General features: G+C 36.3%; 4 protein-coding genes and 3 pseudogenes across 6 annotated transcripts; 4 read left to right on the forward strand and 3 right to left on the reverse strand.

The window, feature by feature from the left end:
* The first annotated feature begins 11822 nt into the window (after window positions 1-11822).
* LOC143595691 (ubiquitin carboxyl-terminal hydrolase 2-like) lies at window positions 11823-16582 on the forward strand. Its single transcript, XM_077074646.1, has 3 exons — window positions 11823-14314; window positions 15371-15876; window positions 16540-16582. Exons 1-2 carry the CDS (start codon window positions 11826-11828, stop codon window positions 15591-15593), a joined length of 2712 nt encoding a protein of 903 aa, XP_076930761.1. The 5' UTR covers window positions 11823-11825; the 3' UTR covers window positions 15594-15876; window positions 16540-16582.
* A 1155-nt stretch (window positions 16583-17737) lies between these two features.
* LOC143595692 (uncharacterized) lies at window positions 17738-21048 on the reverse strand. The gene is made up of 6 exons (XM_077074647.1): window positions 20689-21048; window positions 20362-20502; window positions 19500-19608; window positions 19312-19373; window positions 18775-18878; window positions 17738-18194 (listed from the first exon to the last, which is right to left on the reverse strand). Exons 1-6 carry the CDS (start codon window positions 20779-20781, stop codon window positions 18086-18088), a joined length of 618 nt encoding a protein of 205 aa, XP_076930762.1. The 5' UTR covers window positions 20782-21048; the 3' UTR covers window positions 17738-18085.
* Window positions 21049-27905: 6857 nt separating this feature from the next.
* Window positions 27906-30911, forward strand: LOC143595682 (receptor-like protein EIX1). Its single transcript, XM_077074641.1, has 3 exons — window positions 27906-29093; window positions 29176-30134; window positions 30218-30911. The coding sequence occupies exons 1-3, from the start codon at window positions 27906-27908 to the stop codon at window positions 30909-30911; spliced, it is 2841 nt and encodes a 946-aa protein (XP_076930756.1).
* Window positions 30912-37888: 6977 nt separating this feature from the next.
* On the forward strand, window positions 37889-42525 carry LOC143595687 (F-box protein At2g02240-like; annotated as a pseudogene). The gene is made up of 3 exons (XR_013146568.1): window positions 37889-38143; window positions 41268-41383; window positions 41477-42525. The product of XR_013146568.1 is annotated as an F-box protein At2g02240-like (transcript).
* A 1872-nt stretch (window positions 42526-44397) lies between these two features.
* On the reverse strand, window positions 44398-48034 carry LOC143595689 (protein SULFUR DEFICIENCY-INDUCED 2-like). Its single transcript, XM_077074644.1, has 4 exons — window positions 47927-48034; window positions 45544-45756; window positions 45099-45254; window positions 44398-45009 (listed from the first exon to the last, which is right to left on the reverse strand). Exons 1-4 carry the CDS (start codon window positions 48026-48028, stop codon window positions 44596-44598), a joined length of 885 nt encoding a protein of 294 aa, XP_076930759.1. The 5' UTR covers window positions 48029-48034; the 3' UTR covers window positions 44398-44595.
* Window positions 48035-60765: 12731 nt separating this feature from the next.
* Window positions 60766-61770, forward strand: LOC143595683 (eukaryotic translation initiation factor 3 subunit B pseudogene; annotated as a pseudogene).
* A 1951-nt stretch (window positions 61771-63721) lies between these two features.
* Window positions 63722-67714, reverse strand: LOC143595685 (aspartate--tRNA ligase 2, cytoplasmic-like; annotated as a pseudogene). The gene is made up of 6 exons (XR_013146567.1): window positions 67206-67714; window positions 64673-64783; window positions 64453-64566; window positions 64055-64345; window positions 63842-63976; window positions 63722-63742 (listed from the first exon to the last, which is right to left on the reverse strand). The product of XR_013146567.1 is annotated as an aspartate--tRNA ligase 2, cytoplasmic-like (transcript).
* Between the last annotated feature and the right edge of the window lie 4375 nt (window positions 67715-72089).

Genomic DNA, 72089 nt, shown 5'->3' on the forward strand with positions numbered 1-72089 from the left:
TTAGCGAGCACATGATATACCATGTGATGCAAAGTTGAATAATGATTTGATAGACTCGTTTTTTTTGACCAACTTAAAACATGCATAACATTCGTGTTTTTCTTTTCTGGAATTACAAGGTCCATAAGCAATTGTTAAGAATATCTCATCAAGGCGAACGCTTGATCAATTGGCATAGGCGGTTTTCCTAACTCTCAAGTCCTAATTGCTTCATGTGAAGCTCCAATTTCAAATTCATCGGTTTTCCTTTTTCAACAGTTTAATATTTTATTTTAAATGTAAAACTGTGTCAACATTTGAATTGAGTAAGTTACATATTTATTCAAGATTTTCCTTCTTACACTGTCAGTTTTTTATATTCGAGATTTATTAAAACCGAATTTTTGGATGAAATTGGTAACAAAGGTCAAGATTAAGAATGTTTTATTTTATTTTTTCTAAAGGAGTTTCCTTTTTTCAATGATCAGCATCATCGTCCTCAGTATATCTCACCAATATCAAAGCTATGGTAGGGTCCGAGGAGGGTAAGATGTAGACAGTCTTACATCTACCCTTTAGGAATAGAGAGATTACTTCTGGTGAGACCTCCCGGCTCGATAGTAGTTTTGCATTAAGCCTTGGACATAAGACACATAACACTCAACCATCGGGACACCGCCGATTGGTTCATGCGCCCTTGTCTTTCGGCTATCAACGCCACCACATGATGCCTGATTAACCTTCCGCCATTTTAACGTTATTTTCACGAGATTAGTAAAATAACGTCAAATTAGTGCAATTTCACTTTTACCCACCCGAGAATTCACACATATATATATTATATGCGCGCACCGCAAGCATGATGAAACTTTTTTCAAGTGATGTATACCCTTTACTAACCCATAAGATGTTTAAAATTATAATATACATTACAATAATGTCATTCCTTTAATATTATTCATCTATTTATCTAATCCGGTGGCAACATGTTTTAAAATTTTCATACAAAAGCCCCTTTAAAATTTTTAACACAGTTTTTCCACAATCACACGATAAATCTAAAAACAACTGTGAAAAAAAAAATAAATAACCTAGACCCGGTACTTCTTATTGTTTTTTTTACGTGTCCTTTTTCTTCAATATATATATATATATATACACTAGCTTTTGAACCCGTGTATTACACAGGATTTATCAAATAATAAAGACAAAATTACAAATTTTGTCATTTAAACAAAGCCAAATTACGGTTCGTGTCCTTTTTTTAGTTTCTTTGCAGGCGGTGTCCTTTAAACATTTTTTTCCTACACGTTATGTCTTTTACGCTAACTGGGTTAGAAAAACTCAGTTAAATACCCTCACATGACTCGCATGTGAGGGCATTTTTGTCTTTTCACACTGTCTATGTATCTTCCTTTCTTCTCTCTCATAAATTGAAGAAACCAAACCTGCAACTTTTTTTTCCCATCAAACCCAAACCCTAATTCCAAAAATGACACCCACCTCCTACTCTAACTCTACTCCTACTTACACTCCTACTTCTTCCACCTCCACCGCCGCCGCCGCCGGTTCTTCCACCTCCACCGCCGCCGTCGTTGCTTCCAGCGGCAATCCAGTTCTTCCATCGCTGCCAACACCGCCGTAGCAAGTTTCTCCGCCGTCGTTGCTTCCAGCGAAAATCTGACACCGACCCATATGTGGAACAACAACAACGAAGATGATGCATGTGGTGGTGGTGTTGACAGCTCTTCCAGTTCTTCCGTCGCCGCCAACACCGCGAAACACCGGTGGAAAGTCCGGCGAACGGACTTGATAATAGTTCTTGTGATTTGCTGAGATGGAAAGGGTTTACTGAGATGGAAGGTTGCAGATCTATGATGGGTTCGATTTGAAGATTCTGGCATCAAGATTAGTAGTTAATATCTTTACAAGTTGCAACTTCCCTAACCCTAACCTTATCAGGCCAACACCTTCAACCACCATCGACACATGCTACCACCGTAAACCGCCACCTGCAACCACCGCAAGCCTTTTAAGATCTACTTGCCGGAAAAACAAGGTGCAGGTTTCCGGTGAGTACAAAGAAAAACGAGTTCAGATCTTCAATTCGACCCCTTATAAGTCACGATTTGCAGGTTTGATTTGGAATTGGGGCTTCGATTTGGAAATAGTATGAATTGCCCTTATAAGTTCAGATCTGTGGTGGTGATGGTGGTGGTGCACAAAGGAGGGGAAGGTGTTATAAATAACATGATATAGACGAAAAGACAAAAATGCCCTTACATGCGACTCACGTGAGGGTATTTAACTGTGTTTTTCTAACCCAGTTAGCGTAAAGAACATAACGTGTAGGAAAAAAATGTTTAAAGGACACCGCCTGCAAAGAAACTAAAAAAGGACACGAACCGTAATTTGGCTTTGTTTAAAGGACAAAATTTGTAATTCTGTCAATAATAAAAATAAATTTGATCATTTATTTCAATTGTGATTCTCAAAATACTTATAAATTAATTTAATATAGATTTAATGGAAAAAACAAACGAATGGTTAACAAAAAGTACTAAAATAGGATGGTTTTAATGGAAACGTTAAGAAATTTAAAATAAAGACAGAATTACAAATTTTGTCCTTTAAAATAAGTCGAATTACGGTTCGTGTCCTTTGTTAAGTTTCCTTGCAGGCGGTGTACTTTAAACTTTTTTTTCCTACAAGTTTTGTCCTTTACGCTAACTGGGTTAGAAAAAGTCAGTTAAATGCCCTCACGTGAGACGCATGTGAGGGCATTTTTGTCTTTTCGTCTACCCTGCAAACAAAACCCCTTGAAGTCAAACAAAACCCAACCCACCCCTGTCTCCCCCTTCGTCCGTTCCTCCCTTGCCTGCCACCGGATTCCCTCTCCGGCAAGCCACCGCCGCCGTCTTCTGAGGCATTAAGGCATTACAAATTTTGAAGTCACACAATCATTTCGATAACATTTAGCAATAAGATTCATATCAGAAAAGAAACAATATAAATTCTAATTGAGGTTGTTTCAGCTAAAGGATGACAGACATTATAACTTACAATTTCAGCCTGATTGATTTTGTGTTTAATAATATTACGAAAAGCCCTAAATTGAAACAGGCAGTTCACCGTGGAAGAAGAAGTGGATCCACGTCACACCCGGAAGATGAAGTATATTCCGATACTGCCGCCGATCATTCCAATGATGATGACGATACTGCCGCCGATGAGCCGCCTCGCCGGAAGATGAAGTATATTCCGGTATGGATTTGTTTTTAATTATTTTTTGGTTGACTTTGACCAGATCTGGTTTTGTTTGTGTTTAATTATTTATTTGTATACTGCCGCCGATGAGCCGCCTCGCCGGAAGATGCAGATCTGAAAAATCGAAATCGCAGATCTGAATCCATGGCCGGAGTGGTTGGTGGCGGAGCTGTGACGGAGATGGAGCGGTGGCTGGTGGAGGAGCTGTGGTGGCGGTGGTGATGGTGTTTGAGGAAATCCATGGCCGGAGTGGTTGTGGTATGGTGATGGTGGTGGCGTAGAGAGAGAAACAAGAGAGAAAGGAAGGGAAGGTAATTGGAGTTGATTGTGATATGCAAAATGAAGAAGAAGAGGACGAAGAAGAAGAAGTTGCAGGGCAGACGAAAGACAAAAATGCCCTCACATGCGTCTCACGTGAGGGCATTTAACTGACTTTTTCTAACCCAGTTAGCGTAAAGGACAAAACTTGTAGGAAAAAAAAGTTTAAAGTACACCGCCTGCAAGGAAACTTAACAAAGGACACGAACCGTAATTCGACTTATTTTAAAGGACAAAATTTGTAATTCTGTCTAAAATAAATATTAAAGTTGTGTAATTGGTCAAACCTCAAGTATGAAAATGAAACTTAATTCAATAATAAATAAAATCCACACTATGTTATAACCCACTTGACAAAATGGTTTTTACCCATGACCCATGAATAGCTAGAATGAATGAGATGAGAGATTAGGAATTAGAAGAAATGTAGGCTTCACACCTAAGCTTCAATATTTTCTTTTATTAGTATTAATATATATATATATTATTCTAGTTATTTTATAAAACAATTTGGATGACTTGGTTTTAAGTTGTTTTAAAAATAAATTTTCACAATTGTGTTCAAATTTAACATGTAGATAGACTTTTACGTGAAAAAAATCATTGAGTGATTTTTGTGAGAATAAGCAGAAAGTGGGTTGGTTTTCTATATTACTTAGTCATATATATTATTAAATTAATAATTATAATCATTAAGGTAACTTATGAAATCGTTATAACCTGACATACATTTAAAACAATCTTTGAAAAATAATATGTACTAAATTACTTAGTAAAACATAATGAATTTCAATGAAATTTATGCTTATAAACAAATTTATTTAGTTTAAAGGAAAAAAAATTAAGTTGATTAAAGTACTAGTAGGTTTCCAAATCCAAAAGACAATAAAGGAGCGAGCTATGTGAGCCGATAAAGGAATGGGCTGAAACATCACAGCCAATGACGAAGCTTGGACATAAATATCGAGAGGGCTGGACTCAATACGTATAAAAAGTTTCATAAATTAGATGCGCGTGGGTTCAAAATTTCGGTCGGAACGGGTAAATTTACACTATGTGTAAAAATTTTTGGCCGAAATAGGATAAATTTACACTACCAAGCGAAAAAACGGAGGGGTCAGACTCAAAATTTCGGTCGGAAACGGGTAAATTTACACTATGTATACAAATTTTCGGAAAAAAAAAGATAAATTTACACTACCGAGCGAAAAACGGAGGGGCCCGGACTCAAATTTTCTGTCATAAACGGGTAAATTTATACTATTAATAAAAATTTTAACAGTAAAAAGATAAATTTACACTATCGAGCGGAAAAACGGAGGGGGCCGGGGCCACCCCTGGCCCCAACTAAGCTTCGTTCTTGATCACAGTCAAAAGAACATTTGGAAAATTTATTTTGGAATGTGATGTTCATCTTCTTCTATTAAAATTTCGAGGACTAGGATTTCATTTCTAAAAAACACAAGCTACTAAAGTAAAATGGTGGTGTTTGGTATACACTCAAAAGAGTCATCGCATGGACGTTACACACTCTCGATCAAAATAATGTTTGTCATGCTCAACATGAAGATTGGAAAAAATACCCTTCACCGAAAAATCGTGAGGTGGTTTTCAAAGCCTTAAGACTTAGTTTAGAGCCGCTCAGGTGGTGACAGTGAATAGAAAAGATAGCATCTAATAATAATGTGTCAAGTATAATAGATAACTTAATCCAATCAACAATCATACTCTTCCAAATGCCAAGCCTATTCTATAATAGATATGATGTTTATTTATTTATTTTTTGATAAGGTATATTGGTTGTGTTAAATTATTAGTTTTATAACATAGTCATTTTTACATTAATAAACCTAGTAAAAGTGATTTCTTTTCAAAACTCCAAGGTCAACATACTATTGGATGATAGCAGGTAAAAAGGAAAAACAAAATCACATAAAATAACATGTAAAGATTGCAAGACTATTCTCTTTTTCAAAACTCTATAGTTGGTTTCTATAAATAGATAAATAAAATCAAGTAGTGTTACTATTTTTAAGCAATAACCCAATTGCAAATGAGAAGTCTTGAATTAATGCTTGGTTCAAATAGACAATGAGTCTCACTCAAGGCACAAACTACTTGTAGGGTATGAGGATGATGGAACGAATGCGTACATTTCCTCTATTGGATAAAGATGTTGCTCCCAAAGACTCTTAGCTTTAAAAACCCGTTTTGACATATCAAGTATAGTCATATAGCTTAAAGTGTAGCTACATGATACAAAATCAACAACACAAAAAGTACTACTAATAATAGTATTAGCGCTCCTAATTATAAGTGTGTGATAACTATATTAGTAACATATAGGCAAGCAAGTATAATGACAAAAACATATAGGCAAACAAATAGAACACACAACAAAGCAAGTATCAGATCTACTTCCTTTGCTATACATTTTCATAATTTATCAAATGATTAAATTATTTTTAGAACAATGACTTTTTTGTGTTTAGGCAACCACACTAAAAGTTTCGTTGTCTCACTCTGGCCAAACTATGTTATATTAATCGGGCTACGCTGGTTACAGAGTTGGCTTAGGTGTTTCCTTGGAAAACCATACCGTTGGGCGCCGACTGTCACTTGACAGTCGCTGTGCCACCGCAAGAACAAAACTCTCTGGTGTGAGATGAAAATCCGGGTGAGTTCGGGATTCGAACTGACAACCTTGGTTCTAGGGTTGTAAATGGACCGAACCGAACTGAACTGGACGAGACCTTGTCTGTGTTCTTTCGTTAAGCTTTTGTCGGAAAAACGGACGGTTCACGAAAAATTTGTGCATGTATTCGTCCATTAAGGAATTGAGTTTGTCCGTGTCTGTTTGTATCCGTCCGTCAATATTGTAAACGAACGCTAATGGACAAACAAACACACAGACACTAATGGACAAACGATCTTCAACATACAACAATGAACATTAATGGACAAACATAAAATGACTCTAATGAACAAACGAACATAAACGAGTACATATTAATTCCATAAAATATAATCATAACCAAACGTTCACGAACACTATTGAACGAGAACTCGACCTCCGTCCGTGTTCATCCGTTAAACTTACCAAACAAAATTTCTTTTTCATGTTCGGTTTATTATTAAACGAACAAATATAAACAAACTTATAACTAACATTATGTTGATAAGTTTAGTGGTGATTTCATGAAAATGAAAACCTGAACCCACTGATTTAAAACCAGACCGGCAAACCCTCGCCCACCACCACCAACACCGAGCCATACTCCACAGTCAAGACGTACTACTCGAGTCATACCGTTCCGGCGGCTCGCCGTTATCCGCCGTCGCCGTCGTTGATCCGGTCAATCTTCCTCCACATCTTCCGGCTGCTAAGTAAGCTCTTTCGTTTTTTGTTTCTTATTGCACACGCTATTATTATTACCTGTTTCTGGTTACTTTGATGTTCGAAAGTTACTGATTGTTTATCGATTGTTATTATTTGATTTGATTAGTTGTGTTAATTGTTATGTTAATGAATATCGGAAACCGGAATCTGAAAGTTGTGTTTGTAAAATGATTGATGGATTTAAAAGTTAAAACCCTAGGCTGCTAGGCTTTTTGATATTAGTTAGTTATTAGATTATTATTAATAATAAACTGGAGCTAACTAAGAGTTGTGGCTATGATTTATGACTGGTTATTTGATGTATTCTGCTAGTACTACTGGAATTCTAGCTCGTGGTTTATATATTCTATTCAGTTATTATTTGATTAGTTGTGTTAATGAATATCGGAAATCGGAAAGTCGCATCTGTAGTTTTTTTTCCCGATTGATGGATTTAAAACCCTAGGCTGCTAAGCTTTTGTGTTTTGGGATACTAGGTATTAAAATATCATTAATAAATTGGAACTAAGAGTTGTGATTATGAATTATGAGCTGTTTGATATGTATGTACGGATTATCTTCTGTATCCTGGTGGTGCTGCTGTAATTCCAGCTCATGGTTTATATTTTCTGGAAGTAGCCTCTCTATCCTTATGGGGTAGAGGTAAGGCTGTCTACATCTTACCCTCCTCAGACCCTACTATAGCTTTGCTATTGGTGGGATATACTGAGTACGATGATGATGATGATGATGATGATAGTCAGTTATGGTGACATACGGGTTATTATTAGGTAATTAAGTTTGTTGAGGTGAGGAGTGAGGACCACTGCAAATACTCTGTTAAAACTTCAATATCAAGATGATGATTAAGTTGTCAGAAGGCCTTCGTGCCCACTTAGGCTTTTGGGCGAGACGAGGTGCAGGGGAAGCACCTTGTATTTGTTTAGGCAATCTGACGACCTTTAAATGAGATTCCGACTAGATTTTGTCAGATTTCTTGTGACACTCCACAAATTCTAGGCAAACTGGTCCAAAACGTCCAAAAATGGCATTGGATTTTTCAAACTATCCCCAAATATGTCAAACTTTAAAAATGGTATGTTTATGCTATGTGCCTTGCTCATCTCGGGTCCTCACTTTTTAAGCGTTTTGCATCTAGGCCTAAGGTTTGCCCTTTACGCCTTGAGTGCGCCTTGTGTCTTTGAAAACTATGGATGATGATAGATCAATGGAAGCTATCAAAGATTCAAAGTTGGTAATCGGTCTCTAAATCATTCAGTTTGTTCACTTTTTTCAGGAAATAATCTGTTAGGGTTATGTAGGTCAAGCCTGCAGCATGTTTGTGTTAGGATTAAACGCACACACGAAACTGAACACACACATGAAAGCAGTAAACGAACACGAGGATTTAACGTGGTTCGGTCTAAACTGACCTACGTCCACGGGTGGCAACTAGGTATATCTTTATTGAGTGACCAATATTACAAGTACATAATGTTGTTTATATAGAGACTGAACTAGGGTTAGTAAATTATTATGCAAGAAATCTAAACCGGGCCGGGCTTGGGCCCGACCGCCCACACCCGTCTCCTCTTTTGACTTCATATAATAAACCGGGCCAACAAGGCCTACGAACCCAACAATCTCCCACTCGGAGGCCTTGAGTACTCTCGTCTGCACTCCTGATTGTACTTCTGTAATCTGAACATTAAACTTCTTCTAGTTGCCACCGCCTTCTCATCAATTAACCTGAAGGCCCGTTGAAGCTCCCCGGAGCTCCAACACGTCAGTCATGGCTGAAACTGCCCCTGACCCGTTCTCTGTCCCTACCGGCTCCCACTGTAACGAACTACCGGATCCTGAGATAACCTGAGAACAAACACTCTCCATATTCAGCAAGTAATTCATTGGAGAGACTTTTACAGCTGGAATACTGGTTTTCTTAATCCACTGTCGACCTGGAACTGTAACTGAAACACGACCTGTGCTCCCACTGTCACGATGTCCCCCAACTGATTTAACCTTCCTAGCTCGTTCATCCTGAATCTTCACTTTGGCTCTGGGTTTGTTACTTGCAAAACGAACCTTCTTCTGCCCACGAGATTCTGTGAACCGGATTTTGTCTTTCACCAAAACTGGATCCACTCCTTTCGGTGACATATCGACCATATACAACGAACCCATTTTCTTGCCACGAGCAACCACAAGATTCCCTTTGACTACTTTCCACTGCCCATTCCCGAACTTAACATCGTGCCCTTGGTCATCCAACTGCCCAACTGAAATCAAACGTTTCTTCAAACTTGGAATAACCCTCACGTCTTTCAAAGTCCAAGAAGTACCGGCTGAAGTTATCAAATCAACGTCTCCCATACCCGTAACCTCTAAAATATCATCATTCGCTAGTCGAACCTTTCCAAAATCCCCAAATTTAAGATTCTTCATCGTTTCACTACAGTGAGTGGCATGAAACGATGCACAAGAATCCATCACCCAAGCATCAACGCTACTCTCAACACTACAAACCAAAGCCTCATCACTACTGACCCCGTCATCTGTGTCGTCTTCTGTAACGTTCACCTCTTTCTTACCTTTCGGACACTGATTCCTGAAGTGTCCTTTCTCTTTACAACCCCAACATTCAATATCCTTACGAGTCTTAGACTGACTCCTCTTCCTGCTCCCACTGCCTCGCTGTTTTCCCCTACCTCTACCTTCTGTGACTAGCATATTGCCTGATGATTCACCTGAACTTCTGCGTCTTGAATCTTCTCCCAGAATCAGATCTCGAATCCCATCGAAAGTAATATTTGTAGACGAACTACAAACTGCAGTCACTGTTTGCGACCAACTGTCGGGCAAAGAGGATAATAACAAGAGGCCTTGAACTTCATCATCAAACTTAATGTCAACTGACACTAAGCGGGACAAGATCGAATTAAGATTATTGATATGAGTTGTAACTGACCCACCCTCTTTCATTCTTGTTGTCACTAGCTCTCGGATAAGATAGACTTTATTCGCTGCCGGAGGCTTTTCATACATGTTGGATAGTGCGTCCATCATACCACGGGCTGTGGTTTCTTTCATGACGTTAAACGCCACATCTTCCGACAACGACAATGTAATACAAGCCCTAGCTTTCTTGTCTAACTTCTTCCAATATGCTTCTGACAACTTTTCTGGTTTTTCATCCTCAAACACTACATCCAAGTCTTTCTGACAAAGTAGTGCCTCAATCTGCATCTTCCACCAACCGAACTTCTGTCCGTCAAACTTCTGTATCGAAACCTTTCCGTCTTCTGCCATAACAATGACTAAAACGAAAAACTGGATAAAAACAGAGACAGACACAACAATGGCACGAGCCTGAACTTAACAACTGTTCTACTGAACTCTGTTAAAAATCAACCTATTTAAACCGCAGCGGAAATACGAACTGTAAATCAGAAAACAGAAACTTTAACCGAAACGATAAAACCTGACAAACGCGGTTGGCACTGGTTCTCCGTTTCTTTAAACGACTTCTTCTGATTGACAACGGTTCTTCAATAAAAATAGGATCTTGATTCAACTATTCTTGGCTCGGTTAGGCTGATCAGCGATAACAGGTAATCAGGCCGGCTTCACTGCTCGGCTACCACACTTATATTTCGACCACAAACCCGTAACGGCAGCTGGTTACTCAGTTCTGTCGGCTAGACTGCTCGACACGACTTTTAGCGGTTGATGCTTCTTGAATGACGATCGAACAAATCGGTAATAGGGTGGCGGCGCTACTGCCGGCAAACCCTAATCGAACTGATGACCAACAAGACGAACCCGGTGACCGCTGGGTTAATTTGGCGGCTGCCAAAAAACGAAACCCTAGATCAACCCTATCTTCTGCAACTCAAAAAACAACAAGCGTTGGCTTACGGTGGTGTATGGCGGTGGACTGAACCCTAGTCGCGATCGTCGGGCTGGGTTTAGTGGCGGCGAAACAGCGGCGGCGTAAACCCTAACGACAATCGGAGAACCGTAGCGGCGGCGGAACCCTAGCGCAGTAGGGTGGCGGCGGCGGGAGGTTTGGCGGCGACTCGGCTGGTTCAACGTGTTCTTCGCGTGATCCGAACCTAAGCTCTAGATACCACTTGTTAGGATTAAACGCACACACGAAACTGAACACACACATGAAAGCAGTAAACGAACACGAGGATTTAACGTGGTTCGGTCTAAACTGACCTACGTCCACGGGTGGCAACTAGGTATATCTTTATTGAGTGACCAATATTACAAGTACATAATGTTGTTTATATAGAGACTGAACTAGGGTTAGTAAATTATTATGCAAGAAATCTAAACCGGGCCGGGCTTGGGCCCGACCGCCCACACCCGTCTCCTCTTTTGACTTCATATAATAAACCGGGCCAACAAGGCCTACGAACCCAACAGTTTGCTCTGAGTTTGTTAACAACTATTTTTCAAGATATATTGATGTGTTTTGAGGAAAAAAAGTAATTAAGATAATTGTAATTGGTATTATGAGTCATATTATAATACTTTTCTAGTGGCAGCGTTTCATATTTTTTTACCTACAGCATGTTTGTCTGAGTTTTTTAACAAGAATTTTTCAAGTTATATATGATGTGTTTTGAGTTGAAAAAGTAATTAAGATAATTGTAATTAGTGTTAGTGAGTCATATTATAATACTTTTCTCGTGACAACATTATTTTTTACCTGCAGCATGTTTACTCTGAGTTTGCTAACAACTATAGTTCCAAGATATATTTGATGCTTTTTGAGAAGAAAAGTATTTAGGATCATCGTAATTATCAGAGTTATAATATATTACTTTTCTAGCGGTAACATTTCTTATTTTTTAGTTTTTTTTAGGTTTTAATGGGGAAAAAGGTTAAAAAGAGAGCAGCGCGTGCTGAAAAGGAAAAACGGCTTCAAACCTCTTCTCCCAAAACAGTTTTACCGGAGATTGTTCCAGCCACGGACGTCGACGCTGTCATCGATGGCGTTTCAGTTAATAAAGAGACACAAACATGCCCTCATCTTGAAGATGGCATCGATTTTGAAAAATTTTCTTTAAAACTTTCATCACTCGAGTCCCATAAGTGTGATGATTGTAGGGATAGTGCAGGTTACAAAAGGGCAAAAAAAGGAAAATCAAAACATGGAAAAGGTAAAGCAAATGGTTCAAAACCCGAATCTATCTCCATTTGGGTGTGTTTGGAATGTGGCCATTTTTCATGTGGTGGTGCTGGGTTACCTACAACACCACACAGTCATGCAGCCCGACATTCAAAACAAAATCGCCATCCGTTGGTTATCCAGTTTTCTAACCCTAATCTCAGATGGTGTTTTCCTTGTAGTAAACTTATTCCAGTTCATGGTTTTGAAAACGAAGAACAAAAGGACGGTTTATCTGAATTTGTTAAGTTATTTAAAAATCAATCATCATCATCAGAAACGCGTGTAGACGTTGAGGATATCTGGTTTGGTGGTGGTAGTGTTACAAGTGAGATAAAATCAGTAAGTACACTTACAAGTTCTGTAGAAAATGGAGATAGATATATGATAAGAGGTTTGGTAAATTTAGGCAACACATGTTTCTTCAATTCAGTATTGCAAAATCTTTTATCAATGGATGTTCTACGTGATTACTTCATGAAACTAGAAAGGCCCGTTGGGCCTCTCACATCTTCTTTAAAGAAGCTATTTGTTGAAACGAGCCCATCAACAGGTGTGCGGAATGTCATCAACCCAAGATCGTTTTTTGGGTGTGTTTGTGCAAAAGCTCCACAGTTTAAGGGATTTCAACAACATGATAGTCATGAGTTGCTTCGTTGCTTGCTTGATGGGTTGTGCACTGAGGAATCGCGTGTACAAAAACGGTCACAAGATGATAAAAGTTCTCCAAAACATGTTTCTACTTTTGTAGATAATATATTTGGGGGGCAAATATCTAGCACGGTTAGTTGTTTGGAATGTGGGCACGCGTCTGTAGTATATGAACCGTGTTTAGATCTCTCTTTACCTTTACCAACCAAAAATTCTCAATCTAAACGGGCCACTACGGTTTCTCGATCCAAGAAACCAAAACTTCCTCCAAAAAGACAGGGAAAGTTTCGACCAAAAAGTAAGAAAGTTACAAATGTTTCAACCAGCAATGAGTCAGCGCAACCCATTAACCCTATTGAAAAAGAAACCGACAACAACATTGATTCAGGTGATTTAAAGCAGCCAGAATTGCAGGAGAATGGAATCAAGCGGGATAATAATGATAGTGGTACTGTGAATCCATCAGATGCTTCATCATTGTTGGATCATAGTGAGCCCACTGTGGTATCAAATGGTCATGATACAGCTGTTGACCATGTTGATTCGGTCGATTCAGAGGAACCACTATCATGGTTGGATTATCTTGAACCGAGTAGTTCTATGGTTGACAATATGGAATCACATTATCAAGATTCATCTGTAATTCAGGATTCAGTTCAAGATTCTGGAAATAGTAATGATGCGATTGAAGATTCTGGAAATAGTAATGATGCAATTCAAGTATCTAGAAATAGTAATGATGCAATTCAAGTTTCTGAAAACAGTAATGATGTCGTTTGGGAAGATGAGCCTCTGTTGCAAGTTCAAGAATCTGAAGTATTGTTACTTCCTTACAAGGAAGTGACCTCAACCAGTGAACAAGAACCATTGGATTTTGATGGGTTTGGTGGGTTGTTTGACGAGCCTGAGGTTGCTGATGGGCCCGGGCCCACTGTGAACCCGTTACCAAATGGAATTGAAGAAAGTGAATCTGATCCTGATGAAGTTGATACCGATTCTCCAGTTTCTGTGGAGAAATGTTTGGCTTATTTCACTACCCCTGAACTTCTCACCAAAACCGAACATGCGTGGCAGTGTGAAAAATGTTCAAAATCTTTAAAAACGAGATTAAAAAGCAAAGTACAGAATGGGGGTGAAAATGGAATTTCAAGTGTTTCGTCTGATTCATGCATTGATCACGTGGTTTCTAACGGGGTCAAAAACTTTAGTGATCAAAGTACTGAAAATGCTGATGTGGTGTTGGGTAATGGAAAGAGTGACGACGGTCAAAGTCAAGATGCTGAATCTTTCAGTGTGAACGGGAATGAGAAGGTTCTAGAAAGACAAGATGAACCAGATAGCAGTGAGGATGAAGAGGTGGATTCTAAGTGTGTGATGGCAAGAGATGCATCTAAGAGGATTCTGATCAGCCGGGCTCCACCGGTCTTGACCATTCATTTGAAAAGATTCTGCCAAGATGCTCGGGGACGTTTAAGTAAATTAAATGGTCATGTAAACTTTAGAGATACAATTGATCTTAAACCCTACATGGATCCCAGGTATGTATATGTTCTATTTTTTTCTCTTGAATTTTATTAAATATCTGATATTTGATCACTGTGAACAATGTCTATTCTTCGACTAATATATGAAGAAAGCTACATCTATGTAAAGTTATCTGACAGCTATAAAAGAGAGTATTATTATTATTGTCTTTTTGTTTACAAGTTTATGTGAAAATGCCTATTACATCTATATAAAGTTATCTGACAGTTATACCAGTTTATGTTACATCTATATAAAGTTAGTTATCTGACAGCTATAAAAGAGAGTATTTTAATTATTGTCTTTTTTTTACAAGTTAATGTGCAAATGCCTATTACTCCCTTGAGAAATCTGACTGGTGTGAATTTAGAGGTCTCAATTTCCCATATATATACAAATTGATCGATCTGGGTCAGACTTGATTTTTAACAGGTCAAACGGGTTGTGAACTGGTTTTACTAGAAATGAAAACCGGACAAGTGGGCCAAAATGGTTTTCAAACAGTTCGAAATGTATTTAAAAGGATAAAGCCATCTAATTATATTATTAAAAAAACCTTTAGCTTATTATCATAATAATACAGTTTTTATATTTTATGTTTAAAGACTTTTAACAAAAAAAGAATTGTTGCTCATCCCAGACCAACTCTTACTTAAAAAAAATCCTTTCTTGACCCTTTACCTAGGCATGCAAATGAATGGAATGTTCAGTGAACTGTTCAGGCAGGAGGTTGGTTTATGTTTGTTCGTTTATTAAACGAATGAAGATGAACAATTTTTAGTTTATTTAGCTAAACAAACGAAAATGAACACATGTGTCGTTTGTTTATTTATGTTCGTGAACATTCGTTCTTATAAATGCGTTTATCTTTGTTCTTTTGTTTGTTTATGTTCGTTCTTTCATTCGATTGTTTGTTCGGTTGAAGTTAAATGAACATACACGAACTTGCCTCATTAGTGTTGGTTCGGTTCATTTGCACTCCAGTTTTCTACTTTCAGTTGTGGTCATCGTATAAACTGTTCTGATGAAAATTTGCAAGTTTTGAATTTCTAAAATTTTGGATGATGCAGTTGCTGTAAAGATAAAGAGACGTACAAATACCAGTTGGTAGGAGTAGTGGAGCATTCAGGGACAATGAGGGGAGGGCATTATGTGGCTTACGTAAAAGGTGTTGCGAAGGGCAATTTGGACAATTCCTTATGGTACCATGCGAGTGACGCTTACGTCCGTGAGGCTTCTCTGGAAGAGGTTCTCGGGTGTGAGGCCTACATTTTGTTCTATGAAGAAATGTGAGGTAAAGTTTAAATGTTTCAATTGTTTAGTTACTTTGAATCCCTTATTTGTGGGATCTTTTGTTTTGAGGGATGTATTGAGAATATCCCTTGGTGAGAGAGAGAGAGAGCAATGGAAATGTTTATTTCATGAGTGTACTATATCAACATTTTACACCCATTTTACTTTCTTTTTTATTTTTCCTTTTATTCTTGTATGTTATATTGATGAATCTCTATAGCCTTTCGAGTTTAAATTGAAGCTTATTTAATTAAAGCAGTTATGTCCAGATTAGGCTAGGGGTGTTCATCGAATCGAATAACGAATTTTCAAGTTAGTCGAATCGAATAATTCGAATAGTTTATTTTTTTCTACTATTCGTATTCGATTCGTGTGCGTTTAAAATTTGGATTATTCGATTCGTATTTGTATTCGTATTATCTCCCATATTCGAAATTCGATTCTATTCGTATTTGAAACTCGAATTCGAATCGAATTCGAATTGATTCAAGTTCACATATGTCAAAAACTTCAAAAGCCATAATCATCAATGTAAAACACATAAATATAAGTTTAAAATAACTACAATACCACATGATAATAAGTTCAAAATTAAGTATTAGCAAAATTAAGAAATTATGGGTTATTGGGATTAATTATTATGTTTTGAACAATTATTATTTACATAATTCACCAAAATTAATAAGTTAAATATATATATTAATATATTCTATAATTTGAATTCGAATTTCGAATCGAATAAAAAATCATGAATTCGTATTTGATTCTTATTCGATTCGTATTCGATTACTATACTCGAATACGAATCGAATCGAATTCGAATATTTTGAAATCTAATTCGAATATTCAATCAATCGAATTCGAATATTCATATTCGAATCGAGTTGAATTTCGAATGTTTCGAATTCAAATCAAATTTTGAACACTCCTAGATTAGACTAGTGAGCCTAAAGAAGTCTTATTATTGATTGTATTTATATAACATAGTATACAACTAAATAGAAGATATTAATATGATTATACATGTAAATACAAAATGTTATAATATTATTGATATATGAATGTTTACCTACAATGTATCTCATTTCATGGTTATAAGGATGAACATGCTAGTTGAAATTTGTCATTACCTGTATAGTTGTTTGTAATCTCATCAAATATTCATGTCCAACCAACCAGGTATTTTGGTTATTTCTTAAAGTGCAACTGATATTCAATGTTTGAATGTCTCACTTGGTTGTATCCGGATCATTTTGGGTCATGTCACATGTTAAAAGTATAATGACGGTCGTTTCTATCTTTCTACATTTTTTCATCTTTCAAATACTCGATTAAACAACTTGTACTTCATTGCAGACAAGCACCTCTCAACACTTGTCGTTGCGACAATTAAGACGACACAACATGGATTAAAAATGTTTGTTTCCATAATCTTACAACAGTAGAAAGACCATTCAACTTGGGAAAACATTTTACATGTTATTAGATTTTTGATGTAGTCGAAGAGTTAAACTCAAGTATTCTTTAGTCATTATCATGAAAATCGTATGGATAAATTCTGGCTAACATTATCATCTTTAGCATATTAAGTTCATGAAAATAATTACACTTAAAAAACCCATACACAAAACATCATGATAACTTCATTGAAGGCTAAAAAGTAAAAAGGATAACGGTTAACCCCAAAACATCCAACTCTATCAAGAGAAATTCGCGATGAACTCTCAACAAAGTTAAGCCATACATGCACTTTATAACTTTCCTAAATTTCATGGGAGTCGAATCGGCATGAACATCTTCAAGATTAAACTCCATTAATACAGTCCGATTATTCAATGGTACAAGTCAACAGATCAATATTCATCCAAATGTATAACATGCCCCAAATCAATTTGATAAAAAGACAGTTTTTATGATCCTAATTAACTTATTGTTACTTATTTATAAAATGTTAATAAAACGTGGACGAAAAGTGTCGATATCAGCCCAACTCTGCCAGTTCCTCAAAATTTTCCCGATAGAACCCAACCCATTTGGACTGCGACCTAACATAGCTTATCCACATCTATGATCATATGACAACATGCTATCAAAATACCAAAGAAAAGGGAATCCAAAATGTCACATTATGAACATCCATGAAGTTCAACCCAAAAATCGCTCGTTTTTCTATTAACTGGTGGTTACACAAATTTCAAACCCTAGTTTGTGTAACCGGACGAATATACAATCAATCATTTCAAGTCCAGTTGAACCAGAGTACTTTAATCAAAGATCCAAAGTCATAACCTAGTAATTTTTAGACTCGAATCTGACATACGTCTTTTTTATCTTCCAAAATAACTCTATTTTAAAACCCTTTTTATATAGTAAACACAGTTATTGATTCTTTCTACCCAAAATAAATACTTTCATCATACTTGAAGATAAAAAGCAACTCATCTGACACTCAAAAGTCAACTATTGACTCTTGTTTGGGAATATGATCTCTTCTATGCACCGCTGCTGTTTGCAACACCTGCACGCACTCTCAACATTTCTGTCCGCTTGCTTCTCTCCATCACGTCTACTAGCCAGTTCACAATTTCCTTTATTCCGGTCCTGCGTATTAAAAAAAGAAAAAGAAACAATACATTTATGATAATTTCACAAATTCCACATAAGTGTTCTTGAGTTTTTTTTAGAGGGAAAGGAAAGGAAAACTAAGATAGTTAAAAAATGGGTGTTCTTGAGTTTTTTTTTTAGAATGGAAAGGAAAGGAGTAGGAGGAGTTAGGAGGGATTAAATTAATGTATTTTCCCAATAAGTTATCCTCCCAAAAATGGGACGATTACTAAGGATAACTATTTTTAACATAGTTATCCTTTCCTTTCCTCTAATTTCCTTCCAACTCAAGAACACACCTAATTAAAATAAATTTCCTTCCCTTCCCTTCCCTTCCCTTTCTTATCCTTCCCTCTCCTTTCCTTTTCTTTCCTTGGTTAAAAAACTCAAGAAAGGTGACAAACAGGTTGATTTGGGCTATGTTTTATATTCAACAGGTTAAAAGGGTAAAAAGAAAACAAGTCAATGAGTCGAAAGTTGTCTTGAGTGGATTCAAATCACTAAAACCTATATAGTTAGATAATTATTCTAATGAAAATATAAAAAAAATTTACTAAGTTACATATTGTAGACTTACCCATCATAGCCTGAAACACCTTCAAATGTATAAGCTCTTTCATCTAATTTCTTGAGGTCCAAATATCGAGCAAGTTCTTCTGCTGAAACAGCATCACCAAGATCCTACATTGAAATCGTGCACATTAATAACTTGTGAGAATTAAAAAATAAAAATAAACAATTATATTATATAAGAAAGAAAAATAAGGTAGACCCACTGACACTTTCTCGTTCATTCTTTAAGATTTTTGTGTACTATATATAAATATCTTGAATGAAACAATTTAGGACTTAAAATGTTAGGAGAGTTTTGACCCGCTTCAGATTGAGGTAGTTTTTCTGGTTTTACCCGTTTGACCCATTATCTATAAAATATAATCTGAAGAAAAAAGAAGGCGCCTAAATTGCAATAGTACACCTATATGAAAGTAATGAAATCCTAGCACCCAATATTAGTAAAAATTTCATTAACGTCTTATTGGCTATTAAACAGCAATGTCTAGGCAATTTCCAAGAGATTCGCGGGAAAAGGGGGGGGGGAGGTGGGGGTGGTTACCTGCTTGTTGGCCAGTACTAGAAGAGGGGCGCCTCTCAGGTCTTCATGCCTAAGCACCTTTTCTGGCAATGATGAGTTTGATATTACAGGAAGCATATGTTATATATATTCAGGTCATAATAATTTACCACAACAGGTAAATTCTAACATAAATAGAAATTAAGTCTAGAGAAATATGTATTATTTACCAAGGGCAGATTTAGAATCTTCAAAACGTGATGAAGAAGAAGCATCAACTACAAAAATAACAGCATGTGCCTCTTCATAATATTTCTCCCAAATTGAGCGAAGACCAGGCTGACATCATAAAAGATCAGGCCTCAGTGAAAAAAAATAATCATGATCTAGAGGCATGTAGTTGCACTTTGTAAAGTGAGCCACATGCATTATTGTTGCTTTTAAAACTATAGGTTTTTATGTTAAAAGAGCCTTTGCACTACAGAAAATAGGTTAAAATAAAAGTAAGTTATTAAAATTTAAGCCTGAGAACATATTCTGGATTGGCTACAAAAGTGATTATTACAAACTGAAAGCGCAATACTTTTAGTTTATATGACTAGCAAAACTGATTTTGATATTCTGAATTTTAGGGGTAAATAGTCAGATTTGGAGAAGGAGCCAGTGCAAGAAAACTAATTATTCCACATAAATGTAAAACTACCAAATATCCATAACTTCAATCTAATTATCTCCTGATTCTGATTCTTTAAATCACAATAATCATTTTGAATACACACATCCAAACTCTCTAAATGATGCTCCCTTTTTCTAGCAGTTAACTGTGTATTGTACACAATTAGACGGATATTCCTATGTGAAATTAACAATTTGTAATTTACAAAGTAAGATCATATGCATTGTTCATCAATAAGGGGTCTGGGTGACTTGTTGTGATTATGGGATGCTTGTTATTACTTATTATTACACAAGTAACACAGCTTTGCAAAGTAAGAAAAACAAGAAGCCTTTTTACAGGTGAAAAAAATGAAACGTTACAAAGAAATTACCTAGTAATATATAGAATTACTAGTAAGGATTCAATCTAAGTACCTGACCTCCAAGGTCCCAAAACACAAGTTTTGAATTCGAAGTTTCTATTCTACCAATATTTAGTCCAACAGTAGGAACAATTCGATCAGGGGGAAGACCTTCTACGTTTGAATATTGTGCCTTCAATTTCTCCAGTAAAGTCTACACATTAAATTAAAAACAAAATTAGCATATTACAAGTTGCTTGCTTTATCAATATATATCAGGTTTAACATTATTAAAGGAGATTAGGGGAATTTGGGAATTGATGAAAATGGATTTGTATGAAAAGTAACATGCAAAACTGAAGCGCAACAAGAAGGTAGAAAAGAAGAGTGAAAACATTACTGTTTTTCCAGCCTTGTCAATTCCAAGAATCAGTACATGAAACTCTGTCTTACTGACCAGATATTCCCAAAGTCCATAGAACAATGAAAACATCTCTTAACCTCTTTAGCTTAGCTTTTCTCCACCTTATGAAAGGAGAAATGAGAATTTTGATTCTTAATTCAAAGCCCTCATATCAACTTCTCTGAAAACATAAAGCAGTGCGCACGTATATCAATATTTCATGGCAAAAAGAACATAACTAATAAAGGAGAATGTATAAGGCCAAAGTGAAACAACAAATCGATGTCACCTCTACCAACTGACCAACCCATAATATTTTTCTGATTACAGTTCCGGCAACTAACCAGATAACATAATCCTATCAATCATCATTATTTTCACCACCTTTTTAATTAAGTTATGCACTTATGTTATATCAGATCATTATACACTTAACTATTGTTAGAGGGTATTAAGTGTAACTTTGGGTATTATAAGTACCCCTTTATTGAAAACCTAAATTCAAACAACAAACACAACATACAACTTACACATACAATTGTTTGATTCTGTTACTTGAAGATCACAAGCTTATTGGTCTAGATTCACAAATTCACCTAGGTTATAATAACACGCATCTAAGTTATTGACTTGGGATGAGCGGATGAGCTAAAGTTCCACCTCTCTCTGGATAAGGTTTCGTGGAAACGTATGATTCAGGTTTTAGGGGCTTTTACACTTCATCTGTATCTATGTTGTTTTACGATGTTATATGTGTATAATTTACCACGTAACTCTTCCGCCACTTGTTTTGTAATTCTGTAGCTCTCTATTTCCCAATTGTTTAGTTCTGTATTATTTGTTTTCGGTGTCGAGAGTCTCTCTAAAAGCAGCTTCTCTAGGGAAACCTAGGATTAGAACTAATATCTGCCTACATCCGACCCTACCAATAAATATTTTATTTGTGGTATTTACCAGGCACGATTGTTGTTGCTATATTATTAATACTAATACAAATTTGCAGCTACTATTAACAATAACCTAGGGTTTCGATTCTCAAGCAACAAATTCATCCCGAAATTTGGTAAAATATATCTTCTTCAATTTAAAAATGAAGCAACAAAAAAGCAGACACACGTGTTAGAGTTAGGGTTACAATAACACCTACCTAATATAATAATAGCTTGAGCAGCATAACAATATGATCGTCCAATCAAAATGATTATATCATCATCTAGCAACATACCAATAGATCTAAATATCTACTCTATCATCTATTCCAACTGTATGTATACTCACACAATTCACACGATCTGTCTGTTAGATCAACCGATAGGATCGAGAACACAAGAGAATGAATATAATATGCTAGATCGATTAGGTTTTTGATACACTTTGTACAGAAATAATAATAATAATAATAATAATAATAATAATAATTACCTTGAAGAATAGAATAGAATAGAATGCAATGAAATGATGAAATTGGAAGCTCGGAGATCGGAGCTCAGGCACTCGTCTTCGGTCGTCGGTGTATATGTATTTTATTTCGATTATTATTATCAGGCCCAATTTTCTTCTTCCTTATATTATTGTATTTCCTAATCTACCCCTTTCATCTTTACATCAATAAATATTAAATAATAATGATTATGAAAAAATCGATTAATTGAAGAGAAACCGAATTAACCGACTAAACCGAACTTTAACAATCGTTACAATTTATTAAACAATGGTTCGGGTTTTGCCTTGAAAAGTTAAATTTATGCCATTCATTTTTGATACCTCGTTCCAAAACCAAACTTGACAAATTGAATCAAATAACCTTAGCAATCGAACTGTTTCTAATCTGGAAACCAAACAACACTGAATTAGTTTGAATGTTTTTTGTTGAATCTATGCATCAGGTTGGACTCAAAATCATTAATAAGTGATTAACTAAACTCTAGTTCAAACATCTTAGGCCAAGTTAATTACTTTTCATTAACTTTTTCGAGCCTAGACGATTACACTGTGTTCCCGAGTTTTATTTAAGGAGAGAAAAGAAAAGGAGGAGAATTAAAAGAGAAAAGAAAGAGAGGGGGAGGAAAATGTGTTACTTTATTTCGTGTTCCCGAGTTTAATGAAAATAGAAGGAAAGGGATATATAATGTAAGAGTTAATAGGCAATTAATGATACAAACACATTTTCTCTCATAATCTCTCCAATTTGGAAAGATGATTATACAATTAAATTTTCTAGTCTTTTCTTTCCCTTCCCCTCCCCTCTCATCCTTAAAAAATCTCTGAAACATGATTCATTCACCTTTTCTTCTCCTTTCCTTCCCCTCCCCTCTTTAAAGTTTAAATAAGACTCGCGAACACAGCATTATATTGCACATGTAAAATGGAACATAACCAAATTGAACTCATACGTAAACCAAAAAAATGAGATAATGGTTTTGGTTAGGGATTAGCCTAAACCAAGTACATCACGATGTAACCTCACAAATGAAGGGAGGGGTGTGAAGGAATACGTAGCATAATTCCATTAGACAAAGGATGAGTGACGAATGATCAAGGATGAGTCTAACCAATCCGTAAATAGGACACTTTACTTTTTTTTTTGAAAAACCAATATCATTAAAAAAGAAAATAACCAATTACAAGCCGTAAGAGACCCAACAAAAAATTATAAATAGTTACCATATAAGACAAGTCAACATAGCCAACAATCTATAATGAAAAGTTAACGAAATTAAACCTACATCAATCTTTTCAATCCAAATTCGCCCTTCGACTGAACACAACCAACAATCTATATGACAGACTTTACAGTTTACTGCTCAAATGAATCCAATAAGACCATGTACCACGTAGGATTAATGTCAACAGATCTCCCAAAGGCTTGAAAATTTTAACGAGAAATATTATTTATAAATTTTGATTGTTGATGCACTTTTGTTGGTTTGGATATTGTATTTCATTTGAAATTTAGTTAATAAACACTTAATAGTTAACACACAAGTCCAAGCCTTTTGAGTTTGGTGTGTTATGCTTACCTGAATGACCTTTGATCTATCAACCTCTCTCTTACTTACAAAAACACTTTACATGCTCTCTCTATAAAACAGTAAATCTCATAGAGGAATTTTTTTTCTAACCGAATTGATAAACATTTAGACACTTGATGTCATCCTTAAGACCCAAAATGAGAGGCGTGTTTTTAATACTTTCACATAAATGAAAATTGTTCCAAACTTTGAAAATCAATAATAAAAAGAATAAAGGTAAAAACGGAACGTCCACAAAGGTGGAAGGTTAGCTAGATTATTGAAAGTTGAATGTTACTCGACAAGAACATTGATAGACGTTTTGCAAATTCCATGTGGGTTTTTAAAAAAAATTATCTTTTCGATCTTTTATCTATGAAAGATTCAGAGAAACTTATTGTGTTCTTTTTTTTTCTCTTCTGTTTATGTATTATTCTTTGGCGATGGCGGTCGTGTGGTGGTAGAGGTGGTTTCACGGTGGTTGATGATGATGATGAAGTGTATACAATGGCTTCTTTTTCGTACAACAGTCTTGAAAGTTATAAAAGAATGTTAACTAACGACTGATTTTGTGGTAATGTTTGGACATTGTTAGTTTCTTTGGTTACGGTTTCGCACAACCACAACACCCGGGTCAAAATATTAGTTGACAAATATAAACTGTTATAATTCCAAAACGAAAATAAAAATCATAAATTTAACTTCTTGTTTTTAAATATTCTCAAATTGCTATACGTTGTATGCTTAAAATCCAAAAATTTATAGATTGTTTTTAAGCAACTAGTTATTACAAATCCATTACCTATTTAGCAGTCTTAAATGGTTCTAATAGTTAAAAATTTTAATTAAATTGTTAATAAATATCTAATTCCAAAGAAATTTTCAAATGCCAAAAATCTAAATCCTATAAAATTCGTGATTGTTGTACTAGTTTTTTCCTCTCAGTAAAAACTTTTTTCTTACTTTTTATTGTAATTTGGGATATTGAATTAAAAAACAATTAGGGCACCTCCAATTATCTAATGTGGTTATAGTATGAATTCCAAACAAAACCCATATAATGAATGCCACCATTGAAGCTTGACAAATGGAAGAGAAAAATGAGAGATCGTTTGTGAGTCCAAAATGATTTGAACTTGTATAACATGGCCCACTTTAATTATTTTACTACATGTTACATCTTTCAAGATCCAAGTGCGTAAGGAGGTGAGTGTGAAAAGTGAAAAGTGAAAAGTGAAAAGAGAAAGAGGTGAATAGTGATAAGAACTAAATGGTTGAGATTTAATGGTGTGGTGGACATCTTCTTCTTCTTCTTATTATTATTGTTATTTTTCAAAATTATTAAAATTTTAAATAATTAGATGGGGATAAAAAAGTAATTGAGTTTTTCTAACCAATGGAGGAAATTAATATATAGATATAATGAAACTTTTTTATTAATTTTATGTGTTTATTTTAAAAGATATAAATGCATATAAATTAAAAGTTAAATAAAGGAAAAATTAGATAATAAGGTGGATGGTTAGTTGGTGGTCTGAAACAAGGATTGGTTATTGTCCACCCATGAAAGTTTTAAAAGTTTGTTTGAAATCTAATGTAACATTCAATGACTACATTTTACCATTGTGGGGGATGCTGTTAGTTTTGTTTCTTTGACATACAACATATAGAACAACAAAGTTTGTTAAGAAATAAAACCCTCAATCTTTGGTTGATTGGTTCAATGGTATTTGGAGTGAGTCAAAATACATTGTAACTTGTAAGTATTCATTCGTTATTGTTGAATAAGGATTTCACCCTTATCAAAATTCACATTGTTTATTTATAACCGACAAATTAATATAAAAAATTCAAGTAAATTGAATTTAAAACAAATTTATTTTAATAAATGATTTATTCGAGTGAAAATTACATAATAATTATTTTTCAAATCAACATGGTTTAGAACATTCACAATGCAACCAATTCGTGCACTTTCCATTGGAAAGCACATTCCATCACAGTTTGCATCTAAGTATGCACACAAAACGGATACAAGGAAATTTATATCTTTTGGTGCAAACTTCATTAGCTTCACTTGATAATCCATTTCCTAAAATCATGCAACAAAGGTTTTGAATAAAAAAATCTATATATTTTTTGTCAATAATTTTAAGAAAGCAATATAATACAATGAATAATAAAGTTTACCATGACAGGAAGCTACTGTGCTAGCAAGTAAAATGAAGAACAAAATGGTGATGCTCTTCATAGTTAAAATCTTCTAATGAGATTATCTATCTAATACATTATTTGGAATGGATATATTTATATATTGTAGTGAAAGACTATGAAAATTTAATACATTTATTGCATTTCAAAAAAAGTTGATGCATTTACTAGTTTCTATAAACAAAAGACATTCATATACAGTATATAAGATGTATATGAGAATTTGGATTAATTAATTGAATTACACACGCAGAAAAGTTGTTGGTGGTGTATCGTATGTGGTGTCTCTATGGGGAGAAGTTTAATTAGATAATCAATATTTGTCGAAAGAAGACATGAACGTCTAACGTCTCGTATGAATTAGTGCCAAATATAAGTCATGAATTAATGATCAATTTGTGTTTATCAAGTAACATCTAAAAGTGGTCTATTTTGGATTCATGCTTCAAAATCATCATTTGATTCAAATCAAAACTTTGTTTTCTAAAATTACGTTCAAATTAAATTTAATTGCTCGTCACCTAAATTAAAAAAAAGTATGATTCTCACTCTCTCTCTCTCTTTTCTGATGGCTAACACGCTTTTTCTAAGTTATAGTTTCAATTTAAAATTAAAATCAAAATCAAAATTTGTATGTGTAAAGTCAAAAGTCACAATAATCGGTTTGAGCTGATTCTTTCAATTTGGAAAATTCATATAATTTTAAAAAAGAGCGTAATATTATCGTACCTGCAAAATAAAGTACGCTCAAGCTGAATTCTATTCATGCTCAAATTCAATTACGTTGTTCCATTACGTTCACATATTATGCTCAATTTTCCAAAGTAACTATGACAATATGATTAACAACAACTTGGTTCATTGGTGGCAATTATGATATCAACAACTGCGATAACTAGCAACTTCCGTCATTAGTAAGCACGCATCAATAATACTTCGGGCGCAACAATAACTTAGTTACTACAGGAGCTAAGTTGCTGATGGAGTTCCTACTCGATCAAGGTCTTTTCATATGCTGATAGAGGTATCGCTAATGTAACTGAATTATAAGTGCCAACAATTTGTCGCCAATTGAAGTACTCATTCATGGAAGAGTTGTCATTTCGACAAAACATTGTGATGATTCCCTACTTCTATGAATAAGGTCTTGTTTTGTAAACAATTTTGTTACATATTTTATACCCGGTCTTGTTTTCTTTTTGAAGTAAATGATTAATGGTTTAGGGGATTCAAAATGTACATACATTAAATTCAACATTCGAATATTCAACTACTCGAACATTAATGGGATGACTTTTTATATATATATATATATATATATATATATATATATATATATATATATATTTTTTAGAAGTTTGTGTTCGTTTGAACAATTAAAAAATTATACTCGATCCACAACCATATAACAAATTATTAAATACCTAAAGTACTTCTTACCAAAACAAATTATTGAGTTGACTTCTATGATAAGATGCTCTCATAAATTAGACTTCAGATATTCTATCGTGAGTACAAGATGTAAATTGACTAAAAGTAAGTTATTCTTTTTGTATCTACCAGGAGATCTTTGTTTTTGTGATATAACTAACACCTCTTAAAATTTCTTTCTTTTTTGTAGGACATTGTCGTAGGTGGCAGCGGTGTTTATCTCAAATGGCCATAACAATTGCCATACCCGATTACGTACCCAACTCCCAAGTTTGAATCCCCCTTACAATGATGATGTTCATATTTCAGAGCTCGCACATCACATGAGCCGTCAGGTGACCAACTCAGTGACATCCTCACTATTATAATATTATTGGTTGAACGTTTCAAAAAGACATGCATGATCATGATGTCCTTATATTATAATCTGAGTTGATTCTCTAAAAAAGTCAAAAATATCTAAAACACTATTAATTTTTTTTGATTCAAAGTCATTTAATGTAAATGCAAGTAATTAGCTTCCCTCAATCATATATAGCAAATATCATATATTGATCACCCATGGGTAGAAGTAAAAGTCCGTTTCGGCTTCTTATTTCCATATATTTACTTGTACATTTCATCTGCTGCATCCGCCTTGTTTCTAGCATAATCAGAAGAGAGGCTGCTGAAACAAGGTGCATTGAGAGCGAGCGAATAGCACTCCTTCTTTTAAAAAACGAGTTCGTGGATGATCATGGCTTACTCTCTTCTTGGAGTAGTAATAGAAGCTCACAAGATTGCTGTTCATGGCGAGGCGTCGGCTGCAGCAACAGAACTGGTAATGTCATAGCGCTTGATCTTCACGGGTACTGGTCAGATGATCTTGACGCTGCCGTTCAATTAAGTGGTGACATCAACTCTTCGCTGCTTGATTTAAACCACTTGAACCATTTGGACCTCAGCTTTAATAGTTTCAACCGGATTCCAGAATTCATCGGTTCCATTCGTAAACTTAGCTACCTCAACCTTTCCTATATTAACTTGGAGGTATCGAAAGTCCCGCCTCAGTTGGGGAATCTATCATACTTACAAACACTTGATCTCTCATATTCCACAATTGTTATAAGAAACACAGAATGGTTATCGAAACTTAACTCACTTGGATGCATAAGCCTCAGCGGTGTAGACCTCAGCGAGTCTAGCAACCTGTTAGAAAATGTGATCACTCGCCTTCCGTCCCTTATCGAAGTGCACCTAGCTAATTGTCTTCTTCCGAAAAATTCTGCTAATACATTACTTCCAATGACCAATTTCTCAAAAGTTCTTTCTATTCTAGATATCTCGAGTAATTATCTTCCCACCTCTATGATATACAACTTCAGTGGCAGCCTTACCAATATTGACCTCTCCGACAACGAGTTACATGGTAACATTCCTGAAGCTTTTGGTGCATTCGCATCCCTTCAGAAGTTAGATGTGTCCGAGAATGGTCTTAAAGTTCGTATTCCGGCATCATTTGGAAACTTCAGCAACTTAAGCTCATTATATCTAGGTGGGAACAGTCTCAAACAAGACCTTCCCCGCTTCTTCCACCTCTTGGAACCAACAGAAAAGTCACTCCAAGTTTTAGACTTGAGTTGGAATGAGTTTTTCGGTTCCTTGCCCGATTTTACAAAGTTCACAGCCTTAAAAGAATTATATCTCAATGACAATGAGATAAAGGGATCCTTTCCACAAACTTTTGAGCATATCTCGAATCTTGTCATCGTTGATTTGGCTGATAACCAAATCACTGGAATGCTCCCGGATCTTTCGGCTCTTTCTTCATTGCACGAATTATATTTTTGAGAGAAATCGTTTGGAAGGGACTTTAGCAGAAAAGATTATGCCACTTTCTGAGATTCAAAGTTTAGGAGCATCCGCAAACCTGCTAAACGGTACGATCACTGAGACTCACCTCTCGAATCTTTCTCGTCTAGTCTACCTTGATCTGTCATATAACTCTTTGGTTCTCGAAATTGATCCTGAATGGTCTTCAACTTTTTCACTTGATGTCATGTCATTTTCGTCTTGCAAGTTGGGTCCTTCTTTCCCAATCTGGCTACAAACTCAGAAGAAGTTTTCTATACTTGACATCTCGGCTGCACAAATCATTGACGATGTCCCCGATTGGTTCTGGGATCAGTTAACACCGAATCTTCGTTATCTGAATATGTCATATAATCAAATTCATGGCACTATTCCAGATTTGATGTATGGGAACCAACCTTATATTGATTTAAGATTCAATAACTTTTCTGGTCCGGTTCCGTTGTTCCCTTCAAACACAGAAACATTAGTTCTCCGCAATAATATGTTTACTGGATTAGTTTCATTATTGTGTGAATTTACCAACATAATCCGAATTGATCTTTCGAATAACCAACTATCAGGAGAGCTTCCAGATTGCTGGATGAACTTAACTAGTCTCTATTATCTTAATCTTGAAAACAATAACTTCTCTGGGAAAATCCCTACGTCGATGGGATCACTTTCATATCTTGAAATGTTAAGTTTGCGTAGCAACAGCCTGACCGGAGAGCTACCATCATCCTTAAAGAACTGCACAATGCTGGCATTACTTGATGTTGGAGAAAATAGCCTCTCGGGTCGGATACCTTCTTGGATCGGACAAAGCCTATCGGAGTTGCGTGTCCTTAGCTTAACATCCTGTGGGTTCCATGGTCCCATGCCCACAAGCTTATGCAGGCTTTCCGGGATGCAAATCTTGGATCTCTCTGTAAACCGTATCTCTGGAACCATACCCAAGTGCCTTGACAATATTAAAGGCATGACGGACGAAATGAAAGATTCTTTTTTGGGCAAAATGGCGTGGGGCTTTCACGTACTAGGCTGTCCATTGATCGGGATACATATACGTTTGAAGCAGTGTTGCAATGGAAAGGAAGAAAATATCAATACAGTAACACCTTAGGCTTGGTAAGTAGTCTTGATCTGTCTAGCAACAGCCTCAACGGCGAAATACCACGTGAAATCACCAATCTCTTAGGACTTGTTGCCTTAAACCTTTCTAGAAACACCTTAACACAGCATATTCCTCAAGATATCGGTAGATTACGTAAGCTGGATTTCCTTGATTTGTCAAGAAATGATCTGGTTGGTGCTATCGCAGTAAGCATTTTGCAGTTGACTAATCTTGGCATGCTGGATCTTTCATACAATAACTTGTCAGGAAGGATACCGACGAGCACTCAATTACAGAGCTTTGGTGCTTCATCCTACACCGGGAATCCTGCACTTTGTGGGCTTCCACTTCATAATCCATGCCCCGAAGATTTGGTTCTTCAAAATCCAAGTACTACATTAGAAACTGAAGGCACTGGAGATCATGAAGGTAAGCTTATAACTCGAGGTTTTTTCATTTGTCTTTGGATTGGATTAGCATTCGGATTTTTGGGATTTTTTGGAACTTTGGCTTTACGTGATTCATGGAGGCATGCATATTTCAAGTTTTGGGATTATGCCATAAATTGTATTTATGTTGTGATAGCTGTGAACTACAACAGGCTGCTAAGGCAGTGTTGACTCCAAATAGTAGTTATAAATGTTTTTTTTTTACCAGTGTTGTTTTCAAATTTAATGTTCTTATTGTTTCAAGGAAGTATTGTTAGTATATATAAACACTCAAATTGTTATTGAAATCATGAACATTCGATCATCGATATTGAATTACATGAACTAAAATAGAGCAAAACAGACTAAACAGACCAATTACTAATACAAAAAAAACATTTGTTTGTTGGCTAACAACTTCTACCAACAGTTTAGTCCGCAACATTCTGACCCGTTGGTGTGGAACTGTTCCAACTCCGAGGGGTGCAAACGAGTCGAGCTCGAGCTCGACTAGGCTCGTTTAACTTATATGGAGCTCGAGCTCGGCTCAGGCTCGACTCGTTTAGTATTTATTAATTAATACTTTTATATCTATAAGTATTTATATATATATATTCAATTATAATATTATGTACAAAATAATATATATTAATTAATACTGTTAAATATATATCTATAATATATATAAACGAAAATCCAAAAATCCTAGGTGTCGCGATGTGGCCGCTCCCCCTTTTTTTGGAGTTACCAGATTTGCTTGACTTTTAAATGGAGGCTTCTCATGCATTTGACCCGAATTCATGGGTATGGATCTTACTAAACCCATATATTCCTTAAACGGGTTATAACATCTCATTAAATAAAAAATTATTCTCACCAAATTATTGATGTAAAAATCCTATAAAATAGGATACACTAAAAATTAATATCTTATTTATTTTAAAAAAGATATATATATTATTTAAATTAAAAAAACCAATTTTATAGTAAAAAAAATAAACGGGTCTTGGGTCTATCAAACCATACATATATTATTAACTTTCATAAATATTATTTATAATTAAAAAAACCAATTTTATAGTAGAAAAAATAAACGGGTCTTGGGTCTCATCAAAACCATATAGCTTTTAAACCGGGTTATAACATCTCATTTATTTGTGAAACAATTTATCATCAAACCATAAGTATATTATTAACTTTGATACAATAAAAAAATATAAATTCAAAAAATAAATAAATATTAGAACAAACAATATAAACCAACCCCTGTAATACGGGGGATAAAAACTAGTTAAAAAATATACAAATGGCAGGCTCGTCTAGACTCGAGAGCCGGCTCGAGTTGGATCGAGCTTTTAGCGGTCTTAAATGTTTCTAATCTTTATGAATTTTTATTAAATTGTTAATAAAAATCGAATTCCAAAGAAATTCTCAAATGCCAAAAATCTAAATCCTTTAAATTTTCAAAATTCGTGATTGTTGTACTAGTTTTTTCCTCTCAATAAAAGTTTTTTTTTTAATATTTTTTTATTTAATGTGGGATATTGAAATAAAAAACAATTAAGTTTTGGAGTTTTTTCCCAAAAGGGTGTTAGTGGAAAAAATAATTACCAAAATGGTGTTCATTAAACAATATTTACCATATAGATGTTATTGAAAGTTTTTTTGTTTTTCACTCCAAAAGTTATTGGGTAAATCTAAGATGGGACCAAGACATGTCTTTTTTTTTCTAAATTATATTTATAGTTAAAATCTAAAATATATAATTTTCTTAAACAATTATATATTTTCTTCTTCTTTTTAAAACCGTCTCTTTAAACAAATTAAAAAATGATATGCAAATATAATTACAGTATACCTATCTTAATCATATAAATAAAAAATAAATGTTAATACTTTTTACGCTCCCATTATGTAGTTCATCATCATCATCATCATCGTACTCAGTATATCTCACCAATAGCAAAGCTATAGTAGGGTCTGAGGAGGGTAAGATGTAGACAGCCTTACCTCTACCCCATAAGGATAGAGAGGCTGCTTCCAGCGAGACCCCCGGCTCGATAGTAGTTTTGCATCAAGCCTTGGACATAAGGCACATAGCACTCAATCATCGGGACACCGGCTGATCGGTACATGTACCCTTGTCTTTCGGCTATCAACGCCACTACATGATGCCTGATTAACCGTCCGTCACTTTTAACGTTATTTTCACGAGATTAGTAAAATAACGTCAAAATTAGTGCAATTTCACTTTTGCCCACCCGAGGGTTCACACATATATACATCATATGTGCGCACCGCAAGCAGGGCTAGCTCCCATTATGTAGTTATTAAGATAAAATCCATCATTTACATTTATAATTTTGTTTTTTTATTTAGATTCATGGATGAGTAATGGTACCCAGTATTGAATTGGGTACAACCAGTACCATTCAATAGTAACTTTCTGGGGTTTCGAAATCGGTAAAGTACTGATACGATACGGTTCAATATGGTACCGGTATTTTGCTTAATTTTTTTCTTCATTACCGGTATCAAAATTGGTACCCGTTTTTTGCAAATTTCGATATTAGTATGGAGATCCTCCCTAGTTCAATCTACACTTCATGTATATTATCTTAATCAACTAAAAATTAGGAATGCATTATAAAGTAAAACTAATTTAAATTATGTAATTATAAATTAAAAATATTTATTTTCTACTTTCAAAACGTACAAAACTAAAATTAACTTTTGTTAACGTATACAAAAAAATAATATTAATTTAAGTATACCCAAGAAAAAACTTGACGTAGTTCTAATAAAGTTTTGCACACGGCAACTTTTTTTCTATATATAATTTCAATACATAAGTGAATTAATAAAAAAATGTTGACCATCAATTTTGTATAGCATTTTAGAATTTATTTAAATAAACGATTACTAATTAAAAAAGAAGAAAATATATAATTTTAATTATTTATTTTAGATCTTAATTACAAATATTATTAGAAAAAAAAAACATGTCTTGGTCCCATCTTAGGTTTACCCAATAAGTTTTGAAGTGAGAACCCAAACAACTTTCAATAACAACATTTTGGTAAATATTATTTAATGAACACTATTTTGATAATTATTTTTTTCATTAACACCCTTTTGGAAAAAAACTCTAAGTTTTGTTTCTTTTACATACAAAATAGAACAACAAAGTTAATTAAGAAATAAAACCCTCAATCTTTGGTTCAATGGTATTGGTGTTGGTCAAAATACATTGTAACTTGTAAGCATTCATTTGTTAAAGTTGAATTATGATTTAATATTTATCAAAATTCACGTTGTTTATTTATAACCGACGAATTAATATAACAAATTCAAGAAATGTTGTCGACCTCGCTAGACACTAGTCGAGCGGTGAGGTAGAAACTAACAATTAACCGGAATAAATCGGATAAGAATTTATATGTAATTTGTTAAACGTACATATATATACACCAAATTTTACATGTAAAATTTCCCACTTTTTTTATTTTAACCAAATTACAATTAATCAGCGCTTAGTCGATGGGTACCGACTAGCGGTTAATCGACGCCTAAGTGTGATTTTTACACTAACGCTATGCGAGGTGATGCGGGAATGATAGGAACACTGGCCCTCCTACATCGACACTACAAATCTCTCAAATAAGGCTATGCATAGTGTTTTGGACAAAAATCTACTAAGGATCAAGTATTTAAATCTGTTATGTGAGGTAAGGTGCTAACTCGATGATGATAAGTGTATAAGCGTAATATTGGTGAACACAAAGGTTTGATCACGAAGGAAAAAGCCCTTAACCAAGACAGTCTTACTTCGGTCAAAACTTATCAAGGTAATCTTTGGTAAAATAACTCCGGTCAAGGATTAATAAGATAATCTTTGGTCGGATTACTTTAGTCAATGATCAACAAGGTAACCTTTGGTCGATGAGTATATGATTATCGTGGTCTCTGGCACACCCCCGGACGGTGAAAACTATCACCGTCGATTATATTATTAGAACGAAAGGTGATTACAAATGTGGTGGAGAATATGATCGAGATTACAGAGTATGCTAGTGTGTAGAGAGTTTTAGTTTCTGCTCTAGTGTGTGTGTAAGTACATGTGTCTTCCTAAGTCGATCATATCTCATTTAAATAAGATAATAACAATAACAATATGTCCTATCTATTCGGAAGTCTCCCACCTAGCCGCTCCACGACCTTTGACCACGTGCCAATAGCCACCCAGTAGCGAGATAAGCGGAAGAATGAGTCTCATAGCCGTTGCTATTATTTAATCATCAATCTTCTAGAGAATTCGACTATAATCATTTATGTTGAATTAGGATCCTGGATCCATGCTCCAGCTAGAAGTTGCTATATGAAGATAGTTGATACAAATACGTCTCAAAGTCGTCATACCTGTTTAACACATCACCATACTAAACGCAATCATTAGTAAACAAGTAATACCGAGGATCGTCGATCCTTTATATCCTGATATATATTTCAAGGATAACCTATCCATAAGACAGTTAATGATAAAAGATCCTCAGTATAAAATTCATGGCCTAACACATAGTGGGCGGCAAATGAAGGCGATGAGGGCCGATTTTATATACCTCTCATTTTCCAACTTCATCCCTATATCATACAAAAATACATATAGTCTTACAAAAAAAAAATAAACAAAAATGAATCCTATAAACAACTTGAACCATCATTTCCCTTCTTTTGGGAAATATTAGGGGTGTGCAAAGTGTATGACCCGACCCGACCCAAGGACCGATCCAACTGAAATTACAAGATCGAAGTATGAACTGATGGGAATGATCGGTTATCGGTCTTCAAACAATCGGTCTATCGATGCTTTGCACATATCCAACAAAAAACATTCAACAATTTGAATAGTTATGTATGAATTAAGGCAAGGATCCTTGGAGAGGATTCAACTGCAAGTATCAATCCATTACTAGGGTCTTCAACAGGTACAATTACCTTCATGCAAGATCATTTTTTTTTAATTTGAAGTATATGTTGAATGTTCTCCTAGATTCTTCTTAAATAACTGATCATAACAATATGATTTCTCAATTTGGGTGCTTAATTCATTAATATAGGTTTTATTTATTGTTTGATTCATTACATCCTCCAACTGTTTAATGAAATGTCTTAGTGAACATCGGTTATTCAGTTTTAGTTGGATTTTAATGGACCCGACCCGAAACCGATTGGGCATGATACTAAAGACCAAATTTATAAATTAGTAAATAGGACTGGTCAGAGTTGTGGTTTTTTCGGGCCGAACCTAATTGTGCACACCTCTATGCAATACCATGTTCCGCAAAACCAACCGAATCAACCGAGCTAAACATTCAGTGGTTCCCGAACACTGAAAACCAACCTAACCTAAATAAACTATTTGTTTCCTTTTCCCGACACGAACTTAAACATGTACGTCAACTTACTCAACCCCATGCCGGTGTTCGGGTCTACCCAATCGGTGGCTCGACCCCGCGGGAGAAGAATAAATAAGAATACGAAAAATGTGGAGGGTTTTCGTCGTCACGAGCCAATGCGGGGGTCAACGAAGAAGGCGAACATCTACACACGAGGTATTCGGTCGTTTCATAACCCATCGCGTGGAATGTACCGCTACACTCCAACAAACCAATCAAAACCGCGAACGCCTTGCTGCTTTGTTTGAATTGCGGCAATTGGACAAGACTACGATTTCCTCGTTGCAAACGGGTTAAACGAAGAGGTCACATTATTGGTTAAATGACGAGTAAAAAAATGCGAGAATATTATAGATTCTAATTTTATGTTTTTTTTTGTTATGTATTTTTTGTATTTCTTTTTTAATTTTAATATATTTTTATTTATTTAATTAATTTAATGAGTTTTTATTTATTTAATTTAATTATAAAAAGCAAACAATAAACAAAGATGACGTGATTACACCTTTAAAACAAAAACCTATCTTTTGTTGAGTAGGCGTTACATGTCAGAAATCGTCCTATTTTGTAGCTCCTTCACCACATATGGTCTTAGAGGCTATCTCGGAACACAAATGAGAAATTGAATAAATTTATTATTATTTTTATTATTGTTATATTTGTATTTTGAGTATCATTATTAACTATTATTATAATTATTATATTGCTATTACTATATTATTACTATTTATTTGTGTCTTTTTATTACAATTTGTTCACTATTTTGTTAGTTTTTTTATTCAAAGCTTATACCTTGCTAATTACTTTCATCTAAGGTATTTAAATAATAATAATAAAATTTTTAACTTCAAATTATTTAGTTCCTTTTACTCTTGTATTAAAAGCTTGTAAGTTATGCATCACCCACTTGTACCCATTTTTATACCATATTTTATTTAACTAATTTAAAAAAAAGTATGCAGGAGTGTTTATGAATGATGAAAGATAGACGTCGTACATTCATGATCAATCTAGAAAAAATAAAAAAATCTCATACAAGGCTGATATGAAAGTTTAGTGCTTCTTATGACGGAAAATTGGAAACCATCACTTTTAGGGTGAGATGCCATCTTTCTCACCGCTCCCGTCAATACACTCTTTTTTCTTCACGTAAGCGTCAAAACATTCGTTTTTCTTATCTTGTGGGATGCATATTGAACCGGTTGTTGGCTTTTTTATCGGTCGACATGACAAGCTTGCAACAAGATCATTTGGACGAGACCGTTATAAAGTGGGCGACTGGACTGTGTTTGTCCACCTCACCCGCACATTTAACGATACTATCCCGATTCCACTCCTCTCACCCCACGTAGTCCAAACCCGTAATATAAAAAACTCCAATACGAGATACCGCATGATAAGCCTTCCTCCAGTTTTTTATAATATGATCAAATACATACGTAACTTAAAGCTAAAGATAGTAAGATATCCGTTATATGCGGTGTCACGTACGTCCATTTTCACCATAGCTTATAATAATATTAAACAATAATAAGCATCTCCATGTCGGTTGCCATTTACCCGCCACCAATCACACAACACCGGTTGCCGATTACCCAATAAAACCCACCCACAGATCTCACCAATCAAATATAAACAAACCAATAAACCAATCTCTTCACTATGAAGTTTGAAGGCGGCGGTACTTCTGGAGGAGGATCAAATTCAACCGATGATGTGAATTCGATTAATAATAATATTATGAGATACATTTTATCCCATACTTCACCTCGTGATGCGTGCAGGGCGTCTTTGATTTCAAGAGCCGTTAAGTGTGTAGCGAATTCTGATCCTGTTTGGGAGTGGTTCTTGCCGCCTGATTGCCAGGATATTATTTCACGGGCGGTGTCTCCGCTCAACTATTCGTCTAAGAAGGACTTGTATTTTGCTCTCTGTGACTCGCCTGTGCTTATTGACGGTGGGAGTATGGTGAGTTTTTTTTTTTTAAATTTTTATTATTATTATGCACGCCAGGTGTTCGATGAAATGTCTCTTTGGTTGTGGTTTGTGATATTGTGTGTACAGCTCTGTTCTGTTTGTGGGTTAGATTTAGGATATCGAATTGGTGGTTTATATAATTAAGGGTTTTGGTAAAAATTGGATTTTGACACCCGGGTTTATGCCAAAATAGGGATTGGGTTTTAAGGTTTATAAAAAATGCATGTTTTCGCGATTTTCCTTTTATAAAGGGTTATGGTTCATTTTCATAGCTGATCTGTTGAAGTGGTAGTTGCATCCCTAAGTGTGAACTGATTGCCATAATCAGGCCTAAGAGATGTGTGTGTGTGTGTCAACTAGAGCCTAGAGGTGCACTTAACGCGGGTTCGTTCACTTAAGTTCAAATCAACTAACTGGACAGTTGCTTATGTTTCTTAACAGAGTTATAAACAAGTTACCTAGATTATCATAAGATGCATGAATACTGTCCACTATACATCAAGGGGTTACCATTCTAATACCATTTGTAGCAATCAAGGCCTAAAGAAACAGACTAGCTCAGTAGCTTATTTAGTAACTAAAAGTCTAAAACTATAGTTGAAGTATAGACTGTATAGTAGGTTAGTAGCCCGTCACCTCGAACGATGTGGGATGGGATGTAACACGTACGAACTGAAATGAGCTATCAAACCTCCTGCACCATTTGGCCCTTGATTCCTTATGTGGATAATGTTTGGTTTTAGCTAAATTGAAGTATGTGTAACTTGATTGATTAGTAAAGTGTGATTTGTTTTGTTATGTTTCATATGCATTGTAAGACCAGACCCATCAGCCTTTGCTCTGTGTTGATTCCTTAGGTGGGTAATGTTTGGTTTTAGCTGAATCAAAAAATGTGCATAACTTGATCGATCTGTTAAGTGATTTTATGAACATGATATGTTCAAATTTATGAGCTACGTGGTCATCAGTTTTCATTACAGAACTCAAAGATTTGCCCCTCTTTAACCTTTATATTTATATTTATATTTACACATGGTACTTTTCTTTGGTGGTAATTTTTTTTATTTATTTTAAGACTCAAGAAACCGGATCTAAGGGTGTGAAACTTTTTTGAGTTGCTCGTTTATGATTAAGCAAGTATAGGACTCTAAAGATCTCTCCATGTTATATTAAGGAATAGGAAAGTACTAACTGCCTAGACAAGCCTAAGTTTTCAATTTAAAAAAAAAACAGTTGAGATCTCCATATTTATCTCAATTACTCCAATTAGCTATCAATAATATTATCTTTAAAAATAAAAGATTGTTTTTTAATATATATGGTGGTTAAATATTTTAAAGACCGAGAATGTAACTGTTTTGGTTATAAACTTTTTAGTTATGAATATGATTATGAATTTTTTGTTTTGATTATGAATCTACACTTATGAGTTATGATTATGAATATTTGGTTTTGTATATGGTACACTGTACCGCGTACCGAATTGGCGTTCCAAATGAACCTACCCTCCCTCGTACCGAATTTTAGAAAGGCACGAACCGCGTACCACGTTTCGAACCGTGTACCGGAACGTACCGCGATCCATGTGACTATGAGCCTAACTACGCCCAAACACACTACATACGTTTGTTTTCATGATTTTTCCGTTATAAAGGGCTGTGATTCATTTTCATAACTGATCTGTTGAAGTGATGGTTGCCTCCCTAAGTACGAACAAATTGCCAGAATCATGTGTAGTTGACAAGGGTTCGTTCACTTAAGTTCTAATCAACTGACTGGACAGATTCTCATGTTTCTTAGCAAATTTTGAACAAGTTATGTAGATTATTATAGAATGCACGACTCTTGTCCACTATACATCAAGGGGTCAACTTCAAACACCATTTGTAGCATTCAAGTCCTAAAGCAACAGACTTAATAGCTTCTTTAGCAATTAAACCTATGGTTGAAGTTAATAGTAGCCCATCATCTCAAACGATGTAGAATGGGACGTAACATGTGTGAAATGAAATGAGCAATCAAATCTGCACCAATCGGCCTTGATCTTTCTGTTTTTTCCTAGTGGGAGTGATGTCTGTTTGCAGCTGAAGCAAGGTATGTGCATAACTTGATTCATTAGTTAAGTACGATACCTGTTTTATGGTGATACGTATGCATTCTGTAACAGAACTCAAAGCTTTATGTTTATACTGGCACATGGTACTATCGAGCCGGGGGTCTCAGTGGAACCAGCCTCTCCATCCTATGGGGTAGAGGTAAGGCTGTCTACATCTTTACCCTCTTCAGACCCTACCATAGCTTTGCCGTTGGTGGGATTTACGGAGTACGATGATGATGATGATGATGATCTAAGGAATGTGAAACTATTTTAACTTGCCTGTCTATTATTAATTAAGAAAGTATAGGACTCTAGTGGTCCCTCGGGGTTATATACTAAGGTTTAACACTAACTGCCAGAGACAAGCCTAACTAGGAGTCTAGGACTGTTAATATGCCCAAACAGTTGGGCACAAGTGTATGAAGTAAGTACACTGGAAAATGAAACAACATAATAAATCAATCGTTTTTTTCCTCATTGCTAATGATCAGTAGTTTGTTTTGGAGCTGATCACCAACACATATATTTAGATTTTTTTGGTTAAAACTTCTTGACATATTATGGATTTATAAATGGATCATTTATAGTTAATAACCAATCATTGTACAAATAATAGAGTCTATAATTCCAAAAACAAGCACGAGGACCCAAGTTTGAGCTTTGATAATTTCATTGTGCAGAAATGGGGTAGAACCATAGAAATGAAGAATCCTTCCAAAAGATGTGTCACCAACATACATATGAGTAAGCAATATGTCCAAAATGCTTACGTCTAAGTCTTAACCACGAATACAATAATGTTGATAATCATAAATTTAACTAAATGTGCCAACTCTATCTAGTATATAGTTTATTTTACCGGTTAGATATTTCATGTACATTGATAGATGGAAACTTGTAATCATGTTGAGTTCATGTAAATTGTTATCAAAGTTTTGTTTAATGAAGCCTGGAAAGTAGTGGAATTTGTGTACTGTAACTCCGTTTCTTAATCAGTTTTAATTCTTTTGGGTACAGACTTTCTCCCTTTATAAACAGAACGGGAAAAAATGTTTTATGCTCGGAGCAAAGGCGCTTTCGATATCTTGGTCCAATTCAGTTTTCTGGAGATGGAGGCCGTCACCCGAATCAAGGTTTGTATTATATCTTATTAATTTCTCAAATAAGTGATGATATGAAAATAATTAAAATATGTAAAGAATTCTGCACTTTTGAAATGATTGCAGATTTTCAGAAGTAGCTGAACTTGTAGCTGTGTGTTGGCTAGAAATTATAAGGCAAGTTTAAAATAAGTATGCTTTCATCAAACACAGCATATGCAGCATACCTTGTGTACAATATTGGCCCGCTCTCACACGGGCTTGATTTCCCAGCAAAAACGTTGGTTAGGCATGTTGATGGGACCGAAGATTCCAATGACTATGATGATGTGGCAATGACTGTTGTGTACTTGAAACCACCAAGAGAAAATACACATTCAGAAACGACAAGCGGTGTCCCGCAAAAGCGAGCGGATGGTTGGATGGAGGTTGAGTTAGGTAAGTTCTATAATGATAAAACAGATGGTGAGATGGACATTAGGTTAGCAGAGACGTGTGAACTTAATTGGAAATGTGGGCTTATAGTTGAGGGCATCGATATCCGTCCTACAAATGAGGAACGGTGATGGTGATGCAAAAGGTGAAACCTGTTCCGAGAAGGCTGGAACATGTGGATTAGGTAACTTGGTTTTGGTTAGTGTTCATTTGGATGTTAACATGTATTTGTGATTCTTTAACAGTAGGCTGAACCATTAATTGTAACAGGATATTTTCATGACCTGAAATTCTAATGCGGGCAGTTGTATAATGGAGTGAAAATAACAAACAAACGTACTCAGTAATATCCCACTCATATTGAAGCTATTGGTAGGTCAGATGATGAAAAATACTTTCTTTATCCTAAGGGCTTGAGACTTGAGAGGATGCCCACACGGATGGTGTAAAAAATATAAAATGAAAACAATTAAGAAATTCTCCACCCAAATTGGGTAGACGAGGGAAGTGGCAGGAACTCGTGCTTCAAGCGTTGTGCAGTGTCCTAGAATCTACAACAGTTATTCCGTCTTGTGTAGGATCTGGAAAAGCCGATATAGAACTTGCATAATATGCCGGGACTAATAATCTATACTTGCTATAGTACATTCTTTAGTGCTAGTATTTGTCACCAATGAGTTGGTTTAAAGTCTCAAAACTATAGACAAGAGGCAACTTGTCATACTCGAGTACTAACTCCTTAATAGCTGGATCTTTATTTAAAACACAATATTTTTTTTAGAATGGGACTTTCTTGTGTGTTAGGCCACCACACTCTCCAATTTGAAGAGCTCTGTTGCCCCACTCTGGCCAAATTATGTTGTTTTAACTGGGCTCACGCTAATTTCCGAGTTTGACTTAGACGTTCCCTGGGAAACCATATTGTCGGCTGCCACTTGACGGTCGTACCACCATAAGAGCAGAACTCTCTGATATAACAAATGGTGTGACTAAAACCCGGTACAATACTTACTTTCAAGTTAGGGCCCTATTATTGCAACATATATTATAAGTTATAACGGTTGTATTTAAGGCCCCAAGACCTTGTCCTAAAACTCAACACGTTCTTGTCCAGTTGTCCTAAAACTCAACACGCTCTTATTCAGTAAGACTTTCAAGAAAGTTTTTCCTAACTTATAATGCTTCCACTTCACTACTCGTTACCCGCTCAGATGACCCTGTCAACAACAAAAATGTTCCAGCCAACTCGATCGCCACATCTTAGACGTCACTGAGATGAGGGCTGAAGGCATAACGCAGCAATCATCGTTTTGAGACGCCGAACCTAAAAAGCGCACTAATATCTGAAAGCTTTTTATATCATTTATGTTTCTAACTAAATCCACAAATTTGTATAAGGAAAAAAGACCAAAATGTCCATTTTGACATTCCCCATTCCAATTTGAAATCAGCCTGGTTTCATTTTTGTCCATAAAATCTATGCGTTTCGCCTTGTTTTAAATCATGAAATGAATAGATTTTAAAACCAACCCGGAAGAGCCACGTGCCCATATCCATTAAAGCCACCCAGATATTTTGAAAAACAAAAACACGGTCCGCCAGCTCGGATATTTTGCAATAAACACATGCCGACTAAAAAAAACTTGTCGGAACACTTGATTATCTTAATTTTGATATGAATATTATATTAATCTAGCTAACTTTACTCACATTTTGTTTTTCGCTTATAACTTTTAATGTAAACAATTTTATAATATTTCGAATACAACGTTGTGACGTGCAGCCCATAGTGAATAGTCGGATAAAATTATACATCCAAGACGAAAAAACTAGTTTATTATTGCAATAATAATATAATTATGGTGTGATTAAATAAAATATCAATTTTAAGTTGAGAAATGTGAGAACCTTATAAGTACAAGAAAAAGATAAAACATTTTATATATAATGGATGAAAGATAATCTAATGTGGTGGGAAAGAGCAAAAGAGGCGGTTAAGTATAAAATTTAAAGCAATAAGTACAAAAATCAAAGAATCAATGCGACTCTTGCATTTGCTACTTAAAATTGGTTATACAGCGAAAGTCTTCATAACTGACCAAACACGTTTAGACATCATGCTAAAACTTTGACACACCCATTTTGCATTTTTGCTACTACTTACCTACTGGTTCAATCAGGTTGAAACTGGTTCGTGTCGGTCAAGGAACCAGTTTTTTTTTTTTTTTTTTTTTGGTAAGGCTTTAAATACAACCTCTTTGGGAGATTTCAAGTAACAATATGAAAAAGATGTGGATTCAAAATATGAAGATAAAACTGATAATTGCGAGTATTGTCCTCGTTTTGATTCCGATGGTTGTTCTCTCAATCTGCAATCAGTTGAGGTGCTTTTGAAGCTCACCAAATACTTCCTTAGGGCACACGTTCATTACATAACCAGTTTTAAGCAGAAAACTAAGAAACACATAAACCTCTTTTTGATTTAAATGGTTATGCCATCTCTTATCACACTCTCAACCATTGTACATGTCAGCAATATATACGAGTATATACGAGTGTATTATGCAGTATAAGAGTCCTCTTTATTAGCTATTTCCTTTTTTTTATTTATTTATTTTGTAAACTTTTTATCTCCCACGAGTTTGAATACATTTTATAATTTCACACTATAAACGGCCAATTCTCTAACACGGTTTACAATCGATATACACACACTTCTTACACTCACGAAGGTCGATTATTGGTAAATACACACCATTCGTCTCAAAGACTATTGAGTTTTAGGGTCACAAACATACCTTCAACATCAATCAACAAGCTAGTTGATCTCTATATGTCGATATCTCTTCAAACACGGGTAGTCTTCTTGACCTCAATGGGATCCATTGGTTCATCAACTGGTCAAGCCCCTCAATGAAAGCATCCTCCAAAGTCACTAGCCCATGGCTAGGACCGGCTTGCACCTGAGCTAACCGCCATGGCTCTAACTCCTTAACCAGCTCCTTTGTCCGGTTCATTAACTTGGGGTCGTTAGACCCCAAATATCTTCCTTCCAACACGTCTTCAAGAATCGTGTTGGCCTCTTCATATCTACCTTGTTTGACTAAACAAAGGCACAAGTTGCAAGCTTTATTAGCATCCGGGTCTATCTCTTGAGCTTTATGGTATACAACTTCTGCTGCTTGGAAATTGTTTAGCTGCAAATATGCCCAACCTAAGTTACCCTGCATTGCATTCGTTCCAAGGGTATATTAGGAATTTCACTCCCGGTTAAAGACATCATGATATTACAAACGGATTAATGTGAATGTACCAGTATCCTTGAAGTTTCTTGCTTGATTGTAACTTGGAATTTTCTTCCATGTGAGCGTGCGGTTTTGGTTGGCTTTCCATTGAATGTTTCTCCTTGATATATCATTTGAAGCTTCTGCTTTAAAAGCGCGATTTGCTCTTCTATTTTCCCACATTTCTACAAACACATTGTTTCTCAAGTTAAAAAATGATCCCGGATTCTAACCGGGTCAAAGCACGTTCGGGTTGACCCAAAACAGTTTTTCTCCAAAATTTTCAAATAATATGATTTTGTAACCTAACCCAAACACACTTAAAACTATGTAACCTAGAGACGACCCATTAACCTGTTTATCTAGACGAGTCAAACGAGTTAGCAGGTTGTAAATAGGTAATAATCACGTTGTAAACGTTAATTGGTTAGACATGACAATTACCACTCATGTTTGTATGTGACATTTAGTTACCTTGTATAAGTCGATTAGGACATTGTCTAATGATTCTTGAGCTTGTTTGGAGCAACGGTCTCTAAACGATTTAATAAGTTCGATCGCTTCTTCAGCTCGGTCTTGTTGTTTCATAACCACTGCCATATCTTTAAGGGCACTATCAACTCTATCTCCTGCATTTATAGCTTTCCAAAACATGACTATAGCTCCATCTGGATCCTTTTCTACAAGCTATAAATAAGTGAATCAATTCCTTGTCAAATTTATGGGTGTTGTAAAAGAGAGGTTTTTTAATCAAAGTATAGACATCATAAGTCATAATTTACTACAAGTAACTCATTACAAAGTGTTGTGGACCAATTACACATATTATACAGCCAAATGAAGAAAAAAAGGCCACGTGGACCTTTTTGATTTGCCGCCAAATTAATCAATGACATTTTAAGAGGTGGACCATAAGTCCATAAGGCTATATGTAGCGGAGGGGCAACAAAATAGGGCGACTTGCGTCATGTGGCGCCCAGTTAGCAAAGAGCGAGTTTTTGTTTTAGAGGCGTAATGGTGTTGTAGCACTATATATATACATACACACACACACACACATATATAATAATAATAATAAACATACACACACAAACAAGCGACAAGAATTCGCCCCCCCCCCCCCCAACACCCACACACACATTTCGCCCCTTTGTAGCCGGAGGGGCGATGTTCAAAAAAAAATCGCCCCATTTTGGGCTTATTTGTCGCCCACTACGTACACCCTAACAATATAACATGTAACACCATATCCAACCCATGTGTTTCATTAATTCATATTTCAAATTAAAGTCCTTCTATGGTGCCAAGATCCTAACAATCTTTACAATATTAAAAATAAAGTTTTAACATCTTTTTTAAGTGTTTTATTAAAGCCATTAAAGTTGGATATCCAACAATTATATATAACTATTAAAAAAAACGAAGTTATAAAGTTAAAAAAAATTACCATTATGTACAAATTAGCCTCCCATTTGGGACATGGTACCTGGTACCGATCTAGACGTGACCACAAATATTACCTAGTGTCACTAAACATCAAACATACATAGCCACATAGGGTATGTATGGCAAATTAGCTTGTAGCGGTAGGTGTGGTAGCTTTATTTGTATAGTAGTACACAATAATATAATGACATGAGATTTGTCAAAAATGTCATAATTTTTTAAAGGGATCCCAAAATGGTATACCCACCAAGAATAATGAGTTATGACCTAAGGAAATCAAGTATTATATGACTCCTATGGAGTGTCACATAACATATACCTTCAAATCAAGCAAAAAACTTCTTGTATGTTTACTGATGCATTAAGTAAGCTTAGTTGTCTAAAAGTCACCTCAATGTATAAGATGTTAACGCTTTACCTAATAACAAACACCGAAACATCTTACAAGTTACAACGAGGTGATTTATATAATTTTAGTAACTATTCTAATAATTCATGACTTATTGGTATGACGTTTGCCCCTTCAAAAATAAGTTGGTGAGTTCAAATCCTTGCAAATACAAGGTTTGAAGGATTTTAGATGGAAAAATTTGCTCGTAAAAAAACGAAATATTCTAATGCAAAATTTACCCTTAGATCTTAACACGATATATATTTTTGTGTGTTAGATTTCTTTGATTTGTCACGTTTCATTTTACAAAACTCAAAACGATTACAATAAAGTGATAGGTAAACGGGCAACAAGTTACGCCGCAACCCATTTTTATGTGTTAGATTAAGTTAGTTTAAAACGTTGAACATGGAATTTTCAGTTATTTTCTCCTAGAAGGCTAGAAAAATTAAATTCAATGATTGAATAGTTGACCATATAATTCGTAGGCTAGAGCCTACAAATGAACGTTTCTCCACAAAGCAACCATCTATATCTCAAATAATTAGACACGTAGTAAATGATCCAAAATGACATATAATAAGTTACATTCGATGAACAGTGAGAAAATAATTAAGTATTAATCAAGCAACCAATTATTATTTGATCTAAAAAAAACAGTAATCAATCAATTGATTTCAAATTTGTTCATGCAATAATCAAATTTTATCTTATGGTTAACTAAAATTCACAATCAATAAACCAAAATAGTAGGATCAGAAGAAAACATTGAAACTTACTATATGTTATAATCGTTCATCAATCTTAGCTCAATTAGCGGTGTAAATGAGCCTAGCTGCCGCTTGCGAGATACTCGATATCATAACAATAAAAAAAGCTTGAAATTACCCGAGCCTTATTAAGCCCAAGCTCAACCATCAAATAAAGTTTGTCTAGTAATCAAGCCATAGCTTGAGCCTTGTATGAGAAGATCGTTTAGGCTCATCAAGCCTTAAAAATTTGCTCGTAAAAAATACGAACCTGAAGATGTTTAGCTCGGACGTACGGACTATCACCGGACGGAAGCTTGTGAAGCACGTGATACGCAACGTCAACAGTTTCTTCTCGTTTTGCGTTCTTCATTATTTGTTTTTGTGTGTGTGTGAAAAAAACGGTTGAGAATAAATTGAGGTTTGGGTGAAGTTGGTTTTCAATGGTGGAGATGATAAAAAACGTGGGGACAATGAATGTGGACGGGAATGAGGCTAGGTTCATTGAATTTCAGTTGGTTGAATTGGCTATGGGGAGCAGACTTATTTATTCGCCGCGCGCATCACTGTCACTTAACAAAACTAATTTTATTTTTATTATGTGTTTTTATTTATTGTGAGTGTGGATGGATACTCGTATTGAATTTCTTTTTAACGATCAACTAAAAGACCAGCTAATTGGGGTAACATATTCGCCCAAGCTCTGCAACATGTTAACCAGTTGTCAAAGGCTAGTATAAGAAACTCTGGTTGAGATTGGATTCGAATTTGAAACCTTACTGAAGAAACACTAACCGGACCCCGGACAGATTACTAGTAACCTGGGGGTTAGATAGATGTTTCCCACGAGGGGTTAGACCCTTGGAAGATGGTTCTTCTGATAACCTGCAAAACAGACACCGTGAGCTCGTCACTGAGAAGGGGGGGTTCCTCCTTGTGACCACCCTCCGGCGTGAGAATCAGACTAGGTTGCTCTTTAAATATAAAAGTATATTAAGAGATTGCTAGAGCAGATATCAGGTATAATATGATGATAATGTGATAAGATATGATAATATGAGATGGTCATACCATCTGGGGTATTTATAGCCGAAGGTAGGTTTCCAAGGAGGTGTGGCCTGCTGAATAGTATTCATGTTCTACCAACAGTGGCCTACGCACGTGCCCTGCTGGTAGTTGGTGGGTAGGCAGCGGCTGATAGTGACCAGGCCTGCTGTGTACTATTCCTTTTCCACCAACTGCCGGCTATGCACGTGGTATGACAGGAGTTGGTGAGTAGGCAGCGGCTAATAGTGACATACAGTACAGGAGCATGCTGCTCGCCATACTGTTGTCAATAAGCTGTCGTATCTTTAGTCAGATCTTTTGCCCATACCTCGTCAGGTACAGTACAGAAGATCTTCCCGTATCGTACGGACTGGCTTATTTGGGCGGGAGTATTCCCCCTCCTGCCCATGTGCGGGATTGTTCCCGGCTTTGCTCATTCCTTCAGGTGACACTGAGTGAGAGCTAAGTGCCTTGTGCGTGTAGCCTTGCTGCGCGGGTGGCCTTCCCTGATGGCTTGTATCCGCAGCTGCGGGAACAGGCAGAGTCCACCATTGGGAGGCATTTCCTGCGGGAACAGCTTGCGTACTGCGCGTAAGGACGTCACGTCTCTGAGCATGGTTGGTCCTGCGGATCCAGTTGGTTTCTGCGCAGACGTCCCTCTTCAAGGTGAGTCTTGCGGGTCCAACTGGGCTCTGCTGGGACCTACCTCTTCAAGTCCCCCCAGTCCAATGTTCTTCTCATGAGTGTTTAATAAAGTGAGGTGAACTTTTGGACTTAAGCAAAGGGTTTTGAAAAAGGGTTTTTTAAGGTTTTCCATGGAGATTCTTCCCGCGGAAGTCCTTGTCACTTGCAGAAATTCCCGAGTTTCCTGCTTGATCTTTGGGTATGATGCGGGTAGGTCTGTAACCTCCTCGCAAGTCAGGAGCGTTGAGTCCCGCTTGTGTGGATTCTCCATGAGGTCTTGGTAGTTTTGAACATAGTGATCAATTATGTTAAAACCACCAATTCCATCCTGGAGGTTCAAACAACGTAGTTCTCGACGTTCCCGCTATGCGGGGATGTTATTTCCGTTTCCGCAAGCATTGCCCAGAAGATCCTTCTTGGTTTCAATTCTCTGCGGAGCGCTAGGTATGTGAAGGGTTTTGCCTTAACACTGTACCCGCGCTCGTCTTACGGTTACTTTACTTCCAAGGTATTCCTGGCGTCCATTCCCTGCGGGTGCTAGGTATGTGAAGGGTTTTGCTTTAACACTGTACCCGCATCCGTCTTACGGTTACTTGGTTGCCAAGTTTATTCTTGGCTTCAATTTCCTGCGGGTGCTAGGTATGTGAAGGGTTTTGCCTTAACACTGTACCCGCATCCGTCTTACGGTTACTTGGTTGCCAAGTTATTCTTGGCTTCAATTCCCTGCGGGTGCTAGGTATGTGAAGGGTTTTGCCTTAACACTGTACCCGCATCCGTCTTACGGTTACTTAGTTGCCAAGGTAAGGGGTATTTTCCCGCTTACTTTTGAATCTTTTTGAATTTTGAAATTCGAAAGGTTGGTGGAAAGATAGGAACAGTCCAAACCTCTGAAACGTCGTGGGACGGTTTCTTCTGACTGTGTCAGGTCGTGCAGGAAGTTATGGTGACGTGACATTATATGGTCATTCCAGACGCTTTTTCAGGCGCGTGGGCGCGATTTTTCGGGCGCGTGGCCGCGAAATTACTGGCACACGTCCTTTCAACAGCTGTTTCCAGCTTGCTTTTTGCCACGTGTCATAGTTTCATTGCACCTTCGATTTCTCTCTCCTCAACATCGAGATCTGAACCGATCCCCGAACCGGTTCAGGAACCCGCTACAGAAACTGAAGTCGACACAGTTCCTGAGTTTGAAGCTGGTGGAAATAATGAGTCAGAAGAAACTTCTCACAGTGGGAGTTCAGAGTCTGAGGACGAGGAGATCCCACAACAGCCTGACCAGACTGAAAATTGGGTCAGGAGATCCACCAGAGTTACTAAACAGCCAGAAAGGTATAGTCCCGGTCATTCCAATCCTTCAGTTAACTATATTCTTTTGACAGAAAACGGTGAACCCGAAAGCTACTCTGAAGCAGTCAAGATGAAGGATTCTCGCCAGTGGGAGAATGCTATGAAGGATGAAATGAGCTCTCTAGAAAAGAACAAGACATGGGACTTAGTCAAGCTTCCGCAGGATAAGATAGCGTTGCAAAATAAATGGGTCTTCAGGGTCAAAGAAGAACATGATGGGTCTAAACGATATAAAGCCCGTTTAGTGGTCAAGGGTTTTCAACAAAAGAGAGGAGTTGATTATGATGAAATCTTCTCTCCCGTGGTGAAAATGACTACCATCAGACTTGTTTTAAGTCTTGTAGCAGCAGAAGATTTACATCTAGAGCAACTAGATGTGAAAACGGCATTTCTACACGGTGATCTTGAAGAAGACATTTATATGATGCAACCTGAAGGGTTTCGGGTTGTGGGGAAAGAAAATTGGGTCTGCAAACTAAAGAAGAGCTTGTATGGTCTGAAACAGGCGCCTAGACAGTGGTACATGAAGTTTGATAATTTCATGGAGAGGTCGGGGTTTAAAAGATGCCAGATGGATCATTGTTGTTATCTGAAGAAATTCAACAACTCTTATATCATATTACTGTTGTATGTTGATGATATGTTGATTGCAGGATCTGATATGAAGGAAATAAGCAAGTTGAAGAAACAGATGTCCCAAGAGTTTGAAATGAAAGACTTGGGTGCAGCAAAACAGATACTGGGAATGAACATCACTAGAAACAAGAAGGCAGGTACTCTAACACTATCCCAGGAAAAATACATAGGGAAAGTGTTAGAAAGGTTCAAGATGAATGATGAAAGAACCAAGCCTAGGAATACTCCATTGGGAAGTCATTTGAAGCTCACCAAAGATCAGTCTCCTAAAACTGAAGAAGAAAGATCGAAGATGACCAAAGTCCCATATGCATCAGCAGTCGGGAGTCTAATGTATGCAATGGTTTGCACTCGACCAGATGTTGCTCATGCCGTTGGGGTTGTTAGTCGGTTTATGTCAGATCCAGGAGAAAAACATTGGGAGGCTGTCAAATGGATACTTAGATACTTGAGGGTACTCAGAAGATGGGGTTATGTTTCAGAAAAAAGGATGCCATACTCAGAGGTTACACAGATGCTGATCTGGGTGGTTGTAAAGGGACGTTCAAGAGCACTACCGGGTATGTTTTCACAGTGGGAGGGACAGCAGTTAGCTGGATGTCTAGACTTCAGAAAAGTGTGGCTCTGTCAACTACAGAAGCAGAATACATGGCTGTTGCAGAGGCCAGCAAAGAACTAGTTTGGTTGAAGACTTTTCTTGAAGAATTAGGAAAACAACAACCCGACTACTCATTGTACTGTGACAATGAGAGTGCAGTTAAACTTGCAAAGAATCCAGTGTATCACGGAAAGACAAAGCATATAGGGATGAGATATCACTTCGTGAGGGGGTTGATCAGTGAAGGAACAATCAGTCTGAAGAACATCCCAGGTGCTAAAAATCCAGCTGATATGTTTACCTCCACGAACCGATCCGCCGTTTGTTCTAGGATGGGCAACTCGTTCTCATCGAGAGCGCGAGTACCCATCCGTGCGGGACCGTCAGCCTCCCGCGGGTTCAGGAGCGACTGCAAGTCGTTCCCCTCTGAAATAAACAGGAAAGAAGTTAGAAGAAATTCAAAATCAACAAAAGGGAAAAAGGCATACCGTAAGGAACAGAGTTCGAACCGTATTCGAGGACGATCGGAATCTTGCGCGCATCAGCCTCCTTCCACACCCGGCTCATCCCCAGCATCACCATCCCGGACTCCGCAAACCGGTAAACCGGAGATTGGACCCGAGATATCTTCGCAAACCATTCCGCCTCCTGGTAGCTGGAGGCGTGAAGGCTGGGAAGTGCTTGCCCGTTCTTGAATTTCATGGCAATGGGGATGGCGCGAGCGGATATGAAAAAGAACTCCCGCTTCCACGAGCGAAGACTGCGCTCGGTCGCGCAGATCTTTAGACCCTTAATCCGGGTTGTCAACGTGTACCACCCCTGGATGCACCTCCAAGTGTAGAAGGTCATCAGGCGGTCAACATAGGGCTCAACGCCCAGTATCCGGCACACCCACTCAAAGTGGCGAATTTTGGCAATCGCCATGGAGTGCAACTCGGTCAAATGAACACCGTGCCTCTCAAGGACACGGTAAACAAACTTTGTCAATGGGAACCTAAGATTCCCATAAACAAAGAATGCTGCATAAACCCCGATCTTGCCTCTGGGGCATCGTACACAGTATGATGGGGTTCAGGAAACTCAGGCTCGAGAGACTCGAGCATGAACTTCCTGACGACATACCGGTACAGATCGCCAGGCAGAGCACACTGGCACTCGCCAGCAGTACTCTTATCATCGGCTGTGGATTCAACATCACGAGACGACATCTTGTGAAAGAAAGAAGAAAACGATTTCGGGAGAATGCTTGCCTGAAAATAGGAGTATTCGCCGGAAATCGCTTAAAAGATGAAGAGAAGAGTGAAAGTGTGGATTATAAAGAACCATCTCCCCCTTTATATACTAATCGCAATTAATGCGATGAAATTAATGCGGAAGAGAGAGAAAACGAAGGTGCAATGAAACTATGACACGTGGCAAAAAGCAAGCTGGCAACAGCTGTTGACAGGACGCATACCATTAATTTCGCGGCCACGCGCCTGAAAAATCGCGCCCACGCGCCTGAAAAAGCGTCTGGAATGACCATGTACTGTCACGTCACCATAACTTCCTGCACGTCCTGACACAGTCAGAAGAAACCGTCGCACGACGTTTCAGAGGTTTGGACTGTTCTTATTCTTTCACAAACTCTTCGAATTTCAAAATTCAAAATTCAAAAAGATTCAAAAGTAAGCGGGAAAATACCCCTTACCTTGGCAACCAAGTAACCGTAAGACGGATGCGGGTACAGTGTTAAGGCAAAACCCTTCACATACTTAGCACCCGCAGGGAATTGACGCCAGGAATACCTTGGAAGTAAAGTAACCGTAAGACGAGTGCGGGTACAGTGTCAAGGCAAAACCCTTCACATACTTAGCACTGCAGGGAATTCAAACCAAGAAGGATCTTCTGGGCCATGCTTGCGGAAACGGGAATAACATCCCCGCACGACGGAAACGTCGAGAACTATATTGTTTGAAACTCCAAGATGGAATTGGTGGTTTTAGCATAATTGATCACTATGTTGAAAACTACCAAGACCCCATGGAGAATCCACACAAGTGGGACTCAACGCCTGACGTGCGAGGAGGTTACAAACCTACCCGCTTCACACCCAAAGATCAAGCAGAAAAGTTGGGAATTTCTGCGTGACATCAGGAAAACCGCGGGATGAATCACCACGGAAAACCGAAAAACTAAACCCTTCTCAAAACCCCTTGCTAAGTCCAAAAGTTCACCTCACTTATTAATAACTCATGAGAACATTGGACTGGGGGGACTTGAAGAGGTAGGTCCCAGCAGAGCCCAGTTGGACCCGCAAGACTCACCTTGAACAGGGACGTCTGCGCAATGACCAACTGCTCCAGCAGGACCCACCATGCTCAAAGAACCTTACGCGCAGTACGCTAGCTGTACCCGCAGAGAAAGCCTCCCAATGGTGAAGTACCCCGCCTGTTCCCGCAACTGCGGATACAAGCCATCAGGGAAGGCTACCCGCACTAACAGCAAGGCTACACGCACAAGGCATTCGTTACTTCAGTAGTCACATGAAGGAATGAGCAAGGCGGGAACACTCCCGCCTAAATGAGCCAGTCCATATGCTTCTGGAAGGTCTTTCGTACTATACCTACTAAGGTATGGGCGGAACAGACAATTTGACCAGAGCAGCCCATGAACTAATCACAGGGTGACAGCTCACCGACAACAATACGAGGAGGAGCACCCTCTAGTACTGTTTGTCACTATTAGCCGCTGCCTACTCACCAACCCTTACAATGGGACGTGCGCAGCCTACAGTTGGTGGAACAGTGCATAGCCGGCAGTAAAGGAACAGTATACAGCCGACCTTACTACTGTTGGCCGTAACCTATCCACCGACCAGCATGGCCTGTGCGTAGTCCACTGTTGGTAGAACAGGAATACTATTCAGCCGGCTGTACCTGCTTGGAAACCTACCTTCGGCTATAAATACTCCAACACCTTGGAATGGTAAGGACATCATCATCTGATATCTCAATCTTATCTAGCAATCTCTTAATATACACTTATATTCAGAGCAATCTAGTCTGATTCTCACGCCGGAGGGTGGTCACAAGGAGGAACCCCCCCTTCTCAGTGACGAGCTTACGGTGTCTGTTTTGCTGGTCCCCTGAAGAACAACCTTCTCTGCTGGACCTCATCCGTGGGAAACATTACTTAACCCCCAGATTATCTATAATCTGCCTGTGGGTTCACTTAGTGTTTCTTCAATTATGGATAGTCACCTCACCAGAATATAAAGGTTCATAACATATTTGAATTTGTTAGATTATTTTATTTGTTCAATCTATATGGTAACTTGCATTGTGAGATGAATATTATCTAATATAAGTAACAGAGAGTGTCGGCGCCACAATGAAGAATTTTAGTTTTTTATTGTTTTTTTTTTTTTGGCAAATTCATCTTTTTATTGTTTTTTTCACTTTCTGCATATATATTTATATTTGATTAAATGAGACATTCGATGCCACAAATCAATTTTAAGTTTTTCTATTATCTTCTTTGATTTCTGTAATTAGACTTATGTTATTGTATTTTTATTATCGATCGATGTTACCTAAACTAACAACCTTAATGTCTCGGCCCGAAAATGTTCGGATTTCACCAACACTCTATTTTTTGTTTTTTTTTAGTTCTAGCACTACAACTAATGTAATGGCAACTGACCGATGTCGCGTGGCCTCATCGCCTTAACGCCCGGGCCCAGCGATGCTCGGGTTTTACCAACACCCGAGTTTCATTGACTGATATCACCCCATTGGCCACCTAAATTGTTTTTTTCCTGTTTTAGTTCCGAAAAGTAACGAACGTTATCAAAATCGAATGACCATGTCAGCACCCAAGAGCCACAAAGCTTTGTTTTACCAACACGACAATGTCACACCCATGTTTTATCGTTCAAATAACCGTCTATTTAAAAGTTTTATTTTTTATAACTTAATTTGACGAATTTTTTAGGTTGTTACTTTCGGTTTTAACCAACATTGTTTATACTATAACGAACGAAACTGAAACCGACTAAATTCACGTCGACTATCCGTCATAACGCTTGGTTTTAACAATGATGACGTTTTACCAATGCCCCAGTTTCAATGCTCGAGTTTTATCAACTACTATGCTTAGGTTTTAACGGCTGATTTCGTCGCGCAACGCGAGAGTAATTAACTAGTTTAGATAAATTATCTGGTGACATATAATTCATGGATGGATCTTCTCAAGCAGTTCGACAATCACGTAACCTAAATTTTCATGTTATGTTAAACATTACTTAACTTTGTTATTTACATTAAAATTATCTCATAATAGATTTGTTTTGTTATAAATCTTAGGTGGGTTGAGTTCCTAATAGACTAGTTGGTATGATAAATGTATTACCCGTTAATTGTTACTATTGTTGGTAATATGAAAATAATTAAACCTTGAAAAGTTATGAACCAAATAAAAAATTCTATGAATTCACGAATCGAATTAAAATTCTTACATCTAAACTAAAGAAAAGCCTAAATATATTGATGGCATGACTCAATCTAGTAAAAAAAATAACTTTAATGGCACGAAAAACCCGAAAAATGAACTCAATGGCCGAGTCCTACAATAATTTTGTTATGATAAACATCAAAACATCTATAGAATAACTTTCACTATGGTTGATTATACTTAGGCGGCTCTAACTTGTACCGAATGTCAACTCTAATCTAGGAATATTGTCATCAATAATCATTGGAATAAACTATAAAAGAAAAACAAAATATGCTTCACCAGTTACATTATCAATGTGTGGCAGGTACAGGCCCGGCTCCGAGAAACACAAAAAAAATTTGGGCCGAAGGCGAATCTAAATTTGGGCCTTAAGACTTAAGTAAAATATAAACTCGATAACGCAAATAAAAAAGCAAATCATACGATGATAATATTAATTTCAATACACAAAACATAAATATTGTAGCAAAATAATCTAATTTACATACCTAAACGAAACGCGATGCTCGCCTTGCATTTTTTGAAGCAAAACTCTCGATCAGTTCTTGATAATCTATGCTTTCCAACACATCACTCTCAATAGATATCATCGCCAAGCCATTAAGTCTTTCTAGGGACATTGTGGATCACATGTAAGTCTTCCTAAAAGAATAATATATATGTGTTAATTCAATAAACAAAAACAAAGTAACACTAACTGTTAATATAATAAAACTGTTCATTCAATAAACACAAAATAATAAAACAACAATTCAACAACCGAACAACGGAATGAATAAAATTGTTACTAACAACTAAAAAAAGTAATAAAAGTATAAACTAAACCAAGTAATCAAATAAAGTAATAAACAACTAAACAAAAAAGTTAGAACAATAGAACTAACCCCTGGTGGCCTGGACGGACTGACTGACGGAGCAAGGCTGGAGCGGAGCCGGCTGCAGGCCTGTGTCATTGGTCGGGTGGTGGACTGGTGGTCAGCGCCGGCGGTCACGGCGGTGGTTCACTGGTTTGTGGCTGCCTTTTCACTTTTTGTGGTACACTGGTATGTATCGTACGGCCTAATTGGAGATGGAGTATGAAGATGGCGTTGTTTGTTTTTTTAAAAAACCTTCAGACTTCCAAGTTCCTTATTTCCATCTCCTGCATCTTCAAATGGGTTATTGGGCTACAAATAACTTGGGCATTGGGCTACAATTAATTTGGTCTACAAACAATTTAAAAATGGGCCTAAACAAATTTTTTTCTTAAAATATAAAAAAAAAAATTAAAAATTTTTGGGCCTACCGGGTGGTCGGGCCCATAGCGGTCGACTACCCTGCCATGGGCCTGGGCCGGCCCTGGGCAGGTAACGTTTCGTTTTAGTTTTAATGTTTTATATCTAAAAGATCAAAATGACAAAATAAAAAAGAAAATAACTACAAAGGAAACGGGCAATTAGTTGTGCATAAGTGTGTAAAAGTGTAATTATAAACGTGTTGAAAATTTTACTTGCAACAAAAGAAGAATAAAACAGCTTTTACAAAATAAAAATAAAATAAAGCAGTAAATTACGGAAAAAAATACAACTAAAATAAACAAATAAACAAGAGCACAAAAGTATATCCCAGTGTTATGGGCCAGTCTTCATATTCTCCTTCCACAACTACAAGTCTACAAGTAATCAAGTTCAGTATGGGCTGAATCTGGTTTGGCATGGATAAATTACAAACTTGCTTATGCAACAGTGCAACACTCTTATGAGTCTTATCCTCTTATCAGATATTTCTAGGGTTGTTTAAAAAGCCCTCAGCTCGAAGCTCGGCTCAAAAAAGCTCGATATTAAATGAGCTCGGCTCGACTCGGCTCAATTTTAAAACAAGCCAAGCTCGAGACAGGATCAGCTCGGCCGGTGGCTTGATCTTGGCTTGACTCTTTAGCTCGTTTAGATTAAACCTTAAATGTTAATCTATATATAATAATAGCATACAAAGAACTAAATAAATAAAAATTATACATATTATGTTACTCAATACCTAAAACCTTAAAAAAATAACTAAAATAAAATATATAAAGTTATACATTCTTTATTTTTATTAATTTTATATAAAATGTGTACAAAAATTATAATTTCTCTTATAAATAAAACATTTGTAATATATAAAATAGTAAACAATAAATAATAAATTAAACAAATTAAAACAGCCCGTCTTGACGAGCTCGAGCTTAGACGTGCACAAAATAACCGGTTCCGGAACCGAACCGGTGGAACCGACCCGGAACCGGTTCCTACCCATACCCGGAACCATTTCCTGACCGGGTATAGGATTTCTCCTCGGAGCCGGTTCCGGAACCGGAACCGACCCGGAACCGGTGGAAAAAACCCGGAGGGACCGGTCAAAAACCCGAAAAAAACCCAGAGGAACCGGTCAAAACCCGACCCGGAACTGGTCAAAACCCGGTCAAATACCCGACTATACCCGGAACCGGTTCCTACCCGAACCTGGTTTGACTTTTGTTGACCATACCCAGAACCGGTTCCTACCCGGTTCCGGGTTTTTTAAATACCCGATTTGTGCACATCTACTCGAGCTCGGCTTGAGCTCAATTTTTAGCTCGATATAAAACAAGCCGAGCTTGAGTTGGCTCGATTAGGTTTGAGCTCGAGCACACTTTGGCTTAACTCGACTCGTTTACGTTTACAGCCCTATCTATTTCACATATCAAATAAACAATTTCATCACTGTGAGATAATATGTCACTCCAAATTTGACAAATTTTGCATACTTAAAACTGTGTTATATGCCTCGAATAAGCGTATTATTCAGAGATGCAAAAACCGTATGTTTCACCATCAAAACAATATGGCATAAACGTACAAGAGACTGATAAAAGGTTTCCGCAGTAACCTTCTAATGCGCAAAATGGTTAACGAAAAGGTATAGAATTCTTTTGTTAAGTACAATAAAATCCAAAAAACAATATAACGCCATCATTCCTATGGCTCAAGCCTCCTCGGGTCACGGGGAAATAGTGATGTTTTCCTTATGTTGTCGAGAGCGCAAAAGAGCATCACAACCCTCTCCAACCCGACTCCAAACCCACCATGTGGTGGTGCACCATACCTATAATATTAATATCAGCAAAAGCATATATAAATCACTTTCAACATTCTTTAAAGTGTTAAAACATAACAAGTTGAGAAACTAATATGAAATAATACATACCTAAAGGAATCAATATAAGTTGAGATAGTTTTGACATCAATCCCGCATTGCGTTGCCCGTGATTCCAAAAGTTCAGGTATGTGCACAGTTGGGCCCCCGAAATTATCTCTTCACCTGAACATAATGCAAAAAGTAAAGTTTATAATATTATATATTATAAACTTAAAAATAAATGTAAGTGCAAGGTGGCTTGCCTCTAATGAAAACATCAAAAGAGTTGCTATAAGCCTCGTTGTCGGGAAATGGCATTGTGTAAAAAGGCCTGACTGCCAAAGGGTATCGGTGTAAAATATAGAACTCTGTTCCATACCTACAATCAGTTAAAATATATTATTAATAAAAAATACCAATATTTAAAAAGAATAATAATAACAATAACAATAATAATAAGCAGCAATTCAAATCCGGAGAATTTCACGAACTTTTCAAACACTAGTTTTCCTAGAGTTCTTTCTGTTTCCGTGTTAAGGTCCCCAAGTGGATCTGCCTCGACACCAGCATCCTATAACATCATTTATCAAAAATGAAACGATAAACGATTAAGATTATATCAAATATGCAATGCAACTTGTTAACAAACATAGACAAGGTTTGTTGATGTTTGTTTGTTTAACTTTAAAACATAAGCATTTAACGAATGAAGTTATTGTTCATGTTTGTTGAAAAAATGAGTTTGTTCGTGTTTGATAGACAAACAAACGCAACTAAAAGCAAAAGTGAGTATCCAAAATAATAAATGTGAATATCCCACTAGAGGATTCACTAAGGGGGTGTTTGGTAGAGGGAATTGAGGGGTGAGAAATGGAATTGGAAAGAATTCTCTTGTTTGTTTATGAAAGAAAGAGGTGAGAAATGGAAATAAACCATTTCCATTTCTCTGATTTTGTTTCTCTAAAAAAAAGCGGAGAATTGATTTCCTCCTTTTCATTTCTCCCATTTTCCTCCTTCAGCAAGGATAGCACCGCAACCCAATTGCCTCCTGTTAATCGTTATCTCGACAGTCACTCACCAATCGGTTGCAACATTCACCTATTCCTTCAATAACCTTTTCGCTAAATCAATCAGATAAAACGACGGCCGACTATAACCTTTCTTCGATCTACGGTACCTGTCGAAATCATGGTGGAAGTAATGTCAATGGAAGCTATAAGAGCTGAAGCCGCTCGTTTGAACATCGATTTATCTGCAGTCGATTGGAACTCCATCCGCCTCCCGCCCGGTGAAGACTGCGGCATCATTAGGTAGTTATAAATTAACCAACCGTTGATACATACACTGATTTATGTACGTATTGTGTTGAAATTGTAATAATTGATGATGACGGCCGTTAAAAACCTAATAGCTTGCCGCTAATTGATTTGTTGGTGTTTTTAGAGGTTATTAGCTGCAAATCCTAATTTAAGTGGTTACATGTATGCATATGGAGTATTTAATTGCTTAATGATGATTTATTTTGTGTGTTTTTGTTTTGAATTTGAGTATTCGTTGTAAGCATGTTTGATGCTTATGTACACAAGTGATTATTAGTATGATGAGTTTTGAATATCAGTGTTTTGTTTTGGTTATTAATTTGTATCTTTATTGTGTGTTTGAATATTTTAGTGATGATGAGGATCTAAATGAGGGGGATCAATTGGAGTTTGATGCTGGATTTGGGAGTATTATTGTTGTGGATAATTTGCCAGTTGTGCCTAGAGAAAAGTATGATAAGCTTGAAGGTGTGGTTCGTAAAATCTACAGCCAAATTGGAGTTATTAAGGAAAATGGGCTTTGGATGCCTGTTGATGAAGACACCGGTAAAACCCTAGGTTATTGCTTCATTGAGTACAATACTCCACATGTATTGACAATAAAAAATCTAGTTATATTTTTATCAAGTTTTAAATAAATCTCTTTCATTGCTTTGTGGCTGTATCTTCTTGTAGGAAGCTGAACTTGCTAAGGAAAAGACGAATGGATACGGACTAGACAGAGCACACATTTTTGCTGTCAACATGATTGATGAAATCGACAAATTTATGAATGTCCCAGACGAGTGGGCTCCTCCGGAGATTAAGCCTTATACACAAGGGGTTGGTTTTTGGGTGAAGCGTGAAACTTGATTTTTGTTTATGGCCTTTTTTGGCTATTATAAAATGTTAGTAAGATAGCTTGCAACTTAATAATGATGATAATGTCGTTGTGTATTAATGCAAGAGAATCTGCAACGCTGGCTTACTGATGAGAAAGGTAGAGATCAGTTTGTTATCCGTGCTGGATCAGATACGGAGGTTCTGTGGAATGATGCAAGACAAGTGAAGGCTGATCCTGTTTACAAACGCCCGGTAAATAAAAATACTTTGTCTTGGTATCTTAATTAACTTATTTTACTCTGTGACAGGATTCTGATTATGTTGAATTGTATTCGTCTGCAGTTCTGGACTGAAAGTTTTGTGCAGTGGTCTCCGTTAGGGACCTACTTAGCCACGGTTCACCGCCAAGGTGCTGCTGTTTGGGGCGGTGCTACTACATTTAACCGTCTGATGCGATATGCTCATCCGCAGGTTAAACTCATTGATTTCTCTCCTGGTGAGAAATATCTGGTTACATATAGCAGCCATGAACCAAGCAACCCTCGCGATACTCATGTAAGAAAGTTTTCTGCTTTATATAGTTTTGTATGATTTTATATTTTGTGGAAGTTTCAACCAGTTTATTTGTAAATGGGTTGTATATGTAAGGCTATATATCATAGTTATCAAATGTACAATGCGCAAAAAAAGCGAGGGTCTAAGGAAAAAAAGCGCACTTAAATAAAAAATTAAAAATATATTATATAGATGAAAAATAATATTATTCTTCAAATAAAGTATACAAAAACTATTATATAACATTTAAAATTTTAGTCTAATTTATTTGTAATTGCCTTGTAGTCTCACAAAGGTGCTGTGAATTTTCGTGACAAGTCATTTCCTTTCTATGACAAATTGTGTACAATATTCGGTAAGGATAGAGCTACTGGTAGTAAAGCAGTTGACCTTGGAGAAGAAGATGTTGTTCAAGAGACGCAAAAAAGCTCACCTGTTGATATTGAAGACTTTGATTTTGTTGATGAAGCCGTTCCAAATGTTGATAGATCTGAAGGACAGGAAGTGTAACAAGCAAGCGCAAAAGAGGTAGAAGCACGGATGCAGATGAGATATATCGAGAGTCTTGCAAAGATATCAAGGAAGTTTTGCTTCGATTTGGGGAGATGGTGGGTGAACAACTTAGCAAAGAAGGTATGGAGGCTCGTGAAATCTATGAAAAGGTTAGTGATGAGTTGAAAGCTTTACCAGGTATCACTACGAAAAAACGCTTCAAAGCAGCTCATTTGATTGGTAAAGATGTGGATCTAGGACGTTCATTTCTTGCGTTGACAATAGAAGAGAAAATTGAGATGGTAGAGTTGTATACCGATAGTTCAATGGGATAGTTGTGTATGGTTGAAGTATGTTTTGTATGTGAATTGGTTTTAACTATGGTTGATGTTTTTTGCTTAAAAACTATGTTTTGTATGTGAATTGGTTTGATCAATGCATATTTTGGTTGGAATTCATGCATCTTTTTATATGTTTTTTATTTTTTAATAAATATTTGTTATGAAAAAAATACTTGTGCTAATGATAAAGTTGATATAATTCTCTGTTTATTTTCTATGTACCAAACAAGAGAAATGATTCTCAGCTATATTTCTCTACTGAAATCTCTGTACTACCAAACAGAACAGTCAATTCTCATTCTCCAGACCAATTCCCTTTCTCTGCAATTCCATTTCTCTACAATTCCATTCTCTGTACCAAACACCCCCTAAATGTCCTTTAACAGACTTATTTAATGGGACAAAAGACAGATCAAAAGGTATTGTGTCATACTGAACCGACCCATGTTTTATAGTATTTTATGAAATGACTAGTGTTAAATATGATAAAGAAGAGAATACTATCACAATACTATCTTTTTTAACAAAGTTATCCAAAAGGCTTCAAAATATCTTTTTACTAACCTTAAGCATTTGAATCCCCTCTTCAAATGTCAGACGTAAAGTCTTAAGTACTGCATATTCAATGACACCAACACAGAAACATAAGTATAATGGCATATCAAATATAACATAATACAACCAACATAAACAAAAGAAGAACTTTAAATTACTTTTAGAGGTTTAAAGGAAATTACTTTTAGAGGTTTAAAGGGATACTGCTTCCCAATAGCTTCAAGCTCTTTCTGGCATTTTTCATTCAGCTTATCGAACATTTCAACAAATAAGCGGTCCACTACATCCATCACCTATACATGAATCAAATCATCAAAACTTTTGATATCTTGCAAATAATATACTATACTTTATAAGTTACTTGTCTATACCTCAGAATAATGCTCCTTAATCTCCATTTCCACATCAAGGCCTGTGAATTCACACAAATGCCTATGGGTAAACGAGTCTTCAGCTCTGAAAACAGGACCCACAACAAAGATACGCCCAAAATCACCACAAATTGCCATCTGTTTGTGAAGCTGGGGTGACTGTGCAAGACATGCAGGTTGTTTTTTGTATTCAAGTTTAAAAACTGCTGCACCGCCTTCACTAGTGCCTGCAGTTAATTTTGGAGTCCGGATCTCAACAAAATCTTCATTCAACAGAAACTGGCTAAAGAACTGCACAAAACGATATCAAGTTTGATAATTGGATCTTTACACTTACTAGAACACATAAATGATAAATAGATACACAAAAGCATATAAAAATAAACATGGTGTCATACACTTGATACTTGACATTCAAGACGATAAATCCCCTGATTTGCTGGCGTACGCAGGTCCAGAACCCTGTAGTTCAAACGAGTATCCTGATTGACACGAACAAGCTGTTCTCCAGCCTGCATAGCAGAAATAACCATTTTATCATATAAAAATATAGATAAGTTCTGAGTTATATAAATCAAAATCTATCAAATATTAAAAAAACGATGCACAACAACATACTTCCAATGCCTTCTCTATTTCAACCTCACTCCTAGCCGCATCCTCAACATTTATAGGAAGCACAATTGCAGCCCTGTTTACACAATGAATCTTCCTGACTTGGACTTCAACCTACAAATGTTGAATTACATGTTCCCTTTCAATAATACAGAATTCAAATATGAATTAAGAACATTTATATAAAATATAAAACAAGACACCACAACTATCAATCTATGAATCTAAAAATCACCAAACTTATTAGTTACAAATTTAAAAGCTATTTGATGTTGGCTCATCATATAGAAAAGTAGTCAACATAAAAACACTAAAACCTAATTTGTAAGAGACGGTGACAATAACAATCTAATATGCAAACATTCATATAATTCACAAACACCACAACTATCCATCTAAGAATCTACAAATCACAAAAACCTAACTTGCAGAATTAACAATCAAATTTGCAAACATTTATATAAATCAAAGCACCACAATGATCAATCTAAGCATCTACAAATCACTAGATCCAAATTTGCAGAACTCGAAATCTACTTTGCAAACATTTATATAATTCATAATAGGAGCATCGGTTAGATTTGGTTTTGTCTTTCGATTTCAGCTTTTCGGTTTTTAGTTGGTTCTGTTTGTTTTGGTTTTTCCTGCTTCGCCATTTGAGATTGAAAACTTTAGACCAATAAAAATGAATTTAGGCCTAAATTTTTTTGGTAGTTAATAATTTATTTAATTATTATGCATTTGAGCTAAAGTATTTGGTTTAAAATATACATTATTAAAAATTAAATTTCAAAATGAAAAGTGAAAATAAGTCCCAGTTTAGATCAATTTTAATTACAGAAAAACCGAAACCAAACCGAAAGTTCATTTAAAAAAAAAACATAAAACGAAACTGTCTGTTTTTGTTTTGATTTAATTTTATCGGTTTGGTTTTTTCAGATCAGTTTAACCGGTTTCATGCACACCCCATATGCAGCCAATATCAGTGTTATAGTGTTTATCGGACCTTTAACAGAATATCAGTCGACATATCGGTGATATTGACCGACGATGTATCACCAATATCTGTGTTTTAAGTCTTAATTGTCAATTTTTAGTGTTTATTGTTAGTGTTTTAAGTCTTACAGTTCCCACTTCCTAGAATTGTTAGTGTTTTGTAAGTTACAAAGGTTAAATTGTTAATGGTAGGAGCGTATAGTGAATTGTTGGTGTTAAACTGCAATATATTAAAACTCTGCATCAGTGGCGGATCCAAGGCTTTTTGTCAGTGGGGGGAAAATACGAACCCATTAAAACAGTTACAAATGGACCGGTCAACACAAGTCAAATAATGATTAATTTATTCGATTAATTCTGTTAAAGTTAACTGCAATCTAAATCAATAAAACTAATGCATTACTAACATATAACACAAACCAACTAAAACAAAGAAATCCTGAATTTAGTAACATATTAGATTCGTGTAGCAACTGCACAAAAATTCGAGTGTACAATTGTGTCTAGCTACTCACTATAGTAAAAGTATCATTCTTATATTAAAAAATAACAATTGTAGTTCTTAAATTAGATTATAAAACTAACAGCAAATATCATCCTTAAATTTAAAAATCATTTGTACTTCTAAGAAAAATCAATATAGGTAAATAATAAATTAAGAAAATAGTAATTAAATAACCAATTTTCTTCCGCATATGAGACATTTCTTTGAGAACATTCATGAATTTGTCAACCTAATAGAACCTTACTGGACTTAGTTCAGTGGGGGACTATCCCCCCCCCCCCACACTTTTGTTTTTCAACTATACATCAATCCGCCACTGCTCTGCATAAAATTAAAACTACCAATATCTAACTGCAATAACCAATATTTCATATACCAGTGCTTGACCGATATCCAATAAATTTTCCGCATTAAATCCTTAGCACACCCCTAATTCAAAACACCACAATTATCGATCTAGGTATCTACAAAACACTAAACCTCTAATTTGCAAACATTTAGAAATCTCAAAGCATCACAATTATCAATCTAAGTATCTACAAAACACTAAACCTAATATGCAGAAGTGCAGAACTCACAATCTAATTCGCAAACATTTATACAACTCAAAGCACCACGATTATCAAGTATCAACCTAACACCTAAAAGTGCAATTTAACTGCTGAGATGCACCTTTAATTGCCTCTTAAGAACCTAATGATTCCTTCAATATCAACAAACAACCTTTTGTTTCAGTTCAGTTTTTTCAGTTCGGTTTTTTCGGTTTCATGCACGCCTCTATAGAAAAGTAACTAACATAAGAATCTACAAATCACCAAAACCTCATTTGCAAAATTCACAATCTAATTTGCAAACGTTTATATAACTCAAAACGCCGCAATTATCAATCTAAGTATCTACTGATCACTAAAACCTAAAATGCAGAACTCGCAATCGAATTCGCAAACATTTATATCATTCAAAATGCCACAGTTATCAATCTAGCAATCTACAAATCACTAAAACCTAATTTGCAGTAATCTCATTCTATTTTACCTGCTGAGATGTGCCTTTAATCTCCTCGGGAGGAACCGTAACGACTCCTTCGATATCGACAAACGACTCCTTACTTATCGCAGCCGCATACTTCACCATCCGAGCACTCACAATATCCGGAGCCACCGTCAACACACACTGCACCGTATAACCTCTCAATCTCTCACCATCAGAAACGCCATCTTACTCCCAACGGCACGAATCGTCTGAACTCGTCCTCGAATCAACACCGTACGGTCCTTCAATTTGTCCGTTAGAGCACTAACAGCAGTCCATACGCGACCGGAAACCTCCTTTGATTGAAGATCTGCGATCGGAACGTCGCCGTAGTTAGCAGCGAGTGGATCCGGACCGTCGATTGTGACGCCGGCGACGGCGGATGCGGCGGCGGCAGCTGCCCTTGCTTCCTGACGGCGGCGGAGCTTTTCGGCTTTGGCTGCTTCTTTCTTTGCTGCTTTTTTGCTTAGTTCTTGTGGCTGCTGTTGCTCTGGTTCCATTGGAAGACGGTTAGGGTTAGGGTTTTAATAGAATGTATGAAGGTGAAGGTGAAGGTGAAGGTGAAGGCGAAAAACAGAGTGAATTGGTTTAGGGTTTTGGTTGAAATATTGAATATATCCGTGTTTCATTTAATATATTCGTATTACCCATGTAAACAAGTCCGATTTGAATTAATTAAAAGATAAAATTCTACTTTGATTAAAAAACTCAAAACTATGGGTTTTATGGTTGTTAAAGTTTGTTTTTTCCCTCTTTTAAAAAAAATGCATTAATCAAATGCTACTTTATCAAAACTATGGATTTTGTGGATGTTGGAACTTAGGAAGTTTTCGGAAAAAAAAATACTAAAGTTCAACCAGGCATGGGATTTTCATATGCCATTTGTGAATCTTTATACACCATTTTTCATATATACTAGTATAGATCTTGGGTCATGTCAGCTTGTATGAAGTTTATATGAGTTGTTGTTGAAGATTTATACGGGCCCGTATAGAGCTATACGGTCGTACACTTGTCAGTAGATGAGATGTATAGAACCATGAGGGTGGTGTATGAAGATCACATCCCGTTCATTCAACAATTATGTTGTATATGTGACATTGGTTTCCTAACTTATGAACTAGTGTTTTACCCAGCGCGTTGTCTCGGGGTAGGTCGGTAAAACCCGGCGGTGGTAAACCAAGCGTTGAGGCAGTGAGTCGACGCAAATTCGGTCGATTTTGTTATGTTCATTAAGGTACTTAAACTAAGAAAACGTTGTGTCTACGGGAATTCAGTTGATTTTCATCATGTTTGTTACAGTACCGAAACAAAAGAAAAACAAAATGTGTTACACCAATAAGGTGTCGCCAAGTGCCCCGATGGAGTCCTTGCGACACCAAGACTCTTATAGTTGATGTTGGTTAGAAAATTAGGATACATTTCAATGTACCACTTTCAGGCTACAATATGTTTGTTGTTAGTATCTTAATCTTTCTCTTATCACATTGAGGTTTGACTTTCTTGAATTCATGACCCTTATCCCACGCTAGAGCCGTTTCACTATTGCATTATGGTCGCACATGTATTAATCCGTATGTTGATTCACAAAGTGAGAGCATAACATACGGTAATATTAATCCGTATAGCTATAATATTAACTTTATCATACCAAAGGGCTTGTATCGTTAAGGATAAAGGTAGTAACAAGGGTATCAAAGTAAAAGTAGATTTGAAAATTATGTGAGTTAACTGATTAAACATACAACTTTATCATTATCAAAATATATAGACATTATTTGGGCATGTGTACACCAACTCATGTACTTACGACATCTACCTTGGATATACCACAATTTAAGCGAAAGGTTTGAATTGTGTGCAATTGATGGATTTCAAGTTGGTATATTGAAATTTTCAGCCTAAGCACGACCTGTTTATTAAATTATATCATTTCTGTTAAATATAATTCGTTAGAAAACATACTATGCTTAAATGTCCAAGTTTTGCAACGTATGTATATAATCTTTTAATATTACATAGATTGTTTCTAACAATTGGTCTTAGAAAAAATTATAAATTTTGTTCTTTTGAATATAAAAAATTATGGATTGGGTCTTTTTCAAAAAGGACTCAATCCATAATTTTCGATATTCATAAGGATAAAATTTGTAATTTTTTCTTGGTTTATGTTTAATTTACATGATGGATTAATTGTGTGGGCTGCTGAGGATACGGGCTTGGAGCTACAGATTTTGACTTGGGCTTGAAGCTGTAATTGTTCATGAGTTGCATTCTGAAGACTTGGCCCATGATGGCTGTTGTCAACTTGTCATGTTTGATATCAAAGTGAATAGCCGATTTTACATGTTGTATTTGTGTGAGAAATCTCATTTTATTGATGAGATTTAATCTAGGTTAAAGAGTGTTCTATTGATGTGTTATCTGAGTTCCTGGTTCCATTTTCAGTAAAATAACATCCAAACGATTTACAATAAAGTGGCAGGTATGCTAGCAACAAGTTACGCCGCAACCCTCTTTTGAATAGCAAGCCCAATCATACTAAAAACAAAGTTTTGGTTCTTATGGGTCGATAAATTACTACGCATGACTTTTTGAACTTTGTCCAGAATAGAGGTGCACAAATCGGGTTTTTAAATACTCGGGTTCGAGTATGAAACCGGGTTCGAGTATGACCGGGTATTGGTAATAATCGGGTCGGTTCGTATCGGGTATTGTCTCTAAAAACCATATCCTATGCATCGGGTTCGGGTCGGGTATAGAATCGGGTATTCTAAAACCGAGTGTTTGAATACCCTATTATCGGATATTGGAAAAAATCCTATTTACGGGTTTTTCTGGGTATTTTTCAGGTATAGATTGGATTTTTTAAAAGTTTGCACTTTTTAGGGGTATTTTTCGGGTATTTTTAAGGTATTTTTTGGCTGTACATCGGGTATTTGAAATACCCAGTTTCGGGTATTGGAAAAACCCGGTCCCGTGTATGGAACCGGCTCGGGTTTTCGGGTATTACCGGGTACAAATCGGGTCCGGTTCGGGTTCGGGTTTTAGTGCCAAAATGCATAGGCCCTATCCGTACCATACGGGTAGGTCGGGTACATGTTCGGGTATTAAAAACCCGGGTATTAAAAAATCCGGTTCCGGGTTTTATTTTGGGTCCAGTTCCGGGTTCGGGTTTTTTGTGCACCTCTAGTCCAGAAGGTCCACAACATCCGTAGCTAAAATTCATGTGTTTTATATAAAGCGATAATAGGTTTACAATTTTATTTCCGCAAATACTTTTTGAATTTTAGGAGTCTTTGTTTTTTAAATGGCCACCCAAATCTAAGGCATATCCAAATGTGGCGAAAGAAGGCTATATACTACATGACTAACCGATTACATTTAACCATCAACGGTGGTGCATGAAGATGGAGGTGGCGGCGTATTGTGTTGTGGTCTGGTGGGTGTAGATGGTGGTGCTATAATGATACGCATTCTTGGAAAAGTGAGTCGAAATGAACAAAATGTCCTCACAAGCAACACATCTAAATAAATGGCCATCTTACATATTGCTTGGAGGAAGAATCACTAATGAATATGGGTGTCAATGAGACTAGTTGCTCGTGAGTTACTCAAGATCGCCTCGTTATAAGCTCAAATCGAGCCGAGTTTAAACAAGTTCGAGCCTGAGCTTGAGTATGAGCTTCACTTATTAAGCTTGAGTAAGCTCACTAAAAGTGATTCCAACACCTTAGGGCTCAATATCATGTGTTCATGTTTACCTTCTATCAAAACATTTCCAATTTTCCATGATCTGTACTTTATATACAAAAAAAGGTTTCAAAAATATGACTATTTTGTAAGTTGTTAGAATGTCATCATGCTCATCTTTTTGTCACGTGTCTACAAAGTTATGAGTTTTAGATTAAAACTTAAGACTGTTTCACGAAAAAAAATTGAGTTAAATTTTATTTTAACATGTAAAATAAGGTAGTTTACCTTGAAATGTAACATTTTGAATCAAGTGTTTACCACATTACAAATGTGCCTGATTTTTTTATTGGTAGAAATCAATTATGAAACATTAATTACACACTGCATTAAAAGATCATTGGTGGATTTACCTGACCAACTTACCTTAAAATTTAGTTCGTTTTGACTATATTGTTTAGGTTTTCATATATCACATATGATATATGGTTCAATTTTGTTGTATTTTATCTTTGGTCAATTCGAAAATTTAGCTAGAAAGTAGAAAGAGACAAAGGGTAATAATAAAAAATAAAACCGGTCAAAATGTATTCTTTTAAGCTTATAACTTACATTCTAACTTGTCACAATTCGTCGTTGACCCATTACGAAAAAAGATATTGATATTGGCTCATCGAGTTTAAAGACGCGTCCAAATTATCATATATATCCAAGCTTTACGCAACTAATTATCATATTGTCAATTCTATATCACAATAATCACTTTTAATTAGGCGCATCCAAAGACTAACTAAAACATGTATTCTTTATATCTAGTTATTATCATTAATTAACTATTAATAGTTATGGTGTGAATTTTAGACACTAAATTTTTATAGTGTTGATACGTAAAAGAGTAAATAAGTAGAACTAGAACTTCAGGTTTCATGGACTGTATTTATGTTAGGGCAAAAAAAAACCCATGTGGTGTATAGCTTCGTGTGTTTGGTACATGTACTTTGATGCCAACCCATGAACACAACCTATTAACACCGAGATCGAGTGCGAAAAGAATAGATGGTTGTAAAACCAAACTCTACAATAATAATACACATAATAAAAGAGCCAACTTCTTCCCACTAAGGGCATTCATGCACGTAGTCACATTTAAGATCTATTGACCAAATTGTCAAAGCGAACAGTGTTGTTGAGGAT

Source organism: Bidens hawaiensis, unplaced genomic scaffold, assembly GCF_021521415.1.
Source record: "Bidens hawaiensis isolate Kalapana, Puna unplaced genomic scaffold, B.hawaiensis_p1.1 tig00045465_1, whole genome shotgun sequence".
Classification (NCBI taxonomy): domain Eukaryota; kingdom Viridiplantae; phylum Streptophyta; class Magnoliopsida; order Asterales; family Asteraceae; genus Bidens; species Bidens hawaiensis.

Excerpts from the sequence above, each read along its gene's own strand:
- LOC143595691 (XM_077074646.1), top strand. The coding sequence starts at position 11,826 with ATGGGGAAAAAGGTTAAAAAGAGAGCAGCGCGTGCTGAAAAGGAAAAA. Across the intron at positions 14,315-15,370 it reads AAACCCTACATGGATCCCAG|TTGCTGTAAAGATAAAGAGA; the intron begins GTATGTATATGT and ends TGGATGATGCAG.
- LOC143595692 (XM_077074647.1), bottom strand. The coding sequence starts at position 20,781 with ATGTTTTCATTGTTCTATGGACTTTGGGAATATCTGGTCAGTAAGACA. Across the intron at positions 20,503-20,688 it reads TTGACAAGGCTGGAAAAACA|ACTTTACTGGAGAAATTGAA; the intron begins GTAATGTTTTCA and ends TTTAATGTGTAG. Across the intron at positions 18,879-19,311 it reads TAGTACTGGCCAACAAGCAG|GATCTTGGTGATGCTGTTTC; the intron begins GTAACCACCCCC and ends ATTTCAATGTAG.
- LOC143595682 (XM_077074641.1), top strand. The coding sequence starts at position 27,906 with ATGGGTAGAAGTAAAAGTCCGTTTCGGCTTCTTATTTCCATATATTTA. Across the intron at positions 29,094-29,175 it reads ATATCTCGAATCTTGTCATC|AGAAATCGTTTGGAAGGGAC; the intron begins GTTGATTTGGCT and ends TATATTTTTGAG. Across the intron at positions 30,135-30,217 it reads ATCTCTGGAACCATACCCAA|GCTGTCCATTGATCGGGATA; the intron begins GTGCCTTGACAA and ends TTCACGTACTAG.
- LOC143595689 (XM_077074644.1), bottom strand. The coding sequence starts at position 48,028 with ATGAAGAACGCAAAACGAGAAGAAACTGTTGACGTTGCGTATCACGTG. Across the intron at positions 45,255-45,543 it reads TCCTAATCGACTTATACAAG|AAATGTGGGAAAATAGAAGA; the intron begins GTAACTAAATGT and ends ATGTGTTTGTAG. Across the intron at positions 45,010-45,098 it reads AAGAAACTTCAAGGATACTG|GGTAACTTAGGTTGGGCATA; the intron begins GTACATTCACAT and ends AATGCAATGCAG.